General features: G+C 39.0%; 2 protein-coding genes across 7 annotated transcripts; both read left to right on the forward strand.

The window, feature by feature from the left end:
- The first annotated feature begins 23,370 nt into the window (after window positions 1-23,370).
- On the forward strand, window positions 23,371-34,435 carry LOC137124036 (NACHT, LRR and PYD domains-containing protein 12-like). Of its 2 annotated transcripts, none has more exons than XM_067498637.1 (14): window positions 23,371-23,952; window positions 25,074-26,975; window positions 27,196-27,372; window positions 27,520-27,768; window positions 28,123-28,293; window positions 28,399-28,572; window positions 29,086-29,135; window positions 29,227-29,795; window positions 29,889-29,944; window positions 30,923-31,137; window positions 31,258-31,514; window positions 31,609-31,725; window positions 31,836-31,977; window positions 32,976-34,435. In XM_067498637.1, exons 1-14 carry the CDS (start codon window positions 23,882-23,884, stop codon window positions 33,296-33,298), a joined length of 4,473 nt encoding a protein of 1,490 aa, XP_067354738.1. In that variant the 5' UTR covers window positions 23,371-23,881; the 3' UTR covers window positions 33,299-34,435. The 2 variants fall into 2 exon arrangements, with proteins under 2 accessions (XP_067354738.1, XP_067354740.1); XM_067498639.1 differs by lacking the exon at window positions 23,371-23,952 and having other exon boundaries at window positions 25,492-25,633; window positions 26,872-26,975.
- A 15,092-nt stretch (window positions 34,436-49,527) lies between these two features.
- Window positions 49,528-60,235, forward strand: LOC137124175 (T-lymphocyte surface antigen Ly-9-like). Of its 5 annotated transcripts, XM_067498892.1 has the most exons (7): window positions 49,547-49,760; window positions 49,854-49,976; window positions 53,582-53,872; window positions 55,967-56,251; window positions 57,224-57,334; window positions 58,901-58,962; window positions 59,866-60,235. In XM_067498892.1, exons 2-7 carry the CDS (start codon window positions 49,937-49,939, stop codon window positions 59,974-59,976), a joined length of 900 nt encoding a protein of 299 aa, XP_067354993.1. In that variant the 5' UTR covers window positions 49,547-49,760; window positions 49,854-49,936; the 3' UTR covers window positions 59,977-60,235. The 5 variants fall into 5 exon arrangements, with proteins under 5 accessions (XP_067354998.1, XP_067354997.1, XP_067354993.1 ...); XM_067498896.1 differs by having other exon boundaries at window positions 49,546-49,976; window positions 57,224-57,338; XM_067498894.1 differs by having other exon boundaries at window positions 49,547-49,976; window positions 57,224-57,338; window positions 59,869-60,235.
- The last annotated feature ends 713 nt before the right edge of the window (window positions 60,236-60,948 follow it).

Consider the following 60,948-nt stretch of genomic DNA (forward strand, 5'->3'; position numbering starts at 1 on the left):
AAGTTATGCTCTAAATAAATAAATGTGTCACTATAAGTTTAGATAGGGAGCACGAACATTTGGGTCATTTGTCCACACCAATAATGCAACAAGTTACAGGGTAAAACATGTAAACTAAATTACTAAGTAAAGTGAATGTATAATAATAATCATAATCATAATAATAAATAGCAATATTTAATCCATACATTATTAAACCAAGGAGAGAATGTTGGAGTTATGACTTTGTAATAAGTAACTTTGCACTGCTGCTGCCTATGCATTTGTGTTTCCACTGACTGAGGAGACAGGCAGATGACTATTTTACAGCCTCAAAGGTCTGAAAAAAAAAAGAAAAAAAAAAACAAAACAGTGGGTGCAAAGCAATGCATTGGTGTATGTCATTATGTTTCCTTTCATTCAGCCTTTCACTCTGCTGGTTTCCCTGCTGTGAAATCTACCTGGGGAAACCAGCAAGAGGGGTGTCAGGGACCGAGCAGGTAGCCACAGGACACAGGAATAAAGTCACGAAAGAAAATGGGTTTTATTTACCCAAATGTAACATATACAAAGAAATTTCAATTTATTAACAAAATGTGGGCCCTAAAAGAGGTCAACAAAAGATCGCTAAACTTAAACTATCAAACTGAAATTACACCATAGGTTCTAATCACAACAGAGACAAAACAGACCTAACCTGAGTGACACACAAGGGGTAGACCTAACTGTAACTAGACAAATTATAAACAAACTCTAGACAAACAGTTTACCAACATCATCCCATTACTCGAATATGAAAAAGCAATAACAAAATAATGAACCAAATGAAGTTTAATAACCTATAACATCTAAAGAAACATGTTCCCCATATTTTCCCCTCCCTGCGTCAAACGGGGTACTTGGTACAGTCCAGTCCCAGCAGGAAGTATTCAAAGTTGATAAAGGCCTCAATCCAATCCCCCATTTGGATGGCCAACACCCCCGGACCAGCAGAATGGCAACCCAAGAAAAAAGAGAAACCAAATTAATAAAACTTAATAAAAAGAAACTAAACTAAAAAGGTAAGTGAAAACATTACCAAACAAACTTAGGGTGTGGCCGAGGCTGCGGCCATCACAAGGGGCTGCCACCTGCAATATCATTTGCCAATGGCAAATTTACTGTCACTGGTAAATTTGAGCGTCCAAATTCTGAGTGTGTATGACTCCCCTATAGTGGCCTGATGGAATGTTGGATGTGAGTATTTCCTACAAAGCTAGACCCCCACAGCATCACTCAGAACATGGAGAAATGAGTGGACCTAACCCAAATCCCAGAATGTTCCAGTAATACAGCCAAAACAGAAAAAAACTTTTTAAAAAAGGTAATTATTTTCATTCACACGTTTAAAACAAGTATGTAATACAAGCATTTTCTGTCTCAGTTGACACAGTGACTGGCATATGCACAGTTCACATCCTCTTTTTAGACAAACTTTGTCCAACATGTCATCCACAAATTTCATTTCCAACACACACCAACTCATAGTAAATCTGCTGCAGCACTAATCTGCATTTGTGACTTGTTTAAACTCGCTGATGTGCATTTTTTATAGTGGAAAAAACCGAAACTGTCTCTCTTTACATTTGCAGAAATAGTTGATGCTGTCCTCAAACAAAACATGACACAGAGTGACTCATCTTACAACTAGTCATCCAACAACATTTCTGCCAAATCATCTTTGATCGAACCATCAGTAAGTGTCTAACAGTGAAGAGAATAATTTCTTCCCAATACAAAATTTGTCACTGTACTCACATGTGAATGTTAGCATCAACTCTAATCAGCCTGAGTTTACCTCAGTTTCCCTACCATACCAAACTTGTGTGACACACCATTTGAGCACACACTACCCAAATCCATTCCTCCACATCTTGTTCTTTTAAAGAGAGTAAATTCCCCCAATGATTGTAGATAGAGGTATTACAACTGTCTGATGACTTTAGGATACAAACGGTAAGAAACAAAAAATAAGTTTCATTCAATAGAAAGGAACAAATCAAAGACACAGCATCAGTGTAATAAATAAAAGAGGAATAAAACAACAGGAATAGCTCTAAATCCCTATAAATGGTTTTACAGTTCTGTCAAAAATAGGGTTTCATGTCACAGGATGGCAGGATGAACTGAAATTACTGCTACTGTGGTGTGATGTGGAATAACGCCATCAATCTTATCAGACTAGTCTGAAAAGTTGAGGCATGCACACACACTTCTAAACTGCTTTAGCCATGAAGTCATGTCGACTTATTTGCACCAACCAAGACATAGCATGCAGTTGTCTGAAGCAAATCAGATGCTTGGCTGATTTCATGCAAATTTGGCTTATGTGAGGTCATTTCTGAATCAAAATAAACCTCACTACAAAGTTTTTCTGTCAGGTGTCACTGTACGTGATGCTGAAGAAAAGCAAATCTTTAATCTCTTAGATGGGTGAGAGAAGAAATCTGCTTTTAACTACACATTGGATGACTTCAGCTATTATTTCTAGTGGACTATACGGAATATCCTTTATGTAAAGCAATTAAATGTACTCTATCTATCTATCTATCTCTAATCTATGTACCATTATCTCTGTGAGTTTAAGGGAAAAGATTTTTAAGATTTTTTCACACACTTGATTGACTAGAAACTGAAAAAGTGCCTCACAGTCCAAAGACATGCATGTTAGCTTAATTTGTGACTCTAAATTGCCCGTAGATGTGAATGTGAGTGTGAATGGTCATCTGTCTGTGTATGTCTCTCTGTGTTGGCCCTGAAAGGGCTCCAGTCCCCCCTGGGACCCTGAACAGGATAAGATGGTAAAGATAATGCATGGATATTGGTATATTGATAGCTTCATTTTGTATTTTGTTGTCCATTGTGTAGTGACTGTACAGAGTACAGATTGTGGAAATAGTAAAGCTCAATTGAGGAATATATCTAAAAGCCAGCAGTCCAGCACCCAAGACAGTAGTAGGTGAAAGTTTAGAAATATGAAAACCCGGCATCCCAGTGCCTGGGAGCAATAGAAGTAGTTAGGAAAGTAAGAAAAAAAGCTGGCATCTCACTGTCTAAGAGAGGTAGAAGTAGTCAAGGAGACTAAGAATATACAAACCTTGCATTCTGGTGGTTGGCATCTTGGTGTGTGATAACTAGTAGTTAAGATAAACTATGAATATACAGACTATTAGCTTGGTGCCCAAGAGAGGTGGAAGTAAATAAGTTAAACAAGAAATATACGACCTGGCATCCTGGTGCCTGACAAGGCGAAGGGTTTGGTTCAGAAATAGTAAGACGTAAGAAATATGTGCTTTACATTTTACTTAAAGTATTAAAGTAAAAGGCAATTTTTCACTGCGTTGCTTTTTTGTTCCTAAATGCATGTAAATCTTAAAAAAGATTACAGTTTATGCTGCTAAAATCAATGAAAATATATCAATAATATCAGATATCAGTGGATTTCCTACTGTATTTTTCGCCCGTGAATGATTCTCACTTTATATGACATTAAAACGGAAATACCCTCAAATCCATGACAAATGATGCTTTTATTAGAAACTTTAGAAAGAGCAAGAGATGGAGGAAAAAGAACTTCTCTTTTTAAGCTGATTCAGCTTCAAAGGTTTTGTGTGTTAACCGTCCAGCAGACACAGCAATTCAGAAAATCTAAGTCAGTGGAGGAATGAGTGGGGTAGAGATATTATGAGTCACAAGTCCAGTTGGAGTGGAGGAGTTTCTACCTTCCTTGTGTAAAAAAGAAGAAAGAATCAATGGCCAAGTCAAAACTTTACATGAAAATGAGAAACTTGTTTTTCTCAATGTGTACATTCCAACTACAAAGTAATTTGGTAGAGAGATTAAATGTACACGTGACTGTATTGTGTGATACAATCAGGAACTGCAACAGCGACGAGTATCTATTCAGGCGATTTTAACTGCACAGAAAACCTTAATATAGTCAGAAATAACCCAGAGCACCATCCTGCTTCATCATACAGGTTGAGACAGCTAACAAAGGCACATAAGTTGGCTGATGCATGGAGATTTTTTAATAGAAAACAGTACACTTGGAGTCATATTAAAGATAACATGTTATTTTTATGCTTTTAAACATCAGTTAAGTATTTTTAAATACCATCACATGTACTCAGTCGGTTTTACTGATCACTGCTTGTATCTTGTTCTGTTTTTATTAAAATGGTAGAATACATAGTGTGTATTGGCACTTCCTTGATCCAGGACAATACTTTTAGAGTGCTCTTGAATTCTTTTGGAAAAGTCACAGAGACTGTAAAATATATACAACAGTAGTGGGATTTTGGCAAAAGGCAGATCAGACATTTGTGTCGGCAGTACAATATGTTACGACATCACCAGGTCCTTGGGAGATCTAGAGATTACAACAGTAGAACTGCAAGATTTAGTAGACTTTACAGGAAATCAAATCAATCAAACATTTGGCTCTGGCCACTCTGCTGGTTGTTACAGCACATGGAGCTCTGGTCAGATCTTACTGCATGCTACACTGATGGATGCTCCATTTTAAGTTTTGTTTGGTCTGGAGAGGAAAAATGGACAGAAGAAAATCATTCACTCCCTAAGATCCTGCAGTGTTTCCTTGATCTCAGATGCCACTGAGATTAGGAAGTTTGCTGTGAACTAAAACCCTTTATCAGAGTGAATTCATAGATAATTCAGATGTGTGCAAGTTGTTTTATGCTAAGGTTGCATAAAAAGAGGAACTCTTGCTCTCATATTAAAAGCAGAAGACATGAAAATTATCATCCAGATTACAGTATTACATGTGTGCAGAGAGCAAAATCAGAACAAAGTCACACATGACTGGGTCTGATGTGTGTTCTTGAGAACTGGACTATATGGCAGAGCTCTAAGTAAACCTGAGTCACTCTTTTTGTTTAGAGGGAACTGAATTCTCAGTGGGAATACTGACCTACAAACATATCACTCAACGTGCAGAAGCTTAAGGTTCAGCCCCACTTCCTTCCTGTTTTCTCTGTTTCCTAAACCACCTTGTACAAGCTTTACAATTTTGGTTTCAACATGTAAAACTAATGTTTAAGTCTGCTAGACAGTGATGAAACCGTGATGAGATATCACACTGTACATTCTTGAGTCCTCGACAATGATTCTCTCAGCTCCGTGAACAGTCAGGCTGTTTTGCAGCTGGCAAAAGCAAATGTCTATAGCAGTGTAAAAAGAGCTCTTGGTGTTACTGCACTGAGAACTCAGGCAGTGTGTCCCTGTATATTTATAGCTTATGAAGACTGATTGACTCACTTCCTCCAGTGTGTTTACTTGTGATTGTGTGTGTCCTGACCTTATTTCCAGCTGTCTTTGAATTTTACTGTCACTATATCCGTTCCACTTGGAGCACTGCACATGTGGTTTAAGAAAAGTTTCTAATAAAAGCATCATTTGTCATGGATTTGAGGGTATTTCCGTTTTAATGTCATATAAAGTGAGAATCATTCACGGGCGAAAAATACAGTAGGAAATCCACTAATATCTGATATTATTGATATATGTTCAGTGATTTTAGCAGCATAAACTGTAATCTTTTTTAAGATTTACATGCATTTAGGAACAAAAAAGCAGCACAGTGAAAAGTTGCCTTTTACTTTAATACTTTAAGTAAAATGTAAAGCACATATTTCTTACGTCTTACTATTTCTGAACCAAACCCTTCGCCTTGTCAGGCACCAGGATGCCAGGTCGTATATTTCTTGTTTATCTTATTTACTTCCACCTCTCTGGGGCACCAACAGTCTGTATATTCATAGTTTATCTTAACTACTAGTTATCACACACCAAGATGCCAACCACCAGAATGCAAGGTTTGTATATTCTTAGTCTCCTTGACTACTTCTACCTCTCTTAGACAGTGAGATGCCAGCTTTTTTTCTTACTTTCCTAACTACTTCTATTGCTCCCAGGCACTGGGATGCCGGGTTTTCATATTTCTAAACTTTCACCTACTACTGTCTTGAGTGCCGGACTGCTGGCTTTTATATATAATCCTCGATTGAGCTTTACTATTTCCATAATCTGTACTCTGTACAGTCACTACACAATGGACAACAAAATACAAAATGAAGCTATCAATATACCAATATCCATGCATTATCTTTACCATCTTATCCTGTTCAGGGTCCCAGGGGGGACTGGAGCCCTTTCAGGGCCAACACAGAGAGACATACACAGACAGATGACCATTCACACTCACATTCACATCTATGGGCAATTTAGAGTCACAAATTAACCTAACATGCATGTCTTTGGACTGTGAGGCACTTTTTCAGTTTCTAGTCAATCAAGTGTGTGAAAAAATCTTAAAAATCTTTTCCCTTATACTCACAGGTAAGTGAGATAGATAATGGTATCATGCCACAGTAGCCGAGAGTGATTCACTGCAAATTAATTTCAGTTCATCCTGCCATCCTACACTCTGACATGAAACCGTATTTTTGACAGAACTGCAAAACAATTCCTAGGTATTTAGAGCTATTCCTGTTGTTTTATTCCTTAAAAACACTGACTTATGTCACTGAAGATACTTTAAGTTTGCAAGATCCCCTCTGATCCAACAATGAGCAATTACATAGGCTGATGATCACTTGATCAATATAGAAATGTAAAGTTCAGTAAAAGTATTAACCTGAACTTGGAGAGTGAGAGGATGCCTGAGGAATGGAGAAGTGTACTTGTGCCGATTTTTAAGAACAAAGGAGATGTGCAGAGCTGTGGCAACTACAGAGGAATAAAGCTGATGAGCAAAAAAGTGTAGTGGAAGCTCGGCTAAGGGCAGAGGTAAATGGTCTGCACTTCTATAGCACTTTTCTAACTATTGGCACTCAAAGCACTTTACACTGCTTCTTATTCACACTCACAGTCACACACACACTCATACACCAATGGTGGAACTGCTATGCAGCTGGCCAACACTCACTGGGAGCAACTAAGTTGGGGTTTGGTGTCTTGCTCAAGGACATTTTGACATGTGACCGGAAGAGCCAGGGATTGAACCAACAACTTTGAGATTGGTGGACAACCGCTCTACCTTCCTGTGCCACAGTCACCCAGAGCATTTGTGAGCAGCAATATGGTTTCATGCCTGAAAAGAGAACAACAGATGCAGTATTTGCTTTGAGGATGCTGATGGAGAAGTACAGAGAAGGTCAGAGGAAGTTGCATTGTGTCTTCGTAGATTTAGAGAAAGTGTATGACAGGGTGCAGAGAGAGGAGCTGTGGTATTGTATGAGGACGTCTGGAGCGGCAGAGAAGTATGTTAGAGTGGTGCAGGACATGTATGAGAGCTGTAAGACCGTGGTGAGGTGCTGTAGGTGTGACAGAGGAGTTCAAGGTGGAGGTGGGTCTACATCAAGGATCGGCTCTGAGCCCCTTCTTGTTTGCTCTGGTGATGGACAGGCTGACATATGAAGTTAGACAGGAATCTCCATGGACTATGATGTTTGCAGATGACATTGTGATTTGTAGTGAGAGCAGGGAGCAGGTGGAGGAAATTCTAGAGATGTGGAGGTCTGCTCTGGAAAACAGAGGAATGAAGCTTAGCCGCAGTAAGACAGAATACATGTGTGTCAATGAGAGGGACTCAGGTGAGGTTACAGGGAGCAGAGGTGAAGAAGGTTCAGGAATTTAAGTAGTTAGGGTCAACGGTTCAGAGCAACGGAGAGTGTGGAAAAGAGATGAAGATTGTCAGGTGTGTTGTGTGATAAAAAGAGTATCAGCAAGAATGAAAGGAAAGGTGTTCAAGACGGTGGTGAGACCAGCGAAGACCAAAGAGGAGATTTATGGATGTAGTGAGAGGGGACATGAAGTTAGTCGGTGTGAGTGAAGAGGATGCAGAGGACAGGGTTACATGGAGGCACATGATTCACTGTAGTGACCCCTGAAAGGGAACAGCCCAAAGGAAAAGAAGAAGAAAGTTCAGTAAAAGTAGTCACGAATGAAAGCAATTAAACATCACATGCTGATGCAGACAACAAAGTCAACTCTCTAAGAGAATGGGAACAGCAGCCAGGAGAAAGTTGGCTTTGCCACTGCATCCTGCTCTGTGCTCATCTGTGTATGTGCGTGTTTAAATACCTCAGTCCCCTCAGCATATTCTCTGTGGAGGTGTGGGTAATGACTTGTTTGACTTGTTATTTATGTCTCCCTTTGTGTGTTAAAAGGATCCTGATCAGACCATTTCCAACTGGATGATACTGACCAGTGTTTTACAACTAAAATATAAAAGAAGAGGATCTAAAGTTAAAAGTGAATGAGGATACATGGGATTTGATTTTATACAGGCTCCCTATCCTTGACACGGATGCTTAGATTGAAATTCTACATTCTTCTTCTCTTTTTTGTCTTTGGACTGCATGGACTGTTTTCTGCATTGCTATGTCTGCTGGACGGTTAACACACAAAACCTTTGAAGCTGAATCAGCTTAAAAAGAGAAGTTCTTTTTCCTCCATCTCTTGCTCTAATTAAATTATGTGTGCTTACTGTTTTTACTTGTGATTGTGTGTGTCCTGACCTTATGTCCAGCTGTCTTAGAATTTTACTGTCACTATTTCCGTTCCACCTGGAGCACTGCACATGCGGTTTGAGAAAAGTTTCTAATAAAAGCATCATTTGTCATGGAATTGAGGGTATTTCCGTTTTAATGTCATATAAAGTGAGAATCATTCACGGGCGAAAAATACGGTAGGAAATCCACTAATATCTGATATTATTGATATATATTTTCAGTGATTTTAGCAGCATAAACTGTAATCTTTTTTAAGATTTACATGCATTTAGGAACAAAAAAGCAACGCAGTGAAAAATTGCCTTTTACTTTAATACTTTAAGTAAAATGTAAAGCACATATTTCTTACGTCTTACTATTTCTGAACCAAACCCTTCGCCTTGTCAGGCACCAGGATGCCAGGTCGTATATTTCTTGTTTACCTTATTTACTTCCACCTCTCTTGGGCACCAAGCTAATAGTCTGTATATTCATAGTTTATCTTAACTACTAGTTATCACACACCAAGATGCCAACCACCAGAATGCAAGGTTTGTATATTCTTAGTCCCCTTGACTATTTCTACCTCTCTTAGACAGTGAGATGCCAGCTTTTTTTCTTACTTTCCTAACTACTTCTATTGCTCCCAGGCACTGGGATGCCGGGTTTTCATATTTCTAAACTTTCACCTACTACTGTCTTGGGTGCTGGACTGCTGGCTTTTAGATATATTCCTCAATTGAGCTTTACTATTTCCACAATCTGTACTCTGTACAGTCACTACACAATGGACAACAAAATACAAAATGAAGCTATCAATATACCAATATCCATGCATTATCTTTACCATCTTATCCTGTTCAGGGTCCCAGGGGGGACTGGAGCCCTTTCAGGGCCAACACAGAGAGACATACACAGACAGATGACCATTCACACTCACATTCACATCTACGGGCAATTTAGAGTCACAAATTAAGCTAACATGCATGTCTTTGGACTGTGAGGCACTTTTTCAGTTTCTAGTCAATCAAGTGTGTGAAAAAATCTTAAAAATCTTTTCCCTTAAACTCACAGAGATAATGGTACATAGATTAGAGAGAGATAGATAGATAGAGTACATTTAATTGCTTTACATAAAGTATATTCCGTATAGTCCACAAGACATAATAGCTGAAGTCATCCAATGTGTAGTTAAAAGCAGATTTCTTCTCTCACCACATCTAAGAGATTAAAGATTTGCTTTTCTTCAGCATCATGTACAGTGACACCTGACAGAAAAACTTTGTAGTGAGGTTTATTTTGATTCAGAAATGACCTCACATAAGCCAAATTTGCATGAAATCAGCCAAGCATCTGATTTGCTTCAGACATCTGCATGCTATGTCTTGGTTGGTGCAAATAAGTCGACATGACTTTGTGGCTAAAGCACAGTTTAGAAGTGTGTGTGCATGCCTCAACTTTTCAGACTAGTCTGATGAGATTGATGCCGTTATTCCACATCACACCACAGTAGCAGTAATTTCAGTTCATCCTGCCATCCTGTGACATGAAACCCTATTTTTGACAGGACTGGAAAACCATTTATAGGGATTTAGAGCTATTCCTGTTGTTTTATTCCTTAAAAACACTGACTTATGTCACTGAAGATACTTTAAGTTTGCAAGATCCCCTCTGATCCAACAATGAGCAATTACATAGGCTGATGATCACTTGATCAATATAGAAATGTAAAGTTCAGTAAAAGTACTCACGAATGAAAGCAATTAAACATCGCATGCTGATGCAGACAACAAAGTCAACTCTCTAAGAAAATGGGAACAGCAGCCAGGAGAAAGTTGGCTTCGCCACTGCATCCTGCTCTGTGCTTGTCTGTGTATGTGCGTGTTTACATACCTCAGTCCCCTCAGCATATTCTCTGTGGAGGTTTGGGTAATGACTTGTTTGACTTGTTATTTATGTGTCCCTTTGTGTGTTAAAAGGATCCTGATCAGACCATTTCTAACTGGATGATACTGACCAGTGTTTTACAACTAAAGTCCTAAAATATAAAAGAAGAGGATCTAAAGTTAAAAGTGAATGAGGATACATGGGATTTGATTTTATACAGGCTCCCTATCCTTGACACGGATGCTCAGATTGAAATTCTACATTCTTCTTCTCTTTTTTAAGGGTAAGTTAAAACATATTGTGATGAAATCCTCCAGTGTGGTGGCTACAAACATTAAACAGTTATCCATGTTTTAGATTCCATCGAGTTAATATAGAAAATGATACCAGAACAGAACAAACCACAGGGCTCAAATGATGAACTCAGTTGAAAAAAACGTAATGAGGAATTCAGTAGCATGAAGATATTTTGGCTATTCAAAGTCTAACAACACCCAGACTAGAGTGCATTGCACAGCATGTTCCCACAAAGACAGGTAATATCAATAATCTTTTATTAAACCATATAAAGCCGTGCCATCCGAGCATACACAGGGCAAGACTTAACAGTTCAAGTGCAGGTGTCTCCACTAATCAACCAGCACACAACCACAGACCATAGTGTCCACGTTCTTCTGTCCACGTGCTGTTTGTTAATACCTACTTTACTTATTTGGAACTGACTCCTGTAAAACTTGAAACCGTTAATTTTAAAAACTTAAATCTAAACATAAAACCCTAAGATTTTTATTTTTAATTGCAGTTGATCAACACATTTAGTGTTCTCCTCTAAAATCTAAAAAGCTTCTGAGTGGTCAGAACTAATATTTTAGTTTATTATATTTACTTATTTTTATCATTTGACATAGGCGTATAATGTTCTGTAGTTCATTTGTCATCTTCAATTTGTGGCATAAAATAAATAATATTAAAACTAGAATTAAACGTATATTATCTCATCACACTTAAGAGTAAAAAGGAACCTTTAAGCTGTACAGAAATAGTGATTTGGTTTATACCTTTTGTTATTGTTTTTTTTTGTCCTAACCTAACCATAAATTCAAACCAGCAAAATATATCAGTGAACATCTCAAGATCACCTGATTCACCATCTCCAACACAGTACAACCCACTTTCGTAAAATGACACACTGGAAAATCCCACTTTATAACCGTCTAACAATTCAATATGCAAATCTTTTGACATATTACCAGAACAAGATTAGCATTTCCACTGACACCAAGCTATTCTCCATTTTTAAATGACTCCTCTAGCCCCCTATCCTCCTCACTGCTTAGTAGTAAGGTGGCAGCCAACAGCTCCCAGTTCTCTCTCCCAGAGAGAGACATCCTGCTAAACAGCATGTTCCCGCTCATTCCCTCCACTTTTCCTCAAGCAACTGCACCAACACATCCCAGCCATTACTCAAATCATTAATACATCTCTCTAAACAGGTACAGTACCTTCTCCACCACATTCCAACATTTTGGAACTGGTGAGTGATTAATCTGTATCACCTGATGTGAATTCCCACGCCTCATTCAGCACCTTTTGAAACGCCTTTGGACGAAGAAAACCTTGCAGAGAATAGTTATTTTGATAAGACTGAATCCCAACAGGGACTTTCGGATGGGCCGTGCGCTTTTCTGTTTGCAGCTAAGACTAACACAAACCAAAGCAGTAGGAGATAGTGTGCACAGTGAATTATGTAATATAATATCCTCACAGACAGTTATAGAAATATCCCTAAACCTGAACTGAAAAACCACTGAATTCACTGTTAGAAAGTTTAAAAGCTACCAGCTTTTCTGTTATAATAAAACAACAGGGAAAGTTCAGCACTTACACATGAGAGCAAACAGAAAAAATAAAATCCTGCAGTCCATTGTAGTTCCTCCTCAAGTGACACACACCGCTCATAACAAAGCAATAGACTGATATCTTCATTCTCCCGCCTTTAAAGGACACACACCCAACAAAGCTCCACCCATCCCCATTTTCTCACTGCCTATCCGTGTTAGAGCACCCCTGTGCTTCTTTATACTCTAAATCCATGTGTAGATTACAGAACAATTAATGTTATGCTCTAAATAAATAAACGTGTCACTATAAGAAGTCTAGACTTAGGCGGCATGAAGATTACACACACACACACTTCAGTAACCAGGTTACTCAGAGTAATAAGTAACTTTGTTACTGTAACAACACCAATGTTGCTGCCCATGCATTTGTGTAGCCACTGACTGAGGAGACAGGCACAGACAGGACAGGTGACACATCAGGTGCTCTATTTTGCAGCCGGAAATGTCTGAATTAATAAAAAAGTCTGTCTATCTTGTTCATGTCAAAAGGTGATTTACATTGTGCAGCACATGTTACACATGGCCCTGATGTTCCTTATGAACAAAGAGGGGATTCAGTGAAGTTTCAGCAATTGACTGCAGTGTTTTATTGGTCTGATCACTTATGTGGGGTCTCTGTGAATGAGGAACAAAACTGTTTCTATGACATTCCAGATGCTGTTCCCCATATTTTCATTAGCTAAATCAGAATACGACCAGCTAGGAAAATTTAGGCTATTTTGTCTAAAGTGTTCTTCTGTGCACGATTGGTAGCAACTTGAGGTTGACTCAACTGTGATATTTTCACATTTCATATTGTCTGCCTGTGCCTACAAGAAGGCTTTTATTTCTGTTGTGCATGCTTGTGCCTGAGCAGAAGACACACACACTTTTTTCCTGATCAGAAATAGTGGCAACAACACATGGGGAAATAGGTGCAAGCAGAGAGGAGAAGGTTAAGATGACATGACGACATCAGTTATTTTTGACCAGGATTTATCCGTTACCTCACATATAAAACAAAATTTCTAGAACAGTCTTCTTCCACCTACGGATCATTGCCAAAATTAGGAGCATCTTGTCTCCACCCGAGAGCTCAGGAAGTATCAATTCCACAACCAAAAAACTTCTTGGTTGCTGAATTGCATAATGTATTTTTCTCATTCCTTATATACGCGGAGAGTCAAAACTTGTTTGCTTTCTCCTTTAAAATTTTTTTTTTTAAATTTCCTAAACACCGATAAAGTTGACACACAGGTTGTTGATTTATTACAGCAAAGACTGTTTACCAAGGGTTGTATATCATATGCGCAGAAATATCGCCAATCTTGATCTATCTGTGTGACATTACTAAAGCCACAGGAAGCACACCCTCCAGCTGTTAAACCATTTGAACCATCTTTTATCATCTGAAGCATTTATACTGTCAGGAAAACCATCACCCACACCTGTATATCAAACTGCTAAAAAAATACATTATAAGTATCCTTTGCATTATGCTGTTTACCGCTTGTTTTCATTAAAAAGTCACATTTACAGAGCTCAGGAGGTCTTTTCTTACTCTCACTAGCATTGATAAAACATCAACGTCTTTTGGCTTGTCGGCTTGCCCTTCCTGCCGCAACCCTCCTATTTTATCCGGACTTTGGAACAGCTCCAAGGTGGCCCTTGATGGCTGGGCATGGCCGCACCTGGTGTGGTGGGATTCGATTCCGTGGCCTTCTGCATCCCAACCCAATGAGCCACCAGGCCCGCATCTATCTCTAGCATTTTTATAGTAGCGTATGAATCAGGGCAGCCGTGCAGAGACAATGTGCTGCACAACATATGAGACTCATGCTGTTTACAAACTGTTTTAAACATGAAATCATAGGTCTGAAACACATATATGACTCAGCATTTTTATGGCAGGGGTTGTCTTTCCTCAGAATCGCCACCGTAAAAAAATGTAAATAAAAAATAAAGAGCCATTGACACCTACAAAACTAAAAGCATTCCTATCAATACCTGCCCTATTTTGCCTTTACTGTAGTGTGTTGGGCAAATGTTGGCATGCTCACATTGAGGCACAATATTCAGCCCACGTGTAGATGTGGTTACATGCAAATCTGTGGTTTATAGCTTCTGATAACTGAACTTAAATAATAGAAAAGGCTGACTGGCGTTACAGCAGTGGGTTTCTGAGAACCTTTGTTTTACCTACAGGAAATTCTTAGTCTTACAATCAAATGATAAACAGGCAGAAGCCCAGATAGATAGAAGAGAGGTAACCACAGCACCAAAAGAAGAGATTATTCAGTCAAACATAGAATATTAACAGCACATTCCGTGGTTATCATAGCCAACTTAGGTTCACCTTTGCAATAACTGATAATAAATAGAACAATATCACACTGAAGCATGGGTAAAAGTCTGCAGCTGTGCTTGCTGCTCTGTGAGTCTGTACTGCTCACATTCACATGCTCAAATATGCACAATGTTAGCCTGTGCACAGCAGGAAGAGCTAAGAAGTCTGCAGAGTCACGTCTGAAAATAGGTTAAGCTGTTGTGACACAAGGGCCTTCAGTGAATGGGTGTGGTGGGGAAAGCTTCCAGATTATTTCCTGTGTGGTGACTAAAATCTATTGGTCATAATTCACATGTTTGTGACACCAGTGGAATAATTGTCATCATCAACACAGGCTAACATGTTACTAACGTAATAAGTAATGCAGTAAGTGTGTATAATCCACTCTGGGACTACAGTAAGTAATTTAAACTGCGGCTTCTTGTAACAATCAGTGTCAGTGCTGTGATTTTGTAGTGCTAAAATGTTTTCACATCACCTCTGTCATCTGTGGATTCAAAATTACATTACAACAAGTAGGAAGGCTGTAGTTTAGTGTGCTTGAGAAAGTCATGCAGCCATGAACATGATCAGTGGTATTAATAATCACTACAGTGCTCCAAAATCTGTAGGAGCTTACAAAAGCTTCCCCGCAAACACACACACACACACACAGCCAGTAACTCAGCAAGACATAGCAAAAACAATTGATTCTGTCATTTTGCAGTGGAACACACAGACATCCCCTAGATAAGGCGATGCAAACGTAGCCCTACCTAACATAATACGTGCTCAGCTAGTACAAATGCTCATCATTAGAAGTCCCCAAAACAGTGAAAAAGTGCAATGTCCTGCACAAATTTGCATAGTATGAAAAGTGGGGTGGCGTAGATTGTAAAGTGGTAAAGCTGCCAAAGCCTCACAATGGCTAGAGGGGAATTACAGCACATTGACTCAATACAACACTAGTCAACTATCTAAGACCCACACCACTTACACCACAGTATGTGTGTCTGTGTCTGTTATTAAAGAAAAAGTCATCACACTCCATTCAATACTACGACCTTTTGTTTTTGTAGAGGACTACGGACTGGGCTGCTAAACCACATATCCTACTATAATTTGTTGTTGTTTTTCAGCAATCATAACAATTGCATGGATTAAATAAGAAGGCTTTAAGAATATGCTAGATGAATAGTAAGTGAATAATAAGGAGCTGGATATGTGCTTAGACATTTTTATACTACCAACCCCATTTTTCAAAACAAAAATGGAAAATGAAAAAAGAGAATATAATGATTTATATAATGACTTATATCAAATAATTTAAAGACAACATATTCATTCTGAGATTTTGAGAGCATGGAGACAACGACTCTCTGGTCTGGTGACAAAGCATTAAACTCCAAACATATCACTATATTACTATATCAGTGGGGGCGACTGTGGCGCAGGAAGGTAGAGTGGTTGTCAACCAATCTCGCAGTTGTTGGTTCAATCCCGGGCTCCTCTGGTCACATGTCGAAGTGTCCTTGAGCAAGACACTGAGCAAGACACTGAGCCCCAACTTAGTTGATCCTGGTGAGTGTCGGCCAGCTGCATAGCAGCTCCCCCATCGGTGTGTGTGTGTGTGTGTGTGTGTGTGTGATTGTGAGTGTGAATGGGTGAATAAGAAGCAGTGTAAGTGCAGACCATTTACCATATCTGAACACTGTTCCTCACATACTATGACTACAGTGAATAAGCTGGTCAGAATTGAGAAAAGGATAATTAAGTCCTTCAAGGAAACCAGCTCCAGAGTGCATAAAAACAGAAGCTGGGAGTTTGCTTTTAGCACAACAGTTAACTGAACCAAACATACAATACTGGAGTGGTTTCAGGGCAAATGTCCAACCAAAGCTACATCTATAGAGAACATCTACAAAGAGACCTGAGGATGGCACTTCATAAGCTTTTCATACATCTCTTGGGACTTTAGAGGAAACTACCTGCAGTAAGTTCAGGTGTTAAAAGCTTGTAGAGATTTACCAAGAAGATTTAAAGCTGTAATTAGTGCCAAAAAGGCTTCTACACAATATAGGATCTTAATAACTTATGCAAAGACCGATTTCTGTTGGACTTGGGGAAGTTTATATCTTCGCCAAGAAGAACAATATCACCTTTGATTTCATTTACTGTACTTGTGCAGAAGTGTAAGGTCACGTATGAACTTGATGCCACCTAGTGTCAGCATCAAGTGTTTGCTGAACAAATGTAAGCCAGCATCTAAACAAGGTGAAAATTGTTTCTCTCAAGAGGCTTTAGAGAAATCTTTAAATCTTTAGGCTGTAAAGAAAAGTTGAAATATTAGATTAGACTAGATTAGATTCAACTTTATTGTCATTACACATGTACAAGTACAAAGCAACGAAATGCAGTTTAGGTCTAACCAAGAGTGCAAAAGCAGCAAAAGCAGGATATCCAGTTATTGCATAAATAAATAAGTTAGTATTGTAAGTGGATATGTACATAAGTAGAAATTTAAGGAAAATGGATATATACTGTGGTGAGCTATAAACAGAAGTAAGAATATAACAATAATAAATAAATAAGGCTATGGTGGGCAGTAGTGCAATGGATATAGTGCAAGTAAATTATGAACAGACGCTTTAAAGTGATAGTAGTGCAGTGTAAGTGTTTGGTTTTTTTTTGTTTTTTTTGTTTTTTTTTTTAGGTGCAATAGTGACTGTAAATGAATGGTAACATAACATAAACGTTATGTGTAAATAGTTCAGGAGTGCAAATGACATTGGGAAGTGGGGGGGGGGTTATAATGGGGGGGCCAGTACATGAGGGGCAGAGGGATCAGCGGGGTGCAGAGTTCAGTAAAGACACAGCTTTAGGGAAAAAGCTGTTCTTCAGTCTGCTAGTCCTGGTTTTGAGGCACCTGAAGCGCCTGCCAGAGGGCAAGAGAGTGATCAGTCAATGGGCAGGATGAGAGGAGTCCTTATAGATGTTGTGAGCTCGACGCAGGCAGCGTTTCATCTGGACGTCCTCCATGGCTTGAAGGGTAGTCCCCTGTGATGCGCTGGGGGGTTTTCACCACCCGCTGCAGTGCCTTGCGCTCTGCAACAGAGCAGCTCCCATACCAGACTGTGACACAGTTGGTCAGGATACTTTCTATTGCACAGCGATAGAAGTTCACCAGAATATCCGAGAACGGCCGATTATTCTTTAGTGTCCTCAAGAAGAAGAGGCGATGGTGGGCCTTCTTAACTAGACTGGAGGTGTTTATAGTCCAGGACAGAACCTCAGAGATGTGGATCCCTAGGAACTTGTAACTGGAGACACGCTCAACAGCCGTAACATTAATGTGGATATACTTTTCAAATAACCATTTACTCTAAATATCAAACTTTTGTCAGCTTTTAAACCTAAGATTTTGTAACTATTAACTAACTGAAAACAGGATGTTACAGACCACAGAGACTCACGGATTTTGTTGTTAATGTGACTAATTCTTTAATTATTGCTTTACTACTACTTTGCAGTGCTAGATGTTGTTTTACAATATCAAGCTTTGCAGATAAATACATACATCAACATAAAGGGGCCATTCAGTCACCTACTGCTGCAGGGTAGCTGTGGTTTAGAAGGCTCTGCATGTTGCAGAAGGAGATACTATAACATTTACATTTTACATTTAGTCATTTAGCAGACGCTTTCATCCAAAGCGACTTACAAGTGAGGTACAAGGCAGCAAAAATCTAAGTCAAGGAGAAAACATCAAAGTAAAGCCCTATCAGAAAAGTGTTCACAGTTCACGAAAGGATTGATTTTTTTTTTCTTTTTTCTTTTTTTTAAGAGATTTAAGTGCATAGGAAGATGCAGGATCTGACTGTTACCTCACAAGGGGCTAGGATTCATAGTTTCATCATAATGCTATCCACTGAGTGAAGACAGCTGGGGGATATCATTACTTTATCTGTGTAAACTACAGTACAGTACTGCAGACAATAAGCAGACACAAAACAAAAAGTAAGCACTGACAGCCAGTTTCAGTGTCAGTGCTGAGATCACCATCATAAACTGAGGCTTTTATTTTAGTTGCCAAACCTGCTAAAAGAAATACTGTAATAGAGGGAGAGAGATGAAGACCAAGGTGTTTATACAACATGTCCAGTCTAATGGGAACAGCAGTACACACCACAGCAACTACTTTGCACTAAAACATGTCAATTTTGCCCTTTTCACTCACTCTCACACACTTTTTTTTTAATTTTTACTTTTTCGGTCCTTTCGGCTTATCCCATGAGTTCAGGGTCGCCACAGGATCATTGTCTGCATGTTGATTTGGCACAGTTTTTTCCAACCACTGAACCTGTGGTCCGTGGACGACTGCTTTTACCCGCTTCACACACTCACACACACATTTCATATAATGTGGCAGTCATAAACAAGAGGGACATAATAAGCAATTCATTCATTTCATTCATTTGTGCTTACCAGCAGTTATAAAGGAACTTCCATGGTGTGACACTGACAGAGAGGGAACCGGTTTGCATGAATTTTGGGAGTGGCTCTTACAAAGGGCTGGGAGTAAATCGTTGGTTGCACTTTTTTCACCATGCTCTGTTGCACAACATGGTTCTGTTAAGAAAGAGTAGTTTTTGATGTACTTCAAACTTCAGCATTGAATGGAGCACAGCATCAAAACAATGGATGCACACAAACAACCACTTCGTCTTTTTTAGAAATGAATCTAAATTCTACGTCCCCTTGATTAAGATGTTTTACTTTTATAAGTGTCTAGTTTGACTTTAAATATGAATAAATGTGACCTATTAGCAGTACACAATTATGGCATATTGTCATTGTATAGTATCCCAGTTTAAAAAGAAAGTGTGATTAATAATGATTGACAAATGATTGCATTTGACAAAGCATTAAACTCCAAACATATCACTATATTACTATATCAGTGGGGGCGACTGTGGCGCAGGAAGGTAGAGCGGTTGTCCACCAATCTCGCAGTTGTTGGTTCAATCCCTGGCTCCTCTGGTCACATGTCAAAGTGTCCTTGAGCAAGACACTGAACCCCAACTTAGTTGCTCCTGGTGAGTGTTGGCCAGCTGCATAGCAGCTCCCCCATCGGTGTGTGTGTGTGTGTGTGTGTGTGTGTGTGTGATTGTGATTGTGAGTGTGAATGGGTGAATAAGAAGCAGTGTAAAGCACTTTGAGTGCCAATAGGTAGAAAAGTGCTATATAAGTGCAGTGCAGACCATTTACCATATCTGAACACTGTTCCTCACATACTATGACTACAGTGAATAAGCTGGTCAGAATTGAGAAAAGGATAATTAAGTCCTTCAAGGAAACCAGCTCCAGAGTGCACAACAGTTAACTGAACCAAACATACAATACTGGAATGGTTTCAGGGCAAATGTCCAACCAAAGCTACATCTATAGAGAACATCTACAAAGAGACCTGAGGATGGCACTTCATCAGCTTTTCATACATCTCTTGGGACTTTAGAGGAAACTACCTGCAGTAAGTTTAGGTGTTAAAAGCTTGTAGAGATTTACCAAGAAGATTTAAAGCTGTAATTAGTGCCAAAAAGGCTTCTACACAATATAGGATCTTAATAACTTATGCAAAGACCGATTTCTGTTGGACTTGGGGAAGTTTATATCTTCGCCAAGAAGAACAATATCACCTTTGATTTCATTTACTGTACTTGTGCAGAAGTGTAAGGTCACATATGAACTTGATGCCACCTAGTGTCAGCATCAAGTGTTTGCTGAACAAATGTAAGCCAGCATCTAAACAAGGTGAAAATTGTTTCTCTCAATAGGCTTTAGAGAAATCTTTAAATCTTTAGGCTGTATACAAAAGTTGAAATATACTTTTCAAATAACCATTTACTCTAAATATCAAACTTATCTAGCTTTTAAACCTAAGATTATCAAGCTTTTTTCAAGATTTTGTAACTATTAACTAACTGAAAACAGGATGTTACAGACCACAGAGACTCACGGATTTTGTTGTTAATGTGACTAATTCTTTAATTATTGCTTTACTACTACTTTGCAGTGCTAGATGTTGTTTTACAATATCAAGCTTTGCAGATAAATACATACATCAACTTAAAGGGGCCATTCAGTCACCTAATGCTGCAGGGTAGCTGTGGTTTAGAAGGCTCTGCATGTTGCAGAAGGAGATACTATAACATTTACATTTACATTAAGTCACTTAGCAGACGCTTTCATCCAAAGCGACTTACAAGTGAGGTACAAGGCAGCAAAAATCTAAGTCAAGGAGAAAACATCAAAGCAAAGTCCTATCAGACAAGTGTTCACAGTTCACCAGATGCAAGTGCGAGAAAGAGCAGAAAGGATTGATTTTTTTTTCTTTTTTCTTTTTTTTAAGAGATTTAAGTGCATAGGAAGATGCGGAAGACTTCTGTTTTCAGCAGTTTTTAGAATACTGGGAGAGAGTCTGTTGAGCGTGCAGAGTTTGGTAGGTCGTTCCACCATCGTGGGATCATTGCGCTAAAAAAAAGTTTTGCTTGGTGTCTTCTGTGCGGTGCTGGGACCAACAGACGTCATTCGTTAGCAGACCGCAGTGGGCGGGAAGGATTGTAGACTTGAATGAGTGAGTTGAGGTAAGCGGGAGCTGTCGAGTTAACCACCCTGTGAGCAAGCGACAGAGCTTTGAACCTGATGCGAGCAGCTACAGGAAGCGAGTGTAGAGATCTAAAAAGTGGTGTGACATGGGTCTTTTTTGGCTGATTAAAAATGAGGCGAGCTGGTGCGTTTTGGATCATCTGCAAGGGTTTGATTATGCATATCGGTAACCCCATCAACAAAGCATTGCAGTAACTAGCGTTGCAGAATAACTAGCTGCACGATAAACAGGATCTAACTGTTACCTCACAAGGGGCTAGGATTCATAGTTTCATCATAATGCTATCCACTGAGTGAAGACAGCTGGGGGATATCATTACTTTATCTGTGTAAACTACAGTACAGTACTGCAGACAATAAGCAGACACAAAACAAAAAGTAAGCACTGACAGCCAGTTTCAGTGTCAGTGCTGAGATCACCATCATAAACTGAGGCTTTTATTTTAGTTGCCAAACCTGCTAAAAGAAATACTCTAATAGAGGGAGAGAGATGAAGACCAAGGTGTTTATACAACATGTCCAGTCTAATGGGAACAGCAGTACACACCACAGCAACTACTTTGCACTAAAACATGTCAATTTTGCCCTTTTCACTCACTCTCACACACTTTTTTTTTAATTTTTACTTTTTCGGTCCTTTCGGCTTATCCCATGAGTTCAGGGTCGCCACAGGATCATTGTCTGCATGTTGATTTGGCACAGTTTTTTCCAACCACTGAACCTGTGGTCCGTGGACGACTGCTTTTACCCGCTTCACACACTCACACACACATTTCATATAATGTGGCAGTCATAAACAAGAGGGACATAATAAGCAATCTTTAAAGCCATTTCATTCGTTTGTGCTTACCAACAGTTATAAAGGAACTTCCATGGTTTGACACTGACACTAGTGGTTTGCATGAATTTTGGGAGTGGCTCTTACAAAGGGCTGGGATTAAATCGTTGGTTGCACTTTTTTCACCATGCTCTGTTGCACAACATGGTTCTGTTAAGAAAGAGTAGTTTTTGATGTACTTCAAACTTCAGCATTGAATGGAGCACAGCATCAAAACAATGGATGCACACAAACAACAACTTCGTCTTTTTTAGAAATGAATCTAAATTCTACGTCCCCTTGATTAAGATGTTTTACTCTTATAAGTGTCTGGTTTGACTTTAAATATGAATAAATGTGACCTATTAGCAGTACACAATTATGGCATATTGTCATTGTATAGTATCCCAGTTTAAAAAGAAAGTGTGATTAATAATGATTGACAAATGATAGCATTTTCTCTTTATGGAAATGAGAGTGTCCTAGCTTTTGGAGACCTATTATTATAGAATATAATTGGGTCTAATTTGGTTCTGTATGTAGGCCGACATATTAACAACAATTCAAGACACTGCATTACTTAAGTCTTCCTTTATATAACCCTTTATATGCATATGTGTATTTCTATATCATTTGTGTAAATCCAAGGTAATTTGTAATATCCAATAAAATATATACATTTTCCTTTAGACTGGCATCAACATATATCAGCTACTAAAAACAGGGAACTACACAACTTACTGAGATAAGTCTTTTGTCCCCCAGGATGACGGAGGGCGATGTCCTTCAGGTCCTCTGAGAATCTGGGCTGCTGGCTGCTGAGATTACCGTTATCTCATCGGCAGGACGGTTCTCACGGTGCCGAAAATGCACATCGAATTTACAAAAACAAATTATTTGAACACATTCCACATATTATACATCCGAGGCGGTATAATATGAAAAAAAATTGCAGTATCAAAAAGAATTTATATTCAACTCTCAGCTTGGATTACACTACCCGCCAAGAGCGCTGGTTGGCGCCCAAGGCATTATGGGATACATACAGCAAGTCCACATAAATCAGGACACAACGCATCCTCAAGAAAATGGGCGGAGCTAGAACACTTTCGGGTGTTTGATCTGCACGTGGTTATATACGAACTTTGATTCAGCATGTAGATAATCTGTTTCTCTGTGAATTAGACTATTCCTTTTGGAGAGACATGAAAGGGATTATTATACATTTCCTTTGGTTGGAAATATGTATGAAATTTGGTATTTTTGTTCTGGATTAAAAACTGGACCTTGTTGTTAATAATTTATTGTTACTGGGTAAATTCTTCATTTAAAAATACTTTCTTAACCACTGGAAGAATGAATTTAAACTCATTTTTTGAACGTCGGATACTATACTTTTCAATACAGCTTAATTTAAAAAAAAAACTTTGAATTAAAAAAGTACTTGGGCTTTTACGGATGACGTTTCACGAGACGTGCAGAGAAACGGCTCCGAAAGTTGCTCTCACTGGTTTGTGACCTGTCATACGCTAAACAATTCACACAGCAGAGGGAGGCGGGGAGATAACATAACCTCAGTCTTATAACCAAAGTTACGTAAATTGCGTTAAGCCAAGAATGAACTCTTTATTGTTCGGTATGTAAGTAAAACGTTTTGTACAGTACGGGAAATGCCGTTCTACCCTCGTTTCGTCTGCCTCTCAGAATCCCTTCATTGCAGTTTCACTTCAGTTTGGCTTTTGGCTTTGGCTGCTTCCTGGCTGTAAGGAAGATGGCAGGCAACGAGAGAAAGCTTCAAGCAGAGGAGGCAATCACCGAGGATAAAGATCAGTTAGAGGAAAGGTAAGCGCATAGTTTATGAAATAGCATGATGTAAAGTCACCTTTTAATGTCAGCACAATGCTGAATGTGACATCCACCATCTTGTAAAACATTTATATAGGAAACCCAGTCCTCAACAACTTTTTGTTTTTGCTGTTCAGATATTTGGCTGATTAGACATGAAAAGACAATCATTTGGCTATGTGGAATGCTTACTGGCATTCTGACATTTTAATTAAAACAATCAACAAAATGAATCAGTAATGAATAGTCATTCTTTGCGACTCAAATGTATGTAATACTTTAAAAGCATGAGATGGGGCAAGTTGCAGCCATCCATATGACAACCTTTAAAAATTAAAAAAAAGATTTGACTGAGCTGCCTCTGTCAGCTCAGTCAAATCCATATTTTCTGCTTTGGCTGTCCACCACCTTAGTGGCTATTCTGAAATGCATGCAGGAATCATGTTTATGTTAACACTATAGGTGAAAGAACTGGTGCCACATGAATTCCACTGAAAGCTGCTCACTTGACCAGTAATTCAATTGCAGACCCTGGGGACCCCAGGACTGTCAGTCAAAGGGAAGAGAATATACTGTAAATCACAATCTGAATCTAATCTCTAATACTAACATTAGGTTGGATCCTACTCTACATTTTTGCTTTTCTTTGCAAATGTTACTATAATAACAGACTAGAGGTATTTGTATATGTCAAGTTAGTCCAGAACATTTACAACTCTCTTCCCATAGCCTCACAAATCTGGGGATTTCCTGACATTGAACAGCACGGTGTAAGTCAGCTGTAACTGTGCCCACTGCACCAAATTTATCTTGCAGCCCAGCAACCAACAAAATCTATAAGCACCCCTGATAAAATGAGTGCCTTGGTAGGCGACCAGTTACAGTTCAGTTTCAGCTGATTTTGTACCTTCTCTCACTGTCTTCCTGTCTTTCTCTCTACAACTCACTGAAAATAAAAATAAAACAGCACAAAAAAACAAAAACAAGATGAGCTAACGGCCTTTGAAAGAGGGAAAGGGTCATTTCAAAAGATGAAAAAGTCGTTATTCCCACACACCTGTGGATGTACTGTATATGCATGTGGCAAGTTAAAATTAATTTTATTTTCTCCCCTATAGGGAGAAAATAAGCGAGAGCTATAGGACTTTATCATTACAACTTGACAAACCACATGCAGTCGGAAGAGAGGCAGGCAGACATTCTGAACCTACTGACAGACCGTCTGACATTGAAAGGAGTTTGCATGATGTTCAAGAGAAACTTAAAGCCCATCTGAGAGAAAAGTTCACATTAATATGTGAGGGTACATCCGCCAGTAAATCTCGACTCGAGAATATCTACACAAGACTCTACATAACTCAACAGACTGAGGCATATGCTTACAAACAACATGAGATTCTGGATCAGTTTAACATCCCAGATGAGAGATCGGCACAGGTGGTGCCAGACTACGAGAAGATCAACCCTCTGAATATCTTCAACCCGAGAAGAAACACTCCCCAGCAACAAGATGCAAAATACAGGTCCATCCACAGTGTGATGACAAAAGGGATAGCTGGCATTGGAAAGACTGTAGCCGTCCAAAACTTCTCCCTAAACTGGGCAGAGGGAAAATCCAACCAGCACATTGAGTTCATGTTTGTACTCCCTTTTAGAGAGCTGAACATGGTCAAAGTGGGTGAGTACAGTCTTCTGCAGCTTCTTCTTCACTTCTACCCTGAACTGAAACTATTAAAAGATCCACAACAACTTGGTAACAGGCAAGTTCTGATAATCCTTGATGGTTTGGATGAAAGTAGATTTGCACTTGACTTTGATGGGGGTCAGCGAGTGAGTGAAATAGATCAGAAATCAACAGTACAAGTCTTGCTTACAAACCTCATCAAAGGGAACCTGCTGCCTAATGCCCTGCTCTGGGTAACTTCCAGACCTGCAGCAGTCAGTCAGATTCCTTCTAAATACATTGACCAGATGACAGAAGTGCAAGGATTCAACAACCAACAGAAGGAAGACTACTTTAGGAAGAGATTCAGGGGCCAAGCCAATGAAGTCATGTCTTGTCTCAGAGGAATGATAAGCTTCTATTTAATGGGCCATATCCCAATCTTCTGTTGGATCACTGCTGAGGTATATAAAGGATGGAGTGACCAGAGGAGTCAAAAGATGACGACAATGACAGAGTTGTACATTTATTATTTACTTATTCAAACACAACGAACAACACAGAAATATGGGGAAAAAATCTCAAAGGAGACCTCAAAATCTGAAAATGCTGCCGTGAGTTTAAATCTCTCCAAGTTAGCATTCGAACAGCTGCAGAAAGGAAACCTCATATTCTATGAAGAGGACCTCCGAGAATGTGACATTAATGTTGACGACACTTCGGTGTTTTGTGGGTTTTGTTCAGAAATCCTGAAGCAAGAACGCGGTCTGTACCAGAAAAAGATGTTTAGCTTCGTGCATTTAAGCTTTCAGGAGTTTCTTGCAGCTCTTTATATGTTCCACTGCTGTGTGACAAAGAACAGCAGCACTTTGAAGTCTTTTCTGGGTGTTGACCCTACAGATCTGGACTTGCTTGAGTTGCAGAAGAGGGTTGTGGATAAAGCCTTGCAGTGTGAAAAAGGTCAGCTTGATCTGTTTCTCTGCTTTTTCCTTGGACTCTCGTTGGATTCCAGTCAGACATTGCTACAAGGTTTATTACCACAGACAAAGAGCTGCTCGGACACAGTTGAGGCCATGAAGAGATACCTAAGAAACTTTAATGCAGGAAACATCCCAGCAGAGAGGTGCATGAACCTTTTCCTCTGCAAATTTGAGCTTAAAGAAGAGAGCTTTCAGAATGACATCAGCATGTATCTAACTTCAGGAGTAAGACTCTCACCCATTGATTGTGCAGTACTGTCCACCTTGCTGCAGATATCTGGGGAACAGCTTGAAGAACTTGATCTGACAAAATGCATAACACCATTTATGGGGACTTGGAAGCTTGTCGTGCAAATGAAGAACTGCAAGAAAGCTGTGTAAGTACCATATGAATTCTGATTAAACACCAAAAAGTCACTTCAGTCAACTGTGATGAGGGTCCGTCTCAGCGTTTCCCTCTGAGAGAACAAACTACTGATTTTTAGTGTATATATTTTATTCTTTAATGATTGTATGTATCAAAGCATAAACACACAGTTGTCACTGTCTCTCATAGCTAAGCTAATATTTGGTTTGTTTTGATTTGATTTGTAACAGACTCAAGAGTGAGCACTTGGATGGTCATTGCCTGGATACACTACTCTCCATACTTCAGTCAGCAGACTCGTGCTTGCAAGAACTTTGCCTGGTGTGTTTTTCTAATGCCATCGTTCCTGTCCCTGACACTGTCTTCGCTTTACTGGCAAATCCTCACTGTAAACTGAGAACACTGAGGTAAGTTCATCATCACAAAGAAGTTCTCCTGACTTCTATTTTTGTAGCCTTACATTTGCAATTCTTGTAATTCTTACATAAGATATACATAAGATATACTCATAAGATGAGTATGCACTCATAAAGAATTTGTGATGTCTTGTACAGATTGTCTGGGTTTGCTCTGTCTTCTAAGAACTGCCATACACTGGCCTCCATCCTTCAGTCAAAACAATCACCTCTAAGAGTGCTGGACTTGACTGACTGCATATATGGTTATCCACGGGATTATAGTGGATATTTTTTAAAGGAGGGGGAGAAGAAGAAAAAGTATGAAGAAGTCAACGATGAGTTAAGCCTGCTAACTATTATAGCTTCTGCCTTGATTGGCCCAGTATGTAAACTGGAGGAATTCAGGTAAGTTTTTTTTTTTTTTTTTAGTAAATTGTGAGTGAAATATGTTAAAATATTATTTAAATAAATTGCAGTGTTTTGCACTAATGCGCTGAAAGAGCACTATTTAACAAAGTAAATTAAACATATCGGATTGCAACAAAAGAAGATGAACATGAGCATTGCTCACATTTAATGCTCAATCTGTTTTATTAGGCAACAGGAGAAACTTGAATGGTGAAAAACGGCTGCCTTTTGACAGAGAGCAGCATTTCCAAGTAGCTGGGACTGTATATGTACTGCAGTAGGATCACATTTTCATCTTGTTCTCTTGTTAATATAATAGTCAATCATGATGTATATTTGTCTTGATTGCAGCATGCGTGGTTGTTACCTGAAAAGTAAATGCTGTCAAGTGTTTGCCACGATTCTCAGCTCCAATTCTCAGCTGAGAACGCTTGACCTCAGTCGCAATGACCTTAAGGATTTAGGAGTGCATCTTTTCTGTGCTGGACTGGCCAGCGCAAAATGTAGGGTGGAGATACTAAGGTACTGATAATCTGTGTGGCATGGCCTCCTAATGCAGCTCATTAGATATTGTGCAGAATTGGCTGTATGAGGCGCAGGTTTTAATAAGAATCCTCATGTCTGCAGACTGTCAAGCTGTGGGATCACAGCGGAAGGCTGTGCCTCTCTGGCCTCAGCTCTGAGATGCAGCCCATCCCATCTCAGAGAGCTGGACCTCAGCTACAATTACCCAGGAGAGACAGGAGTGAAGCTGCTCTCTGAGAGACTGGATGACCCACAATGTAGACTGGAAAAACTCAAGTAAGTATACTGTTGAGCCTTCACATTAAAAAAATGCTTTAGATTTAAGCTTGGAACTTGCTTTGTAACTAAACCAGTCAACTAAATAAATCCAATCAAATAGCTAAAACAGCTTCAACCCACTACCACTACCATCCTTCAAGGCACATTGCAGTGGAACATAAATGTTATACAATGTAATTATAGAATATAGTTAATATAATTTGTTGGGAATTGCTTAGTATATTCAAGTTCCCTGTTTATGACCTTATTCTCTAAACTTGGATTTTGTTACCAGACACCAACAAGTCTACAGAAATACCATTATTACAGAAATGCGCCCTCTTAATTTTGGTTTAGTTACACGGTAAGTTATGAGCAGTAATTTAAAGCAGTACCAAAACATGTTTTTTCAACACATTATTGCATCTAGAAATGCATCTGTACTTTCTTCTTGCAAATGCTTTTCTAATGCTTTTTAAGCTAATGACAGCAAGAATAAAAGCACTGTCTCACGGTGTTCCTCTGTCTCAGTATGGACCATAATGAAGAGCATTGGGCAAACCCACATCTTCTGCACGAGTGTAAGCTGCTCCGGGTGTTACTCACTCCATTTTTACTCTGCTGTAATAAATGGTCAGAACTAAAGCTTAACTCTTATTATTTCTTTGATAGATGCCTGTGATCTCACCCTTGACCCCAACACAGTGAATGAACACCTACTTCTTTCTGAGTGCAACAGGAAAGTGATCCACACTAAGGAGAAGCAGCCATATCCTGATCACCCAGATAGATTTGATGAAGAGAGGCAAGTCCTCTGTAGAGAGGGTTTGACGGGACGCTGCTACTGGGAGGTGGAGTGGGAAGGGTGTGTGAATATTGGTGTGGTATATAAGAGCTTAGAGCGGAAAGGATTGTTGGACGCAAACATTATACGGAGTGACAAGGCCTGGTGTTACAGTGTCACTGGATGGGATGGTTATTCTTTCTATGACGGTCATAAGGAGACTCTTATACCTGTTCCCATCATTGATGTCCAAGCATTCCTCGCCAGATCAAGAAGACTGGGACTGTTTTTAGACTGGCCGTCTGGCATTCTGTCTTTCTACTGGCTGTCTGGTGACACAAAAATTCTCCTTCATACTTTTCACACCACTTTTATTGAGCCTCTCTACCCGGTGTTCACCGTTTTCTTTGGATCCTCTTTGGCCCTGACCAGTGTAGTCAGGCAGGATATTAATGCTGTTAGTATACAATATTTGTTTCTTATAGCACCACATCACACAGTAAAATCAGTGAACAAAACAATTAACTTTATTTTGTCTCTATGTTTCCAGGCTCACTCAAGCTTCACACCTGAGGTGAAAACAAAAAGAACTGGCATTTCATACCGGTAATAAAAGTCATTAAATATATTACACCTTAGCCATGAAATTAACACCACCTGGGTTTTTTTTCTCTTTTAAATATTATGAACTAATAACTGATGATGTATCATTACAGCTTAACCACCTCTCAGGACAGAAAGTGGTTATAATCAGCTCCAGCTTTACCAATAATGATCTTTGACCCTTATGCCATAAATACCATAATCATAATTGTTTAATATATATTGTTTTCTTAGTGAAGTACTTTTGTACTTTAACTGAAATGTAGATAATTTGCTTAGTACTAAAGAAAGTAATTTGTGATTAATAGTAATTAACTACAGACAGTCTCTATTTATTAATATTTTATTTGATTGGATTTTTGTACTATAATACTAATAGGATTGAAGCAATTTGTTTTGTGCCATAAAAGTAACAAAATTAATACCTAGCCATACAAAAGGCAAATGAAAACACCATAGTTTGGTTAGTTGTACACTGGTTTAGGGTTAGACCCAAAAAAAATCTGTGTTAAAGTGCATTTAAATTATTAAATACAGTGGAAAGAAAAACTAAGTTGAGATTATTTCTGCCGAAGGTGGTTTAACCTGTAAATAAAACAGTTTTAATTTTTCCACTTTCACTTTGTTGGTTTAATGGGTCTGTTCAATGAAGACATAAAAAGATAATAGAAATATTAGAAATGTTGTTTGTTTTTATTTGTAGCTTTAGAGAAGATCACATCACATTGTGCAGAGATATAAAGAGCTACACGTAGCATTAGTGTGAGACATTACAGGACTCTGCAAACCATCCCTATTTAGGCCTTTAGAATGAGAGCAATATGTTGGAGGAGAGGGTATATACCAAACTATGGTGCTTACTGGCATGGATTATATTCTGACACCAGGTGAAGCCTTTTTTAAAACTTTGAATGAAACTTGGAAATTAAGAGCCAAATTGTTATAAAGTCGTGTTTCTTTAAACCATTCTGTGCCTTACAGGTTCAGGTTCCCCAGTTCAGGGGTGTTCCAGTGTTCTTTGACTGGGCTGGTATTTAATGTGACTCATGAGGGTGAAGTTGTGTATAACACTAAGCCTTGGGATGACACAGTCCTCCAACTGGCTGGTAAGTTACCTGGAGGACCTCTTTTCAGCATCACTTGTCCTCAGGGCTCCATCTGTCAGCTGCAACTCCCACACTGTGAACCTTATCCTGGTAAGTAATGTAATTACTCAATGAATCAACAGAAATGTCTATTTTTGTATTTATCCAAGGTGTCAATAATGAACATGAAAATAACGTATAATTATGTTGTATGTTCCTTGATATTCACAGCACTAGTCTCCGAAAGCCTCTCTGTTGTCCACATCACTAATGATGGCATGAGCATCGTACAGCCACTGGAAATTACTGACACCCATGTGGTCATAGACATCCCGCACCTCTCTCACTTTGGCATTGTACGCGACATGTTCAAGAAGATTGTGACGACCCCGGTAAATGGCCAAGTCCTGCTGTTTCTGCGACCAACATACAGAGAACATCTCATCCTCAGTGTGATTCTGCTACCGAGCAATGTGCCTCTGCAAGAGGTAAAACGCTCTGTCACTGCTTCTTGTTACTTTTGTTTGAATAATACTATTTAACCTTAAATCCCTCTAACAAAATGTTCTGATATCACTGAAGGTAAAAGCACAACATGATAATTCTGAGTACATCCAGGCCCCGTCTTTGTGTCAACTTCACATTGACAAACATTACAGTCTCCACAGTGACCCAGAGAGCTACAGAATCCAGCCTCCGGTGAGTATTAGACATTGCTTCTTCTGACAGCAAATTTTTAATTGACCAAATTAGCAACACATCAATAATGAACCTTTTATTTGTATTTAATGGTTTCCATTGTATTTCAGCATGCACATTTCTTTAAGAATTTTGGACCAAATTATCATGCATCATTTGAGATCACCCTGACAACAAGCACAGAGGAAGTGACTTTAATGGTTCAAGATCCAGACGGGACACAAGTTTGGCAGCACTGTCTTTATCTCCCCGGTAAAGACATCATCACTCAGGCTGTAAAGGATTTCAGACACAGAGTCAGAGATGTGACTCCTCTTACTGCATCCCACTGTATCCCATTAACACAGAACAACTGTCACTAGGACTATGCAGCTGTATGAACAAAGGCACATGATGCTTTTATTTTTAAATGCTATATTCAAAAGACTAATGTCACAGCCGGAATTCTGACAACTGCAGTACAGGCTACAGTCTGTAGTATAGACACAGCAGCTGATTATAGACATAATGAAAGTGAAGAGAGCTGGACACCATTCCCTGTATCTGAATTACCGGTTAACTGGATACGTTTGTTGATGATTGAACTTGATTCAGGATATGTTGGTTAATCCAAAGTCATGTTGAGCTTGTTGTCCCGGTAGCAGATCCATCACAAACCACTCAGGAGCTTTTGGTTTGTACTTAGATTCGGCCAAAATAACATTTTAGATGTAATTGTTGTTGGGATATTGGGGCAATGATCTCTCTCTCTCTCTCTCTCTCTCTCTCTCTCTCTCTCTCTCTCTCTCTCTCGGATCATGGTTTTTACTAAAATATCCAGCATTGTTCATTTTATCGAGGATCTGCCACGTCCAAATAAAAGGATCCTGAGTAATTGGCTTTGGTTACTATCATAAGTAATATTATTACTTAACACATAACTAAAGCAGGTGTTATCTAGAACCCTTAAAAACCACTGCACCAATATTTTGGGAAATGAAAGAACCTTTTCAGCGAGTATTACAGTGCACCGATCAGCAGCAACACTAATACCACCTGGTGCTATTGCAGCCACAACATTAACCCACCATAATACTGGGTGGCTGATGGATGTATGTTTGGTAACAAACAGATCAGAGCTAAATGAAAGCTGTAAAGTTCTGAGATCACTAGGTTTTGTCCTTTAAAGTAATGGGCATGCTCTTATTTACTTTTTAAAATTCCACTTGCTTCCCCGTTTATGTTAAAATATGACCATATTCTTTTTCCAGCTTCACCACCGCATCCCCGTCCAGATGAAACTCAGCCACAGATGGGGAACAAGGTCTCAGCGGAGAAGAAGCTGCAAGGGGCACGGTCAAGCTTTGTTGAGAGGGTGTCTGATCCTGTTCTCAACAAGCTGCTGGATGATCTTCAGCAATACAGGGTTATAACTGATGCTGAGGGTGAAGAAGCCAGGATCAAATCCAGACAAGACAAAGCACGAGATGTGATTGACATGGTGCGAAAGAAAGGAGAAGAAGCAAGTTCAATAATGATTACCATCCTCAATAACAATGATCCGTTTCTTTGCAAAGGGCTTCATTTAAACTGAAGCCACAGATTTTGGCTTCAGTTTAAATGAAGCCCTTTGCCACAATTGCAATTATTATCATTGGTAATATAGTTATTATTAATAGCTTTCTTCCAAAGACATAGCAACTGCTCCCCATCCATACCAGTCTTGGTACATTCCCCCATGACCTTTACTATAAAAGGATGACACAGAGGATGACCAAGCCCAATTTGAAAGAGAGGTGAGAAACAAAAATAATTGAAACAAAAAATGTCATACAAGTAACATTTTAAGTTTTGTTCCTGTGAGACATATGTGTTTGTGTATGTTATCGAAGCCACTGTAGTTAAATAAGAAACCTCAACACCACCACCACAGTAATCATGACTGAACGGCCCAGTCACCTGCTAGCTTGAGTGAATATCAGTGACTGAAGTGGGCAACTGGGGTGTGTGGGTTTTACTCGGTTTACAGATCATCCCCCTGACATAGGGTGCATGCACCTTTTGCATTGTATCAATGCTATTCTTATCAATTTGTTTTTTTGTGTGAATAATTTATTTTGAGCCAACAGCACCAAATGTTTTCTGGTGGCCAGTTTTGATAGTAGTTTGTGTATGATTTGAAGGGTCAGACAATCAGTCAAGCTAAATGTCACCTAGGCTTTTGGAAAGTGATTTTATGGATTAATTGATTAATAAAATATAATCAGATGAGTCAGTAATGTAAATACTCATAAAATTATATGATTTTAATGTAAAATGAACATGAGAAGAACATGCTTCTAAATAAATAACGAGAAAGAGGAAGAAGTCAGAGGTCTGTAACATTGCGGTCAATAATATGTCAATTAATCTATAAAGTTACATTCAATCACAGTCAGACAAATATCTCATGCATTTTGTAGCTTTTTCTGATTTGAGTCCCTGATAGAAGTAAGTCAGTGTCTGATAGAAACACTTTTATAACAGGTTTCCTCTTGAGGCATGTAATTTTATAAATGTACATTTCAATCAATTTGATGGTCTAGGATTTCAGTATCAATTTAGTCAAGACACAACCTGGGGATTTGTTAGGTTTGAGTTCAGCTGTGTCCTTTTTTATGTCAATAAGTTACATTTATTGTGTAGTGTTTTTGAGGTTTCTATTCAAATCATAAAGGTTTTTACACAGTTATTTACTTTTCCAATTTCTTACTGTATGCTGCTTGTAACTGGATGCAAAGCACGGTACATTCTGGACAAGTCACCAATCAATCTCTGGTCTAACACAAAGAGACATACTAAGACAGACAACCATACACACTCACATTCACACCTACAGGCAATTTATAGTCACCGGTTAAGCTAACATGCACATGTTGGACTGTGGGAGGAAACCAGAGTACCTGGTGGAAACCGACACAAGCAGAGAGAAAATGTGCAACTTTAGAAAAGACACAGCCACGTGGATCTAACTGATAACATTTCGTGGTGTGAGGTGGTAACATTAACCCTCTACCACTGGACATTCCCTGACTCCACCATGCCTTCAGTCTTTGTCTCTTGGGCCCTCACACTCTTTCACCACCTTTGAGTGAACACACCTGATCCGGGTAATCAGCAATGGGTTGTAAAGGTCTAGATGGAAAACAAGCATAAAACAAGTAATTAAACACAAATTATATAATAGACCAAACACAGAAACACAAGAAGAGCAACCTAGTGTATGCAGTCCAGTGCAGAGTGCTCGGAGCTCTGCACTGGAGAAGCCAAACGGCCTCTACACAAGAGGATGGCCCAGCACAGGAGAAGCAACACCTCAGGACCAGCGTAAGCAGTGTACCTACACCCGAAGGACAAAGGACACTCGTTTGAGGATGACATGGTCCACATTTTGGACAGAGAAGAGTACGTCCTCTCAACAGAGGAGGAGGCCTCAGGCTCAAGCTGTCTCCCATTTTTCATGCTCCCCTTTCACCCACCCCCAGGAAGATTAAGACCACTTCACACATCCACCAAGAGGGCCACACCTAACGACTCCCATTTTAGGGGTTTAGGGAGTTAGGGTCTTAATTGTTACAACTTGATGGCTCCATCCTGTTGCCACCTCCCAGATTAACAAGCCTAATCAGGCCAGGGTGGAACAAAGACCTACTCTGCAGGATATACCTGGTTTCCCTGGTCACTTTATTCTGAATGAAGAAGCTGCTTGGATAAGTAGTGATGTTTCTAAACAAGATAAAGAAGTCCAGTTGACATGATTCAATCTTTACACAAAACAAATGCAAACAAGTTCACTTTTAACTAGATTCATTAATTATTAACACTACAACTAACAAAAAGACAAAAGGGGAACACGAATAAAATTGCAAGGCTGTAATTAATGATTAAATGAATAGCAGAGTTGGAATCAGATCGATTACCAGACTTAACAGCAGACATGACTGTTACACAACAGCACAACAGATTATTTATGAATTGACAAATTAGCAGAAGATTAAAGAAGTTGAATGGAGGTTTGCAGGGAAATGTGGAGGGAAAGAAAAGGTTAGCCATTTTTTACGTTAATGACTATTGCTCGGATTATTACTTTATGCATGATTTGCAGCATTTTACATTCACTTGTATTAAGACTGTAGTTTTTGCTGGATAAGTAGCAAAATGTTGAAGTCCGGTTGACATGATTCAACCTTCGGGTAACCAAACCTGAATGACTGAGAATCTTCACCAACATTTTTCTTGTTGCCTTCATCTCAGTCACTTAACCTGAAATGACCCTTACCTGGCAAACAAAAATTGTGATTGTAATTATTAATCCTAATTCATTCTAATCATTAATGCTCGTTTCTGTTAACCACGTTGTTTGGTCAATGAGAAGGCTTTATCCTTATTATTATACTTTAAGATACATTATCTTGCTGGATGAATATGTGTTTGAGTTATGTACAGTAGTTTTTCATATCTCCTCCTCAGCATTATAATACTGCATCACACAGACTTTAGCTGATTAACAAATTCTTACAGTAATACTAATTAAATATTGCATATAATTCAATTTATTAATTCAATCTATATTATATACACTCACTGACCATCTTATTAGGTATAATGGTTCAGTATAATGCAAAACAATGAAGCAGCTCTGCCATGACACTTTTACAAGGTTAAAATTTATTATTTTTATAATTATTAAGTTGAAACTGTCAAAGGTGATAATTCTACTGTTTATTTTGGTCAAAGTGGGTAGTGGAATCATACTTGCATATAAAGCTCTGAATAGTCAGGCTCCATCATATATAGAAGACCTCATAGCACCATATCATCCCAGTAGACCACTTCGATCTCAGAATGCAGGCCTACTTATGGTTCCCAGAATTTCCAAAGGTAGAATAGGAGGTAGAGCCTTTAGCTATCAAGCTCCTCTCCTTTGGAACCAGCTCCCAGTTCAGATTCGGGAAGCAGAGACCCTCTCTACTTTTAAGTCTAGGCTTAAAACCTTCCTTTTTAATACAGCATATAGTTAGTTATAGTTATGCTGCCATAGGCTTAGACTGCTGGGGGACCACCCCCCAATGCACTGAGCTCCTTTCCTCCTCTTGACCATCTCTCCTCTCCTCTCACACCGTAATTGTCACCACTGTATGTCATTAACTCTGTGTGTTCTCTCCCGTAGTTGTCTTTGTCCTTCTCTGTCCCCCTCTGTCTGTCGCTTACTGCAGGTGTCCCTGGCTTTGAAGTTGTGTGTCTTCCAGCGTGCAGCTACTGGTCCTACCAATCTGCCCGATGTTTTGTTGTTGCTTTTTGTTGCTCTGTTCTCTTCTCTCTTAGCTTTCCACTCACCCCAACCGGTCGAGGCAGATGGCCGTCCACCCTGAGCCTGGTTCTGCTGGAGGTTCTTCCGTTAAAGGGAGTTTTTCCTGTCCACTGTTGCTTATGGTTTGCTCCAGGGGGAATTGTTGGGTTCTCTTTATACATCTTTATAATCTTGACTTTATTCTGTAAAGTGCCCTGAGATGACTTTGTTGTGAATTGGCGCTATATAAATAAAGTTGAATTGAATTGAATTGAATTGAATCTAATACTGGACTGCATTATATTAAGAGGTGGTTCTAATATTTTGGCCTATATATAAAATGAATGACACAGGGATTACATTTTTTTTAAATGTTTTATTTACCCAAAATAGAAAACAAAAGGAAAATTTAATTGCTACAAAAATTGGACCTTAAAGAGGTCAACAGAAGATAGCAAAACTTAAAATACTACAAACTGAGCTACAACATAATTTCTAATCATCAACAAAAAGAAAACCATATAAACATTACTGTGATTAGACAATTTTCAAACAACAGACAGAAAGTTTTGTAACATTCCTGTAATACTTATATACAAAAGCAATACAATATAATAAAGATTTAAATGTACTTAAATAGCTATCCCCCATATTACCCCCCACCAAACTATCTATGGCAGTAATATTTCATCTCACACTTTGACAGCACGATTATGATTTCCTCTGCCTCCAATGGAGATAATTGAAATTTTATCTGTGTTGCTCTGAGCAAATTGGAAAATAACAATTACCAAGTAAACTGAAATATCTTCATAGTTGGATTCCATTAGAGATAAGTGAGTCATGTTTTGTTTTTAGAAGTCTTACGATGATGTAATGTGGGTGTGGTATACTGTACTGTACAAACATCTGAAGGAGTCCTCTGATTGTGTGACATTAACATTTATATATGACAGGGACTCTTTAAGTATACATAACTATAGATGGGAAGATAATCATGGAATCAAAACTATTTAAAATGGTATTAATCTGTCAAGTGTTTAAAACTATACAACCATACAAAACTATACTATTCACAGGTACAAAGTATATGACTCACTATAAACTGTGAGTTTATAAGAAAGAACTTTTTGTAGAATCAATGGTATAAATCCCTGAGTCGTTCTTCTGCAGGTGTGTGATTGTGAAGGGTCCAGTGCTTTTTTTCCAGTGTACCCTGTTCCTGTAAATGTCTTTGAAGATCTGAATTTCCATCTGATCCACCATAGCTTAGATTATATACTCTCAGCTGGTAAAGGCAGTCGATCCACGGACCACAGGGTCAGTGGTTCGATTCCCAGCCCTGGCTATATGTCGAAGTGTGTCTGGGCAAGACACTGAACCACTAACAGCCCTTTCCCCTCTCCAGCTGTGCAGTGTCGGTACAAGCCCGGCAGAAATTGGGAAGGGTTGCGTCAGGAAGGGCATCCGGCGTAAAAACGGTGCCAAATCAACATGCGGACAATGATCCGCTGTGGCGACTCTGAACTCACGGGATAAGCCGAAAACCCAACTCCACCACAGGGTAGCGTTAAATATAAACAAACAGAAATGACCAAAAAGTGACAATCACATAAAAGATATTTGGGTGTTTTAATAAAGATAATGATAAATATGTGAATGAATAAACGGTATATTTTTTAATTACTGAAAATCATTTTGACATCATTAGAAACATCAGAGGCCACAATGGACACTGAATCTTAACTACACTAACATTTGCGTTTGGTGTCCACACCTATATTTTATATTTAGACTTTGACTATACTTTAGTTATTATTTTATATTAACATGTTACAGAATAACAAACTAAGGAATAATAAACTAAATCTGAATATTAAATAATTTCCGCCTGCATGCAGTCTACATGCCTGCATTAAAACTAAGACATAAAAATGAAAAACACATAAAACTTTAAATGTTAAAAGTTTAAAGCTCTAAATGTTACACATGATATAAACGATTGTGGAAGAGTTTTAATATAGTGCACTGTAAAACATAATGATACACAAGTTACAAAAGGGGGAAAATATCAGGTTTCTAAATCAAGATGGCCCACAACCCACAGTGTATACTGAGCCTTAACTACATCAATAATATATATTAACAGTTCAGTATCAGCAAATCTTTTGGTGATATTCATCTTTTTCTGCAGAATAACATCTACATTTACATGTACAATGCAATAATTCATCCATGTAATTTGTTCATCATGAATGAAAGTAGAACTCCAGTAAACAGATATACAGTGCTCAGGTCTAATGATATTCCAGGCTTCACCGATCTCACACAGATATGGTATTTTTGTTAAATACAATATCTGCAATATCCAACAGCACAAATACACAGCAACAAGAATGATAAGAGCTATTTTCCCTCTATTATCGCTCCAATATATTAATATTATGCATAACAATTACAGGCATTGAATCTTTTCTGGCCCTATTTGAAAGGATCACAGTCACACTTACAATATCTACATGCTTGAATTCAAACAAAAACATAAACTTTTAATTAATGTGATGCACTGTAGAATAAACACTTTTACATCAAAACACACCTCTTTACATAAAGGACTAAGAAGAAAATCAACCAGCGGAACCTTTGAACCACATGAGCAACACGTTCACAGCCTCTAGCTACTTAAACTGATTTACAAATTTTTCTCATGCACCATTACAATGTCTATCAATAACTCTCATATTTAAGCCACAGATATCTGTCAGATAAATCTTCAAGCCACTACTTAAAAAAACCCTGTCTTGACCCAAGCATTTTAGCCAATTTACAGACCAATATCCAATCTCCCCTTTATTTCTAAAATCCTTGAAAAAGTAGTTGCAACGAATTTATGTGACCACCTGTGCAGAAATAATTAGTTTGAAGACTATCAGTCAGGATTTCGAGTTCATCATAGTACAGAAACAGCACTGGTAAAAGTCACCAACGATCTTCTCATGGCCTCAGATACTGGACTAGTCTCTATACTTGTTGTGTTAGATCTTAGTGCTGCATTTGATACCATTGATCATAACATTTTATTACAGAGACTGGAACATGAAATTGGGATTAAAGGAACTGCACTAGGTTGTTTTTTTAGTATTTGGGCCTACAAATTTAGTAAATATGTTGTCCAACCAGACTGTTACTCAAGATGGCATAACTGTGGCCTCCAGTACTACTGCAAGGAACTTTGGAGTTTCACGGTCCCGGTTCTTGGACTTCAGTTTTCTACAGTTTTACTTCCTGCCGTCGGCTTTTATTTTGTAGTCTCTCAGTACCATTTCCTAGTTAGTTTCTTTAGCTTTCTCCTTGTTAACCCCGATTGTTTTCACCTGTACCCCCGTGCATTTATACCCAGCTCTCCCCACTGTTCCCTGCCAGATCATCTCTCCTTTCCTCCTCCCTGAACATTTCTATGGACGGCCAATAATTTTGGACATAGCTCTCCCCATTGGGTCCCTCAGTGCTCAGCCTGATCCCCAAGTTTGGACTATCTCCCCTTACGTTTTGGTCTGAGGTTTGGTTTTCTGTTAATCTCAGTCTGTTTCAGTGTTTTGGTTTTGTCCTTTATAATTCCTGCTTGTTTGGATAATTGCAAATAAAGTTGAATGATATTGAATTGAATTGAATTGGTTATTTGCCCTCCTCTGTCAGTCTGTGTTTTATGTTTAGTTTGTTAGTTTTTCCCTGTTTGCTTCCCCTTAGTAACTTAGTTCCGTAGCTTCCCAGGCCCTGTTATGATTTAGTTCACCTTCTCCCTCCAGCGTGTTTAAGTTCGTGTTTTTCTTTGTTTAGTTATTACTACGTGTGTTTTCCTGCTCTCCTTATGGAGTGATTGGCTTTTTGTTAATAAACCCTCATTCACATTCAAACCTCCCATCTCCTCTTTTGGGTCCTAATAATAAAATTAAATACACAGTTAGTGTGGCATGGAGTTATTTTTGACCAGGATTTGCACATATAAAACAAGTGTCTAGAACAGCCTTCTCAAACCTACAAAACATGGCCGAAATTAGGAGCATTCTGTCTCAAAGTGATGCTGAAAAACTGGTCCATGCATTTGTTACTTCTAGGTTGGACTACTGTAATTCCCTACTTTCAGGATGCCCCAGTACCAGTAAAAAGCCTGCAATTAATCCAAAATGCTGCAGCAAGAGTGCTGACTGGAACAAGCAAGAGAGATCATATTTCACCTTCACTAGCTTCTCTCCATTGGCTTCCCATTAAATTTAGAATAGAATTTAAAACCCTGCTTCTTACAATTAGGCTCTGAACAGTCAGGCTCCATCATATATAGAAGACCTCATAGCACCATATCATCCCATTAGGCCACTTCGATCTCAGAATGCAGGCCTACTTGTGGTTCCCAGAATTTCTAAAGTTGCTAAAGGCTTGGAGTGCTGGGGGACCCAACCCCCAATGAACTGAGCTCCTTTCCTCCACTCCTCCACTCATCCCTCTCTCCTCTCACATCACATTAATTTGTCACCATTGTATGACTTCACCTTTGTGTCTTTTTCTCTCATCCTTCTCCCTCTCTCTGTCTTTTTCTGCAGTTGTCTCTCTGCACTGTTGCCTATGGCTTGCTCTAGGGGGAATTGTTGGGTTTCCTATATACATCTTTATAGTCTTGGTTTTATTCTGTAAAGTGCCTTGAGATGACTTTGTTTTGAATTGGCGCTATATAAATAAATAAAGTTGAAGTCCAAGATATAGCATTTTTGTTCCTCTTGTGGATTAAAATTTTTTCACGTTAAATCATGCATTTTTTTAAGAAGGGTCAGAGGTTCTTTAACAATAAAGAAAAGGAGAGATGGTGTCTGTGTGACAAACTGTGTATATTGTGTATCAATATGTGAATATTTTGAAATATATAGAGATATTTTTCATATTTCAAAATTAAAAGTAAGTCAATCAAAAACAATCAACTTAAATAAATTTTGAAAAAACTGTCTAGGGCAAAAATATGTCTTTTTTTTTTTTAAGATAGAGTTCATGTAATTAAGTTCCGACTCCAGCTCAGAATCAACAAAGAGTGAACACAAGGGGGAGATGACGCACCTCAGGCCTGTCATTGAAGAAACAAGCCTCAGAAAAACAGAATGCCTACATGCTCACTGTCCTACTAGTGTTTGCTTTTTCATGGCGTCTGCATCTGTAGACGTCTCTGTAAGTAGTGAAATGAAAACTGTAACTGCTTGATGATGCTTCCATTCTTCAGAGCAGCAAAATTAGTGTTTCTCCCTTTTTTTAAAACTGTACAAAGAAAAAGTAAAAGCAGCAGCCCTGCTCTGAGGGTGATTATCACACTTTGAGACCAACTGGAAGAAACATGTCCAGCTCCATGAACCTCCACATGAGCAGATACTAACTTCTTGTCTATTTATAAAACAGTCAAACCTGTCAGGCCATGCCGGACTCAATATGATTTGCTTATGCAAAACAAAACAAAAAAAAAAAAAACCCCTGTGTGAGCCTGTTCAGCCAAACATGTTTTAACTTGATCAGTCACACACATAAGGATGGACAGTTCTTACGTGTAGTCTCTCTTTCTTTCATGTATTCACACTGTGGTTAACTAACTCCACCTCAGCTTCAGCTGTTACCACTGTGGTGGAAATCAACCCATAATCTTTATGTAAGGCAGCAATTCTCATTTCTGTTGTAAAAAAACACACTGAGAGAAGACAGTAATAATCCAGACTCATGTACGTAGACTTTCCAAATAAATGCTTAAACAGAGATGCACAGTCCATCAAAGGCATGTGCACTAACTCCACCTCTAGACTGACGCCACAGCTTTGAATCTGCAGCCATGTCTGTGCTAACACAACTAGAGCTGCTCCTTCATGAACAAACAAATGCATATAACTTATATGTACGTATACAGTAGTGTACAGGTGCAGATGGAGAGGTACAGTATCACACAGTACTGAACTTAGTAACACTGGAGAGAATGTATTTCATGTCAAGTTTACTCTGAATGTTTTATAAATCTGCTTTTGCTAAATAACATCACAGCAATCTGCAATAATTACAATACTGCAATACTGGTAACAATAGTAATACTACATTTTTAATGTTTCTCTACTAAACAGTGTATATTGTATATGTATCAATATATGAATATTTTAAATATTTTTAAATATCTAGATACATTTTAAATTAAACTTGTCAACCTAAAAACCAACTGAAATAAAAATGAAAAATGTAGCCCCAGGCAGCTATAAGAAACTAAATCATAAATCTGGATCATATCGTGTCTTTAATGATAGATCTCATGTAATTTAGTTGTTACATGGCTCTGACAGTACAAATGCAGTGAACACACGAAGGAGTTAATGTCTGTCGTCCTGTTATCGACCAACAAACTGCTTCCATTAGCAGTGATCCAGATATGACTCACAAAAACAGGACCCCCAACAAACACGCACACACTCACCACCTCAAGGCTTGTTCCACAGCTCTGAATCAGCAGCTTTGTGTCTGTACCAACACAACCAGAGCTCATGAACAGACAAATGCCTGTGAATTGTTTTGGTTGTAGCTTCTAGCATGTGAGATCATGTGTAACTATGGTATCACTTTCATCATGTTTGTGTGTGTGTAAAATGTATCGATAAGTCTCGTGACATTGTCGTGACAAGTCTGTGAAGTGCTCTTAGAGAACATGTCCTGCAGAGGCTGATAGGTAAAGATTAGTGTCGCCTGCATGTGCAGCACTTGTTGACAGTCAAACTGCTAACAGTGGCAGCCGAGTAGGCAGTTAAAAGGACGACAGGTTTTTCCATCAGCATCAGATCAGCATTCTCTGATTATTGTTCCACTGCACTTCCACTTGCTTTAACAGATTAAGTTTCCCACACTGCAGTTAGCCTGAACTATGGTTTTGCAGTCTTTGTTCTGGTCGTAGTTTTTCTCCACCGTCTCTTCTTTTTCTAACACAAAAAAGGTCACAGCTCTGTGTCTGTGTGGCTTTGCGTAAAGCATGCTAGTCCTGTTTTAATTATACATCACGATTCCATCAAACATTATTGACTAAGGCGGGTGTATTTTTTTTAATAGTGTAAAAGCTGATTTAAAGCTACACTATGAAACCTGCCCTGGTTTCAACCGCCCTGGTTTCACACATAGCATTTCCCCCATCTCTACAGGTGGTGGGGCACAATTCAGACATACAGTCAGAAACTCAGAAACTGACAGATATTATGTGCATGTTTTCTACTGTACTTGTGTTGGGTGATGTGGATTTTTTCTATTTAGGGGGAGATTAAGCCAAAATGTAATGTAACTATAAATATTACCACACTGAGTAGTATACTCTCTTATCACTCAGGCAGCGCATCCTGTGTGTGACTTCACTGACTTGCTGCAGCTGCAGCTTCTTGGTTGATAAGCTTTCATTGCTATTAGCATAAAACAATGGCTGTTCCACTGCCAGGTGCACACATTTACTCGCTAAGCAGCTTGGAGGGAAACTCCCCCTACAACAACAAAGGTATCCACTTCCAAGCTCAGTCCGAGCCGTTGTCACTGATCCTATGATGGGGCAGCCTCTCCTCTATCATTCAAACCCTTGAATCAATAGCAACAATGTTCAGTACCTCTGAGAAAGTAGGCTGTATTTTCCTGTAGGTAGAAGAGTCTTAGGCACATGACTCAATCTCAGTCACACAGCCTCACAGCAGGCTAATAAAATGTTCCTTTTTCACACCACTCATAAAGCCTTCTTACATATTTGTGGTCAACTAGTTTCCACTGAAATCTTTAAATCCAATTTTTTTTTTAGGTCTCTAATATGGTTTAACAGTAGAGTTCTCTATTGTTAAACCATATTACAGGTCAGACCTAAAAATGAAAAATAAAAACTGCTCTGGTTGTGGCTGTGTAGTATGTTTTTTAACCGAGTGTATAATAAAGAGCAATTATATTTTTGTCCTCCAGCTTCACAGATCACCAGTGTGGCTCCTCTGAGAACACACTGTTTTTCTCCATTCTTTTGATGTGGTCAGTGTTGCATACTTTGCATACTTGCAAACATCCAGTCATTAGACAATAAGATGAATGATCCTGAGGGTGAAGATCGGATTTAAATTATTCTCTGTGACTGAAACATTGAGACATGTTGCAGGGTGAGACCCCTGCAGATGCTAGATCATCCGTTCTGCAGAGCCCGTGTCATCACAAATTATATTTAGGGCATTTCCCAAGAGCCTGCTTCCCCCACTTTTTATCATTTGACAATCATTTCCTCAGTCACTTCCTTTGGTCATCATTTCTGCTAAAAACATTCCACTTCTAGCAGCGCCAAACGGCACGGCACATGGGGAATGAGCCCACTGTGGCTGGAGAGTTTAACAAAGCAACTTTATGAGTCACAATGGCTTGGGATAGAAAAAAAAAAGCATCCAGACACAAGCTTATGTTCTGTTATTTACAACCACACACAACCTCCCACAGATAGGCTCCAGTTCTATAGATAAAATGCTGCATGTTTTGTGAGAATATAACAAGAACTATTTTCTGTGGTCAGTTTTTATAGAAATGAGAGCAAGCTCCGAGTGGTTGCCGCGGGTCGATGATGTCTCAGGCGTGTTTCAACCCGTGTACGTCAAAATGTGGTAGACCAGAAGACTAGAATGGCTGGACAGAGACACTGAAGCTTCTCTTCTTTCGACCGATTTATTGTGCATTTAAATCTGACAGGAAGAGGTTAGTGGTTTTTACCTTAACAGTAAACATTCTTACAGAACAACACACACCGTACACTGCTGCAGTCTTACCTTCATAGAGCAGAAGATGTTCACTTTGTTAGTCATTAAATGATCTGGATCCATTCAAGGGCCATAATGGCTAAGAACTGAGATTCACTTGAAAGACTGAGCATGACAGACTGTGTCGACCATTAACCATATATAATATAATATATAATATAATAATGTCATACACAAACACACACACAGTGCTGAAAATGCTTCTTTTTTCTCTTTTGCTTACGCACTTCTGTCCATTCTGACATCACAAATAGAAACAGCTGTCTTTAAAAACTCATCAGTCTATGCTTGTCTTGAGAAAGGGAGGTAATTCAGGTTGCCCAAATGCACATCTGCTCAAGGAGACAAGTACTTACTATTGTCCTCATTGAGAAACAGTCACCTTACTGCTCCTCAATTAGCTGCATCCCTGAATAAAACGACAGAAACCAGTGTGCAGACGCTGTGAGTAGGAGCTTTGCATCAGCTGGTCCCATGAAAAAACCCACTCAGAGCAAAAGATCGCACTGGGCCACTTAAGTAGAATTCAAATGACTGGAACACAGTTTTGTGGACTGAGGAGTCAAAGTTTGAAGTGTTAGGATTTAAGCAAAGTACATGGGCCTGCATATAGCACTGGCAGGGGCATCTTTCTAACTCTCATAGCCTCTCTACCGGTGTGCCGCAGGGCTCAGTTCTTGGTCCTCTCCTCTTTTCTATCTATACTTCATCCCTAGGTGCCATCATTCACTCACATGGTCTTTCCTATCACTGCTACGCTGATGACACACAGCTCTTCCTGTCCTTTCCACCGGACGACTCCACTGTCTCATCGCGCATTTCTGCCTGTCTCTCAGACATCTCAGCCTGGATGAGTGAGAGACAACTTCAACTCAACCTCTCCACGACCGAAGTCCTTGTCTTCCCAGCCAGACCTTTGATGCAAAACAACATCAGCATCAACATTGGATCTACAGTGATTGTCCCCACTAATTCGGCCAAAAATCTGGGGGTCATCATCGACGACCAACTGAGCTTTAAGGACCACATCTCCTCTGTCTCTAGGGTTTGCAGATTTGCTCTTTACAACATCAGGAAGATCAGACCCTACATCACGGAATATACAACCCAACTCATTGTACAGGTGCTGGTCGCATCTCGTCTTGATTGCTGCAACGCTTTGTTGATGGGGTTACCGATATCCACAATCAAACCCTTGCAGATGATTCAAAATGCGGCAGCTCGCCTAATTTTTAATCAGCCAAAAAAGACCCATGTCACACCACTTTTTAGATCTCTACACTGGCTTCCTGTTGCTGCTCGCATCGGGTTCAAAGCTGTCTCTTGCTTACAGGGTTGTTAACTCGACAGCTCCCGCTTACCTCAACTCACTCATTCAAGTCTACAATCCTTCTCGCCCGCTGCGGTCTGCCAACGAACGACGTCTGGTGGTCCCAGCTCCGCATAGAAGACACCAAGCAAAACTGTTCAGCGCAATGATCCCACGATGGTGGAACGAGCTACCAAACGCTGCACGCTCAGCTGATTCTCTCCCAATATTCAAAAAGCTGCTGAAAACTGAACTCTTCCGCATCTTCCTATGCACTTAAATCTTTAAAAAAACAAAACAAAAAAAAAACAAAAAACCTTTTTGCTCTCTAGCACTTGTATCTCGTGAACTGTGAACACTTTTCTGATAGGACTTTGCTTTGATGTTTTCTCCTTGACTTAGATTTTTGCTGCCTTGTACCTCACTCGTAAGTCGCTTTGGATAAAAGCGTCTGCTAAATGACTAAACGTAAATGTAAATGTAAATAAGAAGATGATAGATGCCTGCCTAATACAATCAGTAAATCCATGGAGATGGAAAACCCTCCATACTAAAGAGGCATGACTCTCTGGGGAGCAACTGAATGGGGATAACTTTTTGCAGCAAGACAGTGCATTCATTCTGGTTGTGTAAGAAATATCTGCAGAAGACAGTAACTGCTGGAATAGTCTTGATGAAGGCTTAGCCAGCTTAATCACCAGATCTGAACCTCATTGAGCTGGTGTGGGAGGAGCTAGGCCGATCAGTTCAGGTACGCTGGCGAAGCAGCACATCAGACTTTATCATCCCAGTAGACCAGTTCGCTCTCAGAATGCAGGCCTACTTGTGGTTCCCAGAATTTCCAAAGGTAGAATGGGAGGTAGAGCCTTTAGCTATCAAGCTCCTCTCTTGTGGAACCAGCTCCCAGTTCAGATTCGGGAAGCAGACACCCTCTCTACTTTTAAGTCTAGGCTTAAAACCTTCCTCTTTAATATAGCATATAGTTAGTTATAGTTATGCTGCCATAGGCTTAGACTGCTGGGGGACCCACCCCCTGATGCACTGAGCTCCTTTCCTCCTCTTGACCATCTCTCCTCTCCTATCACCCCGCAATTGTCACCACTGTTTGACATTAACTCTGTGTGTTCTCTCCCGTAGTTGTCTTTGTCCTCCTCTGTCCCCCTCTCTCTGTCCCTTTCTGCAGGTGTCCCTCAGCTTTGAAGCTGTGTGTCTTCCAGCGTGCAGGTACTGGTCCTACCAATCTGCCCGATGTTTTGTTGATGCTTTTTGTTGCTCTGTTCTTTTCTCTCTCCCCTTTTCACTCACCCCAACCGGTCGAGGCAGATGGCCGTCCACCCTGAGCCTGGTTCTGCTGGAGGTTTTTTCTGTTAAAGGGAGTTTTTCCTCTCCACTGTTGCCCATGGCTTGCTCCAAGGGGAATTGATGGGTTCTCTTTATACATCTTTATAATCTTGACTTTATTCTGTAAAGTGCCCTGAGATGAGATTTGTTGTGAATTGGCTCTATATAAATAAAGTTGAATTGAATTGAATTGAACTTTTCTGAAGTTTTACAGAAGGCCATCACGCTTGAATGTTCGCAAAAACTAATCAGTAAAATGCCACGGATATGTCAGGCAGTTGTTGCTGCAAAGGGCAGTTTTTCCTGACCCTTAAATTACCTCTGGAGTGTTTTCACAATCATTGAAACAATATGGAGTTGAACAATAAGAGGATCTTTGAAGGGCTTTGGGACAGTAACATACTTAGTCCAGGGAAACAGGAGTAATCAAGTTCACATTGCCTTTGTGTTGGGAAAGGCGAGAGTTATCCCCCTAAAGCCAATGACTGTCCATCGTTTGGAGCTCACTGCAGCAACCTTGGCAGTACGTGTGGACAGAATGCTAAGAAAGGAGTTGGAGCAACCACCAGTCTCACAGTTGTTGATTCAATCCCCGGCTCCTCCGGTCACATGTCAACGTGTCCTTGAGCAATACACTGAACCCCAACTTCATTCCCTGTGAGTGTTGGCCAGCTGCATAGCAGCTCCCCCATCGGTGTATGAATGTGTGTGTGATTGTGAGTGTGAGTGGGTGAATAAGAAGCAGTGTAAAGCGCTTTGATGCCCAATAGGTAGAAAAGCGCTATATAAGTGCACAACATTTACCATTTACACTGTTTCCTTGACAACTGGTCAAACAAATTTAAAAGGTAATCTTCAAAAGCAAATACTGAAGCCACTTCAAAGGCAGCTATGTGATGTCTTTGATGACATCATCAGTACACTAATACATACGCGTCTTAATCTAACGAATCCCACAATAAACAGAAAAGCAGAAGAAACCCTGGTTGGCTCTGACTTTCCAAATACACTTTTTTTTTTTTTAAACTTTTGCTTAAAATGTACTGTACAATTTAGAATACATACATTTCAAAATTACATTAATTTATTCATTTACATTTTTTTTTCCAAGTCAAATTTTTCAGCAATATCTAAAATGGTTTGATTCTAATTTGCTTTCATACTTGAACCCCGACATTGCGTGTTCGGGTACAAGCGGCTTGGCTGTGGGAATCCCCTCTTCAGCTCCACCCTGCAAACAAAGCTGTCAGTCTTTTGGAAGGTGATTGCATCTTTTTTTCTTTTTAGTGTTATTATTGTTTTAAATTATGTTCACAGGAATTAGCGTCGTTTCTCATCTTTTATTTCGCATCAGTCTTTTTGTTCATGAAATATCGCCGTGGAACAGGAAGAGGAACTGTAACAGAAACTGACTGCAAATTCTTCATGTAAACTGAAATGGAGCGACAACAGACGTTCATCCTTTTGTTTTTCATAGGTAAGTGTAGCAGCTGCTTCTTCATTTTTCTTTACCTGATTGTTGTAGAACCTGCTTGTTCGAACTGTTGGAGAGATGACTGAATATGCATCATCTTTGTAGTTTGAGGAATTTCATTTTTTTTCCAGCCGCTGTGGCGCAGAGCCTTGGATCTGGATGCATGTACTTGTTATACAGTTACATAACATAATAGTTCATAACAGTTCCGCGCACATATTTAAGTTCAACCTGAAAATGTTGGACAAGCTAAAACGACAAATGTATAGTCTCTCTAGAAAAAGTAGTATAAAGACATTGAATCATAGTCGATTTTATTTGGCTTTTTTTTTTTTTTGACCTGAACGCAGTACATATTTGTTTTTTGTTTTTCACAAAAAACCTGCATTTTGTGTTTGCTTGTGTTGCCTTTATTTCAAGTTAGAAATTGTGGAGCTGAAACAAGTTAGTATGAGACAGAAGAATTTCTCAAGTTTTTGGGGTGGGGTGTGTTCCAGACACTGGGTTTCCATCTTTAGCTTCTGTGTTTCATAACAGAACAGCTGGTCAGATATTTAGAGAATTTTGCATCTGAACCGGATGTGAGCACTGGACCCTGTTGTAATCCATGTCCTAAACCTGATTAGGACGGCTTTCCAATAACCTGAGGTCTTGGAAATATGTAAATAATAAAAAGTAGATGCCCAAGGATGGAGCTTGAATCCAACTGTCATAGGGTGAGAGGTGGGCTACATCTGGGACAGGTCTCTAGTATATCTCAGGGCCAACACAGAGAGACATACACAGACAACCATTCACACAGATGGGCAATTTAGAGTTACTTATTAACCTAACATGCATGGAAGAAAAACCAGATTAACTAACACTTAACTAAATATACCTAGTTCCATTTACATTTACATTTAGTCATTTAGCAGACGCTTTTATCCAAAGCGACTTACAAGTGAGATACAAGGCAAGCAAAAAACAGTTATGGGCCATAACTGGTTTAAAAATTCTCTGAGCTTGTGATAAGAAGATATTATTAGATGTTTATTTTTCCTGTGTAGACTAAAGACATTTTATTGATTCTTGTCTTTCATTCTAAATTCTGACCCGCATTTCTGTTTAAAACAGTAAAAAAGTAAAGAGATGAGAAATGTGGAAGAAGCTACATACTATACTATGTAAACTGAAACTAAGCTCAAAGTGTGTGTTAAAGCTAAACTTAAAACAAACATTAAAAAAATGACCTTAGGTGCTTTAAATAACACTATATAAATAACAGTAATTATTTTAGAGGCAAGAGACGGGAAACCAGTTCACACAATAGGGCGAGCACTTTCAATTCAACTATTATTACTGAAAACAATTGCTTAGAAGGAACAAAAGGCAAACAATGTCCTCCAAGAAGGTTATGACATTTAGATATGAGTCCAAAGCTGTTCTAAGCACATAATGACAAACCATAATGCATTAACTCAAACCCATTTTAAAATGGGAAATCGAATTATGCAAAACTCAACAGACTTTATTTAGCAGACCTTTAAAATATAAAAAGTTAACAAAGCCTCTCCGTAACTCACAGGCTTAAATTGGCTGAACAACTATAGAGCATTTATATTTCATCTGAGGTGACCACACAATTAAAAATGGTTTATATAACTGGTTTTATAACTGAAGAGTTACAAAATGTTAGTTTCAAGGGAGCTGCCTAAAGGAATAGAAAATGGAATAGAAAATGTTGTGCTACTTGTGCGTCTGACTGAGAGGCATAAGTAGATTTTATTTTATTTATGCTGAAAAACGTTCCTGTATGTTCTCGCCATGCTCGTGTGGGTTTGCTCCCACAGTCCAAAGACATGCATGTTAATTGGTGAATCCAAATTTGCCCATAGGTTGAATTGTTGCCTGTCTGTGTATGTCACTCCGTGGCCCTGTGATAGACTGGCGACCTATTTAGGGTGTACTCTGCCACTCGCCCGATGACGGTATTGAAACAGCAAGACTAACTAATTTTGTTTCTGCTGTACACTGAAGATATTTGGGGTTTAAGATCAGAAGATGAATAAGAAACATTCATTTACTTACTTAAAAAAAGCAATAGAAGTGTCATCCAGTTTGTTGTTTAAAGAAATGTAGAAATGACTGAAAACATGTGAAGTGCATTATGTAAGTCTGTTACAAAACTAATAAGTTACCACGAACAAAACAAATGAAAGGAAAGGTGTTCAAGACGGTGGTGAGACCAGAGAAGTTGTTTGGCTTAGAGACAGTAGCACTAAAGAAAAGACAGGAGGCAGAGCTGGAGGTAGCAGAGCTTAAGATGTTGAGGTTGTCTTTGGGAGTGACGAGGATGGACAGGATCAGGAATGAGGACATCAGAGGGACAGCTCATGTTAGATGTTTCGGAGATAAAGTCAGAGAGGCCAGATTGAGGTGGTTTGCACATGTTCCGAGGAGAAACTGTGAATAGAAGGTAGAAGGATGCTGAGGTTGGAGCTGCCAGGCAGGAGGTCTAGAGGAAGAACAAAGAGATTTATGGATGCAGTGAGAGAGGACATGAAGTTAGTTGGTGTGAGAGAAGAGGATGCAGAGGACAGAGTTAGATGGAGGCACATGATTCGCTGTGGCGACCCCTGAAAGGGAACAGCCGATAGGAAATGAAGAAGCCCACAAACAAAACAAAACAGCTTAATGCATGTTGTGGAGACAGGAACACTGAACCCATGGAAGAGGTAGAGTTAAGTAGACCGGCCAACACCAGCCAGGGGCTCCCAGTTAAAACTCAGCCACCTCTCAGATCCATCCTGCACACACACCTACAGTACATACACAGAACCACAGAAAAGGTACTAAAGCTGTCACAACTAGCTGACAAATGTCTCCAGAGTTCTGCATATATCATTAATAAAGATCAGTGAGCTTGTTGCAAAAGCAGCCATGCAGCTCAAACCATGACACTACCTCCACTTTGCTGCATAAATGAGCATGTGTGGTTGGGCTCACGAGCAGATTCTTTCTTCCTGCACAGTTTAGTCTTACCACCATTTTAGAAGATGCCATAAAACTCAGTTTCACCATTTATCAGATGTTGGTGTTTTCCTGTGCTACCGGGGTTTTTTTTTTGTTTTTGAGATATTCCATTTTGTAGTAGCTACGACCAGTGTGTGCAGGTGCCTTTCACTGCTTGTGTCTCTCTTATGATTTAAAATGGATTAGTTTTCTCTCATAGACAGGTCTCTGGTCTTCATGTTAATTTCGCTTTTTGTTTTTTAACAACAATAACAGTTTTTCCAGGTCAAACCAGGTAAAATCAGTGTACGGCAAAAATAAATCAATTAGTCTTGCTGTTCCAATACTTTTGGAGGGAATGCAATCATTTTTTTTGCTTAAACTGAAATTTTATTATAATACATTGGTGTGTTTACAGAAATCCCTTCCACGACAAAATTCATCATTTTAATATCTATCCTGCTGATCCTTGCACCCCTTGGACAGTTCTATCCCCGAGCTAAGATCAAAGTACAATATGTGTGAATTTAGATGTACTATATGTTTATTCAAAAATTCTATATCTTTTATGTGATTCTCCACCTTGGTCATTTCTGTAACTTTATATTTCACAGTGATGAGCTCATCTACTGCTGCAAAGGAAACTATTCTGACAGCAACTGAGGGAGGAAAACTCACTTTACCTTCCTCTTTGATGGATATGATTTTTCTTTTATATAACCAAGCCATTATTTCTATGGTGGATAAGGGTGAATTGAAGATCGTAAATCACATTTACGACAACAGACTTCACTGGAACCAAAGTGCTGAATGCTTCACAATCACAGACCTGCAGAAGAACGACTCAGGGCTTTATGCCGTTCAACTTGGAAGTAAAGTTACAACTTATAAACTGACAGTTTATGGTAAGTCACCACTGCTCACTGTGGTGGTGTTAATCTAGTTCTAGCAGCATCCAGACTCACTGGTGATCTTTCACTGCAGATCTCTCAGCTTTTCATACAGAGAACACGTTTTCCACCACAAGATTGACCTGTATAGGGTCACTACACTTTGAGTCTAATGAGCCACGGCTATTACTGTGTCAGAACCACCTGCCTCTAATGCTAATTATGTGATTTTTTTTTTTTTTATTGTGGCCTGATATAATATATAAATAATTGCAGTTAAAAAAAAAATCATTTCAGAAAGGCTTTTCTATTTTACTGAATGGATGCACAAAGTAAAACGCAAATGCCTTTTAAATTCCACCTCAGTTCAAGGGTTTCTTCTCTATATTCATGTTCTCCATTTTGTGTTTGCTTCAGTCCCATGTGGCTACAGGAAACAATAACATCCTAAAGTTTCCAAAGAACTCAGATGTGCTAAAATGTTGACATACTGTAGTTACAGCCAATGTGTATGAAAAGAATGCACAACACAGGGAATCTTGTCTGCAGAGACTTGTCTGTATTATTTTAATGTCACGATATTAGGTACTGGTGATGAGCTCGAGTAGTATCAACATGAGCCATCTTTACTTCTGAAAGACTCAGCTTGTCTAGGCTGCTGTCTGTATATGAATTCATGATACTGACTTGTTGCCAGTGAACCTCATTAGCTCTGAGATGTTGAGTATTAATATATATAGACAGGTTCATAAATATTGCAAGTGGCATTCGGTAAGACAAGACTGAAAGCAGAAAAAGCCACAAACAAGCAGCAGCTGCAATAAAGGCCTGGGGAAATGCAGTATTTTGTCATTTTGATGGGCTCCAGACTAGTTTGTTACATTATTTATAAGCCACTAACAATGGGGTGTGTATGAAAATGGCTGTAATAGTAATAATATACTGTAGCTTCAATGAAGACCTAAAATAAGCTGATACACTTACTGTGCGTTATACTGTCAAACACTGTGGAATAAGATGAGTTTTCCAACTTTGTTCCACTCACCTAAAATAATGAATGTTAATCTAAGAATGAGCTTTAAAAGTCAAACTATACCCCTCTGTTGAACAGGTCAGGTGGAAATTAATCATTAACAGAGTTAAACAGGTGGCAGAGAGTGATAATAGGAGAACCTTTTTTTTTTTTTTTTGGCACACTCTCCATGTTCAGTTGAAATGGCAGTTAACAGAGACTTTATCCTCAATTGTTGTTTCCCTTCAATTAGGGGAAACTCTGGCTTGTTGGTTTCAGAAATAGAAATCACCTAAACTCAATCACTCTGTGAAATTTAAAACATCCAATCCCCAATCTGACACGTCTCATCTTTGTTGTTATTATTTAATAATAACAATAATTTTCAGAATTTCATGTCAGGAGCAGAAGATAAAAATGCCATTTGCATGTATATTAGTGTATTACCTAATGTTGCCTAATGTCTTTACTAATGTTATTACCTTATGATGAATTGCTCATAAGTGTATGATATACTGAATATTATGTAGCATAGATTCCTTCTCAACTCACAATTAAACCCATAACCCAACACTGCATCTAAAAGTGACATTACACTAGAATCAAACTGCATTAAACCATTTATCCTGCTGTAGCCTACAGTGCTATAATGTGTATGTCTCTCTGTGTTGGCTCTCAGACAGACTGCCGACCTAAAACACTCAATTCACTCAATGAAAAGTAGAAGTCGGGGGGATAATCATTAAATATCTCTTGGATTTCAGTCAAATCCATCTTTAGGAAACTGAATAAATATTTACTTGCATAAATCTGCCTGGAGCAGACTGTCCTCAAAAGCTGAGTGACTATGCGAGAAGGAGACTAGTGAGGGATTTTTGATTAAAGCTGTAGTTATTTCTTTTCCTTCTGTCTGACCATACAGTGTTTATTGTAGCTTTGTGCTCAGTAATCTATGATGCATTTAATGACAACAAGTTGCTCATTCAAAGCTGTTTTTAACTGGGACAAACATGGAAAGAGACTCACTGCCATGTCTGTGGTATATCTACAGTTAGTTGTTTTGTCTTTTTATTAATCTCAGCCTGTTTTCTGTCCAGAGCGATTACCAGCTCCTGCAGTGAGCACAGTGAGCGTGAACCCTGAGAGCTGCTTCCTGTTGTGTTCTGTGGACAAAGCTGAAGAGACAAAACTGCTGTGGTACAAGGATGAGGAGGTGGTGAACCAGAGCAGCTCTGCTCTCTCTCTGCCTCTCACTGTACACAAGCAGGATTTCAACTACTCTTATAGATGTGTGGCGGCCAATGATATTGAAGAAAAGACTCTTTCTGTCGACATCCAGCTATTCTGTGGACAAATCGTCACAATAAGACGCAACAGAAATTGTAATACTGTAGCTGGCTGCAAAAATTTGCATACCATTATTTTGAAATGGCAAAAAAGGTTAAAGATTTTTTATGCACATTAATTTAATCAGAAGATTCTTTTCCTTTTGGCTGTTCCCCTTTCAGTGGTTGCCAAAGCGAATCATGTGCCTCCATCTGTCCTCTGCATCTTCTTCTCACACCAACTAACTTCATGTCCTCTCTCACTACATCCATAAATCTCCTCTTTGGTCTTTCTCTAGACCTCCTGCCTGGCAGCTCCAACCTCAGCATCATTCTACAGATATATTCACAGTTTCTCCTCTGAACATGTCCAAACCACCTCAATCTGGCCTCTCTGACTTTATCTCCAACACATCTAACATGAGCTGTCCCTCTGATGTCCTCATTCCTGATCCTGTCCATCCTCGTCACTCCCAAAGAGAACCTCAACATCTTAAGCTCTGCTACCTCCAGCTCTGCCTCCTGTCTTTTCTTCAGTGCCACTGTCTCTAAGCCGAACAGCATCAGTGGTCTCACCACCTTCTTGAACATCTTTCCTTTCATTCTGATACTCTCTTATCACAACACACACCTGACACTTTTCTCCACCCGTTCCAACCTGCTTGACTCGCCTCCTCACCTCTTTTCCACACTCTCAGTTGCTCTGAACCGTTGACCCTAAATACTTAATGTCTTGCAGTCTAACCTAGCTTCCACTACTCTTTCCCACATAGTTAAAAAGTTCCTTCTTGCTAAACTAATTAAAAATTATAAATTAATTTCTAATAATGGAACTTTTTTCCAGATGAATTTGCATTAAATATTATATACATGAAAATATTATATATATTTTTTAGTCTTTTGCCATTTTAATATAAGGGGATGCAAAATTTGCACCCAAATTTACTGTAATTTTAACACAAATTCAAGAATTAATGTACATATTTTTAGCCTCTTGTCATTGATAAATGTCTGTTTTTTGTTTAACAGCTATAACCGTAATAGTTGTCCCCATCTTGTTGGCTGGAACTATTGTACTTGTTGCGTTAATCGCCAAGCAGAAGTACTCCACGAAAAAGTGGACAATCGGACAAAAACAAGGCAGGTATTTGTTCCATATTTTCCCCCCTCATTAAAGAGCCAGTGTGTGCAATTTACTATTAGCAGGTAGATACAAAATATAGTATTCATAATTATTAGTTTCATCATAGTCTTAATCACACTTTAAAAGAGCTGAGCTGGGGTTATTCAGATTGCTGCAACCTGCAGCCTCATCCCTACTATAGATGCCACTCTTACTCACCGCACCTTCGAATGTCTTGAAATTTTATTGTATTTATATCTCAGTGTCTGTAGAGCTAATTTAATATAATAATTTGAAATCAACATATTATTTATTTGTATTTTTACAAAAACGCTGTGGTATAGCTGAGAAAGAAAGTTGATTGTAGTCTACGTAGTTTGTTTTTTGACACAAACAGCAAATGTCAAAGTCTTGAGTTTCCAGTCTTACGACTTTTTTACTTCTTTCACCTTAACATGAGACAGGAGTCATATTTCACGCGGTCTCTAAATGTCCCTCTCAGGTGAATGCAAACAGAAGGTTTTGTATTAAGCGTGGGAAAAAAAAGCACAGTCTGTACAGTGCTACTGATGATTGGCTCAGAAGCTGCTCTCCTGCATGTCCTTTATCATGGTGGAATTCCCCAAGTTTTGTTTTTTTTCCCGTTTAACTTGACTGTAAGTGGAGTCTTAGCTTTGGCTTGAGGCCTTGTTTCTATCCACTTGTCGGTGTTATCTACCGCACAGAAATGGACCCATGATTTAAAAGTGTATTTACTTTAAAAACAAAAGCATTTGCAAGGCAGTGTTTTATTTACATGTAGTTTCATAATGTAGTTTCATGTATCTGAATCAGCAGTGGGTTTACGTTAGGAAGGAGTATTGTTTTTATTTTAAATTGAAAAATATACAATCTAGATCCATAGGTGGTGAGTAGCTATTTTTATACTACTTGTATTTCCAATACAGTTCAGAGGGAATTGTTATTTTGACTTTACTGCATTTAGCTCACAGCTTTAGTTATTAGATAAATATATGAAATGTAATGAACTAAAAAATGCTGCTGTATTCGTGATAAACCAGCAAATGTTATTCAATTTTATTTTTTAAATATTAATGAGTAGAAATTGTCTTTTTTCACATTTTAATTATAGACTTGATTTTTTTTCTTCAACAAAGTTTACTGTTTCACTATCTAAATATTATACAGTATATTAAATATGGTCTGCGGCAGTGGCACAGTTGGTAGAGTGGCTGCCTACCAACCACCTGTCCAAACCAACTGGGCAAGATACTAAACCCCCAGCAGCCCATCCCCATCCCCAGCTCGCCCTAAGCCCAGTACAAACTGGAGACAGTTGCGTCAGGAAGGGCATCCTGTATTAAAAAAAAACACTACCAAATCAACATGTGGACAAATGATCCGCTGTGGCAACACTGAACTCACAGGATAAGACAAAAAGACAAAAAAACAACAACTGTGTATTATTATATATAAGGTAGTTATATTAGAGGTGTTGTTTTCCTAACTACTTCTAAACTACATAAAGTTTTAGCTATATGCTATAAACACTGACATTGGGTGATTTCTATTTCTGAAACCAGGTCCAGCGGAAACTGAAACTGCAGATGTTCTATACACTGATGTGTGTATAAATTACAGACAGGTGGGTGCTTCACATACTTCACACAACGACACACAAGGTAATGTTTAACAGTAATGAGGATCCCGTTTCTAGGCAATGTCATCAATAGCAATGTTTGCTAAGTAAATTGGTAAACCAGGACACATGGTAACATGTCCTGGTTGTAGAGGATGTCAGGATGCTAGTCTGTTAGTTCACACAGTACACATGTTTGTCTACTACCAATAAACTGGCCGGGACACGGACACAGAGCGTTAGGTTTTTGCTGTCTTTCATTTTGAAGGACAGGCAATTTATGTTATTTTTAATGTACTTTGATGATTGGGTGATGAGGACTGCGATGATGCCTACAGGTGATATAGTTTCCTCCTCCATGTCCTTCCTAATTTATAAGAGCTACTCGTCTGCCTGCTTGTAATGCCACAGAATTTACAATCTTGTAAAGCAGAAAAATCCATTGGCTAAAACCAGCTAGACAACAGGTCATGCAGGTGAGATCAAAGTTAATTTTTAATTTACTGTTGCAACCAGCCCCAGCAGATGGTCCATAGCTAACTGTTATTGGCAGTTAAGTCAGTTAATCCATAAGGTGCAATGCGGAAAACAAATGAAAAGAATGACATCATCACTATTCTTTGCAGAAGGCATCACACGTAGGTACGGAGTGAATTTCAGGCACTTTCTGATACATGTTTTACTTGCCTAAAACGACGACAAAAAAACATGCATCTCTTCACTCCAGAACTTGTTTGAGATCATCATGTTTTTAAGGATTGGTAACAAGATGTAGCTTTAGTTTGAAATCATACAAGTTCTTCCAGTGAAGTTTGAGGTCAGATCCTCCTCCTTTGCTCAGTTCAAGTAAACATTCCTTTCCCACTTGAATTCTTTAACCCTCACTCACTTCCTATGTTTTTGTTTCAGCAGTCAGAAGATATAGAATCACTGGGACCTACTGATAGTAGCTCCCAGCTGATAACGATCTACGATAAAGTGGAGTTTCACCGCATGGCTCCAGATTATACAGAACTTTAGATTCAACTGTGTGATTCCAGTATCAGAAAAAAAATGTTGCATTTCATTTCTTCATTTGTACCTTTTGTATGCAGCTCTAAGGACACATTTGGTGAACACATTTCATTCATTTGCATTTGAATTTTATTCTAATTTATTATATGTTCTGTTTTGTACAGATTTTTTGAAGTGCTTTGCATTGTACTTTATCTTGATTAAACCGAAGGCCGATGGAAAGTGTATTTATTTACAATAAATTCTCTATGTATGTGTGCAAACATTTTATTGTCAATTACACATATTTGTTTTTCCGTGCTCTCTCTGCTTCCCATCTGCACACAGGCAGACAACAATAGTGTGCTGTGAAAAGGGTTTCATTTACAGGAAAGAGGAGGAGCAGGACAGAAGAAGAATGATATCATAGTTGTTATGTAGCCTAATACTGGTAATCCCTTTTTAAATCTTGCAACAGGTCCTTGTATCTATTTAATTAGAAGAAAACCAAAAGAAAAAACAATACCCATGTCATTTGTTTTGCCATATATTTATGTACATACAGTGATAGTTTACAGGTCATTTCAAAAGTCATGAGAAAAAGATGGAAACTTGAGCTGCAGCACACACACATCCAATGGCACAAAGTGAGGATTTGAACTTAGCGTAGCTTATTGCTCACCCCTGCTGGTTGAATGTTGGTGCTACATCTATACTCATTTGGGTGGATCCTCAAAACTCAGTAATCCACTTGCTAATTGTTTTGTGCAGTTTTTTATAGAGAAAGTAGACCAGGGTAGAGAAAAAGATGTAACAAAAGTCCACCAGCTGGGACTCAAACCCTAAGCACTTGACAACCATTTTGTCCACTGGAAGTTTGAAAGGTTGACCCCTCATTCAATTTGCCCAAATGTGAACACTCCACCTTTCACCTCTTGGCATTTCTGGGTCAATATTGCGGTTTTTAAAAAACATGACTTAATGACAAATGCGCTTTCT

The sequence above is a fragment of the Channa argus genome, chromosome 3 (genome assembly GCF_033026475.1).
Source record: "Channa argus isolate prfri chromosome 3, Channa argus male v1.0, whole genome shotgun sequence".
Taxonomy (NCBI): Eukaryota; Metazoa; Chordata; class Actinopteri; order Anabantiformes; family Channidae; genus Channa; species Channa argus.

Excerpts from the sequence above, each read along its gene's own strand:
- LOC137124175 (XM_067498892.1), top strand. The coding sequence starts at position 49,937 with ATGGAGCGACAACAGACGTTCATCCTTTTGTTTTTCATAG. Across the intron at positions 53,873-55,966 it reads TTATAAACTGACAGTTTATG|AGCGATTACCAGCTCCTGCA; the intron begins GTAAGTCACCAC and ends TTTTCTGTCCAG. Across the intron at positions 56,252-57,223 it reads AATAAGACGCAACAGAAATT|CTATAACCGTAATAGTTGTC; the intron begins GTAATACTGTAG and ends TTTGTTTAACAG.
- LOC137124036 (XM_067498637.1), top strand. The coding sequence starts at position 23,882 with ATGGCAGGCAACGAGAGAAAGCTTCAAGCAGAGGAGGCAATCACCGAG. Across the intron at positions 28,294-28,398 it reads TGTAGGGTGGAGATACTAAG|ACTGTCAAGCTGTGGGATCA; the intron begins GTACTGATAATC and ends TCATGTCTGCAG. Across the intron at positions 31,978-32,975 it reads GCACTGTCTTTATCTCCCCG|CTTCACCACCGCATCCCCGT; the intron begins GTAAAGACATCA and ends TTCTTTTTCCAG.